General features: G+C 36.0%; 6 protein-coding genes, 2 non-coding genes and 1 pseudogene across 9 annotated transcripts; 5 read left to right on the top strand and 4 right to left on the bottom strand.

Annotated features, from left to right (window-relative positions):
• The first annotated feature begins 11,524 nt into the window (after window positions 1–11,524).
• On the top strand, window positions 11,525–12,424 carry LOC147925424 (uncharacterized). The gene is made up of 2 exons (XM_087492623.1): window positions 11,525–11,987; window positions 12,282–12,424. Exons 1-2 carry the CDS (start codon window positions 11,525–11,527, stop codon window positions 12,422–12,424), a joined length of 606 nt encoding a protein of 201 aa, XP_087348749.1.
• A 1,033-nt stretch (window positions 12,425–13,457) lies between these two features.
• LOC104750252 (uncharacterized) lies at window positions 13,458–14,019 on the top strand. The gene has a single exon (XM_010472025.3). It carries the CDS (start codon window positions 13,536–13,538, stop codon window positions 13,881–13,883), a length of 348 nt encoding a protein of 115 aa, XP_010470327.1. The 5' UTR covers window positions 13,458–13,535; the 3' UTR covers window positions 13,884–14,019.
• An 8,414-nt stretch (window positions 14,020–22,433) lies between these two features.
• On the bottom strand, window positions 22,434–24,018 carry LOC104750253 (uncharacterized). Its single transcript, XM_010472026.3, has 4 exons — window positions 23,872–24,018; window positions 23,603–23,729; window positions 23,441–23,513; window positions 22,434–22,870 (listed from the first exon to the last, which is right to left on the bottom strand). The coding sequence occupies exons 1-4, from the start codon at window positions 23,897–23,899 to the stop codon at window positions 22,610–22,612; spliced, it is 489 nt and encodes a 162-aa protein (XP_010470328.1). The 5' UTR covers window positions 23,900–24,018; the 3' UTR covers window positions 22,434–22,609.
• Window positions 24,019–28,477: 4,459 nt separating this feature from the next.
• On the bottom strand, window positions 28,478–28,584 carry LOC147925423 (small nucleolar RNA R71). The gene has a single exon (XR_015585516.1). It is a non-coding gene; the product is annotated as a small nucleolar RNA R71 (small nucleolar RNA).
• A 7,381-nt stretch (window positions 28,585–35,965) lies between these two features.
• On the bottom strand, window positions 35,966–38,317 carry LOC104753537 (uncharacterized; annotated as a pseudogene).
• Window positions 38,318–40,229: 1,912 nt separating this feature from the next.
• On the top strand, window positions 40,230–43,703 carry LOC104750254 (RNA polymerase sigma factor sigA). Of its 2 annotated transcripts, none has more exons than XM_010472027.3 (10): window positions 40,230–40,666; window positions 41,082–41,849; window positions 41,955–42,153; window positions 42,245–42,337; window positions 42,443–42,571; window positions 42,649–42,702; window positions 42,793–42,870; window positions 42,996–43,058; window positions 43,188–43,300; window positions 43,396–43,703. In XM_010472027.3, the coding sequence occupies exons 2-10, from the start codon at window positions 41,125–41,127 to the stop codon at window positions 43,502–43,504; spliced, it is 1,563 nt and encodes a 520-aa protein (XP_010470329.2). In that variant the 5' UTR covers window positions 40,230–40,666; window positions 41,082–41,124; the 3' UTR covers window positions 43,505–43,703. The 2 variants fall into 2 exon arrangements, with proteins under 2 accessions (XP_010470329.2, XP_010470330.2); XM_010472028.3 differs by having other exon boundaries at window positions 40,399–40,610.
• A 2,207-nt stretch (window positions 43,704–45,910) lies between these two features.
• On the top strand, window positions 45,911–49,675 carry LOC104750256 (uncharacterized). The gene is made up of 8 exons (XM_010472029.3): window positions 45,911–46,573; window positions 46,658–47,181; window positions 47,918–47,968; window positions 48,049–48,156; window positions 48,769–48,864; window positions 48,956–49,054; window positions 49,138–49,197; window positions 49,287–49,675. Exons 1-8 carry the CDS (start codon window positions 46,036–46,038, stop codon window positions 49,350–49,352), a joined length of 1,542 nt encoding a protein of 513 aa, XP_010470331.2. The 5' UTR covers window positions 45,911–46,035; the 3' UTR covers window positions 49,353–49,675.
• Window positions 49,676–49,887: 212 nt separating this feature from the next.
• Window positions 49,888–51,702, top strand: LOC104750259 (putative folate-biopterin transporter 7). Its single transcript, XM_087492181.1, has 2 exons — window positions 49,888–50,337; window positions 50,486–51,702. Exons 1-2 carry the CDS (start codon window positions 50,064–50,066, stop codon window positions 51,520–51,522), a joined length of 1,311 nt encoding a protein of 436 aa, XP_087348307.1. The 5' UTR covers window positions 49,888–50,063; the 3' UTR covers window positions 51,523–51,702.
• Window positions 51,703–51,798: 96 nt separating this feature from the next.
• On the bottom strand, window positions 51,799–51,912 carry LOC147925422 (U5 spliceosomal RNA). The gene has a single exon (XR_015585599.1). It is a non-coding gene; the product is annotated as a U5 spliceosomal RNA (small nuclear RNA).
• Window positions 51,913–60,965: the final 9,053 nt, after the last annotated feature.

Genomic DNA, 60,965 nt, shown 5'->3' with positions numbered 1-60,965 from the left:
TCAAAATCCAAGGGAGTTCACTGCAAAAGCCATTCATATCTCTGATGAGGAAGTCACTGAGGACAGTGAAGTCCAAGTTTGGGGGAATTCATTAGTTACTGAAGCCCCAAGTGACGTTTGTGCAAAGCAACTGAAGTCCGCTATTGCACTCGACCAGGTACTCGAACAGTCACTCGACCGAGTGCATGCTCGAGTGGTCGATCGAGTTGCAGACTCAGAAGCTGCCAAGCCTGCTAAGTACATTCCTCCTGCTTACAAGCCACCTCTTCCATTCCCAGGACGTTTCAAAGCACAAAAGATTAAGGAGCTTAGGGAAATCATTGAGAGAAAGGAGATGATGGCTAAGCAACAAGAGGAAGAGAAGGCTTTGAAGGAAGTGGTTGTGATTGAGAAAGAAGAAGAAGTGATGGCCATACAAGAGATCACCATTGCTTACCAAGAAGAAGAGAGAGGACCTGCCTTGGAACAGTATGATCCATATCCTCTCTACAAAGATTTTTTGCTTGATTTGTCAAAGAAGAAGGCTGAAGCTCAAGATGAGAAGGATCTTGAGGACCTTGGAGGAGTTATCATTCCAATCAAGCTTAAGGATCCAGGTCCATTCTATCTGCATTGCACACTTAGCTATCTTCACTACAACCAATGCATGTGTGATTTGGGAGCTTCAACAAGTGTGATGCCATACTCCATAGCACAAAAGCTTGGGAGAACTGATTTCAAATCCACCAACCTTCATATATGTCTAGTTGATGGGTCAAACAAGGAGATAGTTGGAAGGTTGGAGAATGTCCCAGTCAAGATAGGGAAGGCAAGGGTTCACACTGATTTTGTGGTGTTGGAGATGGACAAGGAACCTGAAGATCCAATCATTCTTGGAAGGCCATTCTTAGCCACTGTTGGAGCAGTTATCGATGTCAAAGAGGGTCTTGCTACCTTGAACATTGCTGAAGATATAGCCATGAAGTTTAACATCTATAACCCAACCAACCTTCCTACCATTGATGATCAACCTTTTACTATCAAGGACAAAGGAGGTCAAGAAAGCTTAAGTGGTGAAGCAACTCCAAAGGCTAAGCTCTCCTTTCAAGATGATTCTGTGGAAAAGCTTAAGAGGTCAGTTCAAGAGTTGACTAGTATGGTTGAGGATCTCCAAGTTAAGCTGAACAAGAGGTCTTTAAGGAAAGCAAGACCAAGGCTCAAAATCAAGAAGAAATATGGTTTGTGTGTTAAGGGTGAGGAGATCAAGGATCAACTTCACAGTGATCAAGAGGTTCCAGGGAGGATTTCATCACCTCCTTGGTATCTAAACCAAGTCTAAAAAGGACACCAAAGTCAAGCTTAGTGACTTTAAACAAGCTCACTAGGGAGGAAGTCCCTAAGGTATCCTTTGTAAATATGGTTTATTTTCCTTGTAGTTTTGATGTGTTTTCTTTTATGTTTGTGTTGGACAGGCCTTTAGGTGAAAATGTAGTTGAGTAAGGAGAGATTTAGACTTGGAGAAGGAGACTCGCAGGCCCACTCGACCTGCCCACGAGAGGTACTCGACCGAGCTAGAAAGGAATTAAGGCCCATTTGATCTTCAAATCGCTAGAACGATCAAGTGGAGGGAAGAACAAGAAGAAAAATTCTGAAATTTCAAAATTTGGTCAAGGTGCTCGACCGTGTACAGTCGAGTGTGGGGTCGAGTGGCAGCAAAAAGCAGGTCAAAGATTCCCATTTCAAATTTGAATGGTATGGACGCTCCACCCTTGTCTCTTTGTCCCCTTAGCTTCTTTATATAGACCTTGCACGAGATTATACCTCTCACATTCTTTCATTTGCTCAAAACAATTAAATTCAAAGTTTTAAAGTCTCTCTCATAGCTTATTTTTTGCTTAAGCTTAGTTCTTTCAAGTTTTTGGGTCACTAACCTATTAACTTTGAGCTTTGAGTCTATTCCCTTCAGTTCTTTTTGAAAAATGTCTTCAAGAATCACTAGGAAGTCTCAACAAACCGCTGCAACCTCCATGGAACGTCATGATGCTAGCCTTGAATCAAGAGGAGAAGCTGGAAGAGCCACTCGACGCCCCACTCGATCTTGCACTCGACCGAGTGGCCGTTCGAGCAGCCGGTCGAGCCAGATGCCGTGTCCAAGGAGAGAGTCTGTTGAGGAAGATCCTGAGAGGACTGAAAGTGAAGAAGAAAGGGAGCCAACTCTTAGTTATTTCATGAGGAGAAACAAGGCCAAAGGGAAGAGGCCAGCAGTTGAGATTGAACAAGAGGAGGTTGAGAGTGAGAGTGAAGAAGAAAGTGAAGAAGAAGAGGGAGAGGATGATGGAGAAGCAGAATCTTGTGGATTGACAAAGAGACAACTTTATGAAGCCTTCATGAGAATGGAGTTCCTGGGAACCAGGTATCCACACAAGGAGACCATGGAGAAGCTAGCCATTGACAAAGATGTGGAGTACCTTTTTGAGAAGAGCAGCCTAACCAAGTTCATGGGGCTTTGCATGGAGGGCTACAAAGAAGAGAGTTGTGAGTTTCTAGCCACAGTCAAGTTGCACACATATGCAAGGAAGGATGCTGAGTTAGGAGCTGGTCACATTGCTTTCACAATCAAGGGGAAGAAATATGATCTTTCAATGAAGAAGATAGCAAATGTGTTTGGTTTTGAGGTTGGGAGCAATAGGAGTTTGATGATTCCAAGAGAAGAACTGTATGTTGTGTGGGAAACCATTGGGGACAACAAATACTACTCATCCTCCAACTCTAAGAGCTCAAGGATAAGGAGCCCAGTCCTAAGGTACTTCCACAAGGCTCTTGCCAACACCTTCTTTGCTAGGAAGGAAACTGGGAACATTAATGAGGGGGAGCTAAAGATGATTGATTTGGCTCTCAATGGAATCATCTTTCAAGCAAGAAATGGTACCATCATTCTTGGGAGCACTGTGGAGACTGACCTAGCAATGATACTCATTGATCACATGATTCAATTGAGAAGTTGGGTAGGCAAGTTGGAGAACAAAGGATCAAGAGGAGCACTAACCATTGGAGGCATCATTACTCCAATCCTACAAGCTGCTAAGGTTCCACTTAGAGGAGAAAGGGTTTCACCAAGATGGATTGACTCTAGCTACCTCACCTCTACCCTCATCCTAGCCAAGGAGATGCATCAAGGGAATCACATTTTCAACTTTGAGCTTCCACCACTTGGGAAAAAGCAACTGATTTTGCCTAACCAAGAGCTCACCACCATTCAAGAAGGAGCCAACATTGACTTTTGGCCAGCTGAGGAGCATTTGTTTGATGGGATAGTTCAACCTAGAGTTGAGGAAGCTGGGAATGCACAAATGGCTGATGGGGAGGAGCAATTTTACTTTGAGGATTATGAGCTCAACCCAAGAGATAGTAGAGGAGTGAGGGAGACTACCAAGAGATTAACTCTTTTGCAAAAATGGAACAAATGGCATGGGAAGAGGTTTGATAAGCTGAAGAAGAAGGTGACCAACATGGCTAAGTCTATCAAGGGCTTAAAGAAGGAGATAGCTGAGTTGAAGAGTGGGAATTCTTCACCTACACCATCAAGCCCTTTGAGGAAGAGTAGCTCAACTAGAGCACTTTCTAGAGTTGCGAACCCTGTGGAACCAGCTAGGGCTTCAATGTATGAGCCAAATCAGAGGAAGAGGAGCTCAAGTACCCGAGAACAACAATTTTCAAGGTACTCGACCGGGTCACTCGAGCACCAACTCGACCGAGCACCTCCAATGCACTCGGCCGAGTTCCAGCCCAGATCACCCTATGGCTTCCCACCTCCAGCTGCTTATCCAGGATATCCAGGTTACCCTCCCATCCCACCCCAGTACTTCATGGATCCAGCACTCTACCAGCAGTTCTACCAGCAGCAAGGTCAAACTTTTGACACTCGTGGTCCAGCTCGACCCCCCACTCGAGCACCCACTCGACCGAGTCCCGGTCGATTCCCATCGTCGAGCTGCCCCAATCTCCACCTCCAAGTCATCAACAAGACCCCAACTACTCCTATGACAGCATGTAGATGGATGTGGACAACTACTTCCACAATCCCTAAGGTACCACTATCACCTTCACTTGTAAATATCATTGCATTTGATGTTGTGTTTTGTTTTCTTTTGTTTTTAATCTTGAATCCTCAATCAAATTTCTTTCACACAGGGACTGTGTGATTTAAGTTTGGGGGAGGGTTTGAGATAGCATTTGATGTTGTGTTTTGTTTTCTTATTTCAAATTTTAGCATCATCATGTTAATACTTGCATAGCATCTAAGGCATAGAAAAACCCTAAAAAATTGAAATTTTTTGCAAAATTCTTTATAAAAAAAAGAGAGTGTTCATGTAGTTTGCATTGCATATTAGGATCTTGTTTAGCATGTTTCATGTAGGATTGTATAGTATTTACATTAGGGATCTATGATGAGTATTCCCTTGTTAGCTTGTTTATTCACTAGACTAGGATCAATGCCCAAGTTAATAGTACTTTGATGCTAGTTGAGTGGTTAGAAGCATAAGATTGAACCAAGCCTTGAATTCCTACATTGCATTTGGTCTAAATTGAAGCATGTTGAGATTTGAAACCATTTCCTATTTATAAGAACCTAATATTGACTTTAAATTATCAATGTGTGCATTGCCTTAAACTCATGGATACCATATACATATTTGGATCATCTTCTTCTTTTTTACCACTCTTGTTGATCCAAGTAGCTGATTTCCTCATTAAGAATCAGTTCCTCTACCCCTAAACCAAACCTTCTTTCAAGCCATGTTTATTCTTGTGTGTGTGAGGCCTATTTTTGGGATTGAGCTTGGTAGAAAGTGTTAGGTTTGAACTGACAAGAGTAAAGCCTTGTGTAGTTCTAGTTTGCATTTTTCAAACTAGATAGGACTAGGTGGTTCACTTGTTGGGTTTGGGACTTGGCTGTTATGAAAAGAAAAGAGGAAAAAAAGAAAGAAAAGAGGGTAGAGTCTTTAAGAGGAGAATGTGTTTAAGTAAAAGTCTAGTGAAAGGATGGGAAGTAAAAAATGTTGAGAATGGTTCTAATTAAAGAAAAGAAAAGAAAGAAAAGGAAAGTCTAGCAAAGTGCTTATATGTCTTAAGAATAAGAAGAAAAGAGAACCATAGCAAATAAGCAAGAATCCCCCATCCCACTAGAAAGATCAAATAAGAAACATCTCCTAAGACTTGAAAACCAAAAGAGAAAAGGGTGAAAAAGAAAAGAAGAAGTTAAAGGGTAGAACTAGGATCATTTGGGTTTAGATTGCTAGGATAAAACACTTTGGGAGCCTTTGGGTAGACAAGGTTTTATTCTTGTATGTGTCTAGGTGTTCTTACCTTTAGCATTCTTCTAAAGCTCAATCCATTTTCATGAGAGAACCTTGGTATTGATAAGCCCTACTCTAAAAAGAGACCATCATTGTCTCAAAGCCTTTATTTCCAAGCCAATTGATTCATGTTCTTGATTAATGAATGTTAAAGGAAATGGTTGATTTGAATGCATGTGGATGTCTAAAGCTCAAATCAATAAAGGTTGTGATATGCTTGTCTAAAGTCTTTAAGTATAGCTCATTCAACTTGCATCATAGTACTAGTAACTTGGACATTGATTCTAGATAGTCTATTTGCAAGCTTTAGGAGCTGAGATCCCACTTTCAAACCTCACCTACCTTCTTTTGTCTTGATTATTTGCTTGAGGGCAAGCAAAAACTAAGTTTGGGGGTGTTGATGTTCATATATATTACCTTGTTTTCCCTTAGTTTATTCACAACTTTTGCATCTTTTGTTATCCATTTAGGCCATTATTGTGTAGCTTTAGGACTAATTATGCATTAGAGTATAGTTGCATTGCATTTGCATCTTTTCATGCATAAACAGGTGATTTTGGAGCTTAAGGAGCATGGAAGCAATGTTGAGGAGAAGTGAAGCAATCCTGAGGAGAAAACAAGAGAGTTAAGGCTGAAGAATCAAGGTCCAGAGTCCAACTCGACCGCACACTCGACCAGACACTCGACCGTGTGCTGAGAAGGACTCGACCGAGTGGAGAATGCACGAGAGAAGCCAGCTCGACCGAGCACTGGTCGAGTTGACCGAGCACTGGTCGAGTTGACCGATCCGTTGACTGCTTTGACTTTTTGTATTTTTAGGGCTTCCACCTCATCTCCTATATAAAGCCCTTGTACCTGCAGCCACCAAAGAGTCCAGCTTTTTACAGAGTCTAAAACCTAGTTTTTACCTTTTTTAGATTTATTCCTTTTGCACTTTCTTTTATTTTTAGATTTTGTACTTGTTTAAGAAAGAAAAACTAGATTCTTGTATTTTGTTGGTTTCATAACTTTCAAGATATTAAGATTTCGAGTTTTATTTCTTCATCAATATTGTAGATCTCTGTTTCATCTTTCTAATGATGCAAGTTTCAATATTTTCTGGGTTTTTGACTTATTTCACCATGTGTTCTTGTGAGTAGTTTGCTTAGGACCTTGAGGATGGGTTAGGCTGGGTTGACCTTGTGGTTTATTTGATTTGGTCAAGCTTGATTGTTGTAGATCTCTTCTAGGCTAGATGTTCTTAATGTTGATCCTATATCTGAGAAGGTAGGGTTTGATTTCAAGCATCTTAGCATCACACCAATGTTTAAGGAGCATAGATAAGGCTAGATCTAGAGCTTTCCATTAGGCTTGCTAAGAGATTAGAAGTCTTGTTTGGTTTGAGATGTATTGCTTAATGTCTGCTTGTGTAGATTCTTTACTTTGTAAGAACAAGTCTAGAAATGCATAGGTTTGATTGTTTCTTGCCATGAGAGTGGATTAAACATGTCTTAGAATAGTATGTCTAGAGATCAGCTCAAAGTTTGCTTGAGATTTGTTGACCAAGTTAGATAACCACAATGATTAGTTCAGCCCATGATTCCCTCCTCAAGGCCTTCTTTGTTTATTAATATCTTAGTCTAAATATCATTGCTTGCTTGTTGTTTGATTAGTTTTGCATTGCTCTGTTTTTATTGTGTTGCTCTGTTTTCACGTTTAGTCTAGCTCGACCCTGTGCTCGACCTACACTCGGTCGAGTGCTGCTCGAGTTCATCCCCAGAACTTGTGTTTATGATTTGTGATTTTCTTGTTTCATTCCTGTTTCATTTCTATAGCATTCACTTAGTTTTCTGTTCATTACTTGTCTTGCATTAGTTCATTAGCATAGTGTCTATTTCTGTTCTAGTTTCATTATAGCTTTAATTTGTCTGTTCTGTTTGCATTTAGTATCTTGTTCTAGTTGTTTTTACTTTCTGCATTTCATATCTCATTATAGGATTGTTAGTGACAAACAATCTTTACATTTGGCTTGACTTAGACTCATATGCACATCTTGATTGTTCACAAACACTCAGATTGGATTGACACCTCTTATACTACAATTGCGTAAGGGGAATTGAAACACCCTGACATCCATTCATTCATAACTCATCATTCCATACATCATTCATTCACCACCCACAGAAAAAGTCAGTTTCAATCTTATAGAATCAAACAAGATTTTCAAAGGGTGTCTAAATGGAAACATATTTATTGATTGGGGTTGTAGTGCAAATTTTTAGATATAAAAGTACGTTAGAATACAATTTTTAAGATAGAAAATTTAGTTAAATAAAAATTTAATTCCAAAATTATTTACTTAATTTAGTTTGGACTTATAAATTGTTGATTTGGCTATGAACACCATTTAATTATATTTGATTTAGATTGAACTCATAAATTACTCTAATTTTTGTGGAAACAAAAAATTGAAAGATGCAAACAATGTTTATCTACAAGTTACACCTAAAATATATATGAAATAAAATGAAAAATGAATGTTTAAGAAAGAAATACCAAGACAAAAAAAGAGCAAAATGAGAAGGGAAAAAAAGTAAAATGAAAATGAATAATTAGAGATTTTTTTAATTAAATTTGATGTAATACATCACGGAACAACATTTATATTAAAAAAATCAATAATGTTATATCTTTCATATTTATAAATTTATTATTAAAATTATATGACTTTAGTTCCAAAGAAAAATGAAAATAAAATAAGGATTTATATGAATATATACTTGTTTGTTGGACGTTCAAATAATTTGTATTATGTGAATTTTTATTATAATAAATCAATAGTTGTAGTTTTTCATAATATATTTTTAATATATATTATAAAATTTTATAGTTTCAGTTTTATGTGTGAGTGTGATAGAACGGGTTAAGATAGGTATAACATCTCTCATTTAACTCGTCTTAGATCTACATAAAATATTTTGTTCATTTTAGTAGGACAACCCGTAAAAAAAATATAATCATATTTATGTCTCTAATCCGCTCCATCACATGTTACACGAGTAATTTTTTGCTATAGTTTATCTCCTAGTAAAAGATAATAATTATAATACTCTAATAGTGAGCAAATGAAATTTATTAATTTATTAAACCGCATGTCTACATAAGTTAAGTATTACCAACCCGCCAATGTGAAACGTTGAATACACATTTTCATAAATTGAGGAATATATCCTTAAATATATATATCAAATCACAATATATGCATAAAAACTCTATATACTTATTAATCATATATATAATATAAAAATTCAAAATAAATTGAAATGAAATCAAAGAGGAGAACTATATAGTCTTCAATATCAGTTACAATCCAAATTCTCAAAAAGTTTTCAATAACAATATATTTTTAAGTAAATTTTCAAATCACTAGTTCAATAACATTGGATTTCAAAAAAAAAATCATGATTTAATAACATAAGATTTTTTATTTTTGTATGAACCACTTAAAATGTTAATGAATTCACAATCATATTCAAGATTTTGTGGATGCACATAAAAAAGTGTTGAAATTTTGAAAGTGTTATATTTCTTCAACAAATAGCCCTGATTTACTTTTAAGACTTTAAATATTTTTAAAGTCTTTACAGCCAATTTTTTGCCAATCAGACTTTTTTGGCTTTTATTTTTTTTTTAAGTTTTGAAAGTCATTTTTTTTTCTTCCTTGTTTCTCTTTTTTTTTAAAGCGTCAAAACCCAGGCTTTAGAACTAAATATTTTTTTAAAACATTCTTTTTTACCCTATTATATTTAAAAGCCCTCCAAAAGTATATATAAATATTTTTACATATTTTATTTTTATAAATTAATTATTCTCATTTTTTCTCATTCATTTAAGACCCATTTCAATAATAATTTTTTTTCATCTTCATCACTAATAATACTATTAAAGAGTTTATGAAATTCATAATTAATAAGAGAATAAACATTCAAAACATTAAAGCAAAAAAAACATTCAAAACAAATAAAAGACACTATTGATATTTGCCAGAATAAAATGAATCAAGAATCAATCACCAAAAACAAAAGAAAAATCAGAATATTGTTAGCGAAATTTAATATTGACTATTGGTATTATTACTATCTTTTAAGTTATTGTTGAAGTGTATTGTTAGCGAAATTTAATATTGACTAGTTTTTTTTAATCATGATATTTAAAAGAAATAGTTACATTCTATTTTTGGAAGATTACTTAAACCATTATAAATATAGTGACAAATATGTGTTTTCTTAGAACTTGCAAATCCAACACGTACTATAATCTCCACACATGTTTTTCTTTTTACGTTTCAGTAGATATTCATTGCATGTGGAACATTGAATTAATTTAGAACTTTTTTGTTTCTACAGAATGGCATCAGCTCGTAAGGTAACAATTTTTTTTTGTTTTTTTTAACATTATTGCTAAATTTATATGTCATGTTTTGCTAATACATTTTTTTTTGTTAAACATTTATAGAAACAAATTACATGGTCTGGTAATAATACCCATATCTTTCTTGAATTGTACAATTTACAACAGGATATAAGTTGGAAAGAACAACTGTTAACAAAAGAAGGAAAAGAAGAAGTAATTTCTAAATTTTTGCAACAGGATATAAGTTGGAAAGAACAACTGTTAACAAAAGAAGGAAAAGAAGAAGTAATTTCTAAATTTTTGCAACAGGATATAAGTTATCCTGGAAAAATTTTCATAATCACGATATCAATCTGAAATTGTGGTATAGTACATACCAAAAGTTACGCAAAAAAACAGGAATTCATGTCAATGAATCTACGGGAGAAATCAAGATGGATAAAGAATGGTGGGAAGACCGAAAAACGGTAAATTGTATTTAATAATCTTTAATCAAATATTATATACCTTATTACAAAATATATAATGATGGTGTATGCCATTTACAGGAATATGGTGTAGGAGTTGCTCATATACAAAAAAGGGGCTCAAAGACCTTGATATGCTGGAAAGAATATTCAGAGACGTGATTATTGGAACGAATGACGGGTGGGTAGTTGGAAATGGTCCCGATGGGTATGTGCTAGTGCAAGATTATGGGACTGACACACAGACCAAAGTAGATGAACCTAACATGGGCGGTGACCAGGAAGAAAATTTTCATGTACCTCCACACAACGAAAACCCTACTGAAAGATAGAAAGTGCATCAAACCGCTGTGAGACGCAAACGTAAAGGTTCAGGAAGCACTGAAAAAACTAAAATTTCGATGGCATATGACAGACGTTCGGAGACTATTAAAATTGCAAGGGACGCCATGTGTTCTGACAGAGAGAGAGAGCTGTCCGTCATATACACCAGTTATCTAATATCGAATACAACTCATCTTTCTATTGGGATGTGATTACCCTAATTGAAATAATGAGGCAGCTCGGCAAATGGTTCTAGGATTATCAAACGATGAACATGTGCTCAATTATCTGCAACGATCAATGTCTTACTCTTATTAGTTCTATTTCATGGAGTTTTTTTTATGTTTTTAAAAAATAAGATTTTAGCGTTCACTACTATTAAAATAAGTTTTTAGCTTTCTTTACTTAATAATTTTTGTATTTTTAATGTATTAAATAAATATATGGCTAGACAATTCATATTTAAATGGAGTTGACTCAAAAAACTTAGCACATGTAGATCGGTCAGTTGTCAACAAACCAACTAAATTTTAGCCTATCTACGAGCTAATTCTAAGGAAAACAATCACTTGATTAAATACTGTAGTTACGTATGTTCACCCTATAAATCACTATGTATCTCTATTTCATTTATAAATAAAAACCAGTCTCGTAAAAGATTTCAGAGTTATGGCATCATCATCATCATCTTCACGTAAGGTAATGTCAAAGACACAATTTTAAAATCTATTGATTTGTATTTTAATCTGATAACTAATATATAAATTATTATTATGGGAAATACTTGAAGATGAAGAAGGTGATTATTTATTGCTTGAAGATGATCCAGATATTAGAGTAGTGAGGCCTTTATGTTCAGATGGAGTCCGAGGAAGTAATTTTCTTCATGATATGATCAATGGTTATCCACAACAATGCCAAAATATCTTAAGGATGTGGCCGGAGGTTTTTAGCAAATTATGCAGCGATCTCGAAGAAAAATATGGTTTGTGTGACACATCTAACATGTCTGCCAAAGAGAGTGTGGCTATGTTTCTACACATGTGTGGACATAACATAACACAAAGGAATGCAATGCGTACATTCGGACATTCAGCTGAGACGATCTCCAGAAAAATTCATGAAGTTCTTGATGTAGTTGTGTTGATGGCCACTGATATGTTTGCACCAAATCTTACAGCTCTTACGCAAGTTCAACCAAAATTGCACGCTGACCGACGTTATTGGCCACATTTTAAAGGATTTATCGGTGCAATTGTTGGAACACATGTACCTGTCATGGTTTCTGGACAACAGAAACAAAGATATTGGAATAGGCACGGCGATACAACTATGAAAATTCTCGCAATATGTAACATAGACATGATGTTTACATATATTTATGTTGGTATTCCCAGATCTGCACATGATGCCAAAGTTCTCTCGCTTGCTATGGAAGGTGATCCTGATTTTCCACACCCACCTGATGGTAAATATTACCTTGGAGATTCAGGATATGCATTACAGCGTGGATTTTTTTGTCCATATAGAGGAGAACGATATCACCTATCTGGTTTTAGAAACCAACCAGAGAGAAGTTATAAAGAAATGTTTAATCGCCGTCATTCATCACTTCGATATGTTATTGAGAGAACATTTGGAGTATGGAAACGAAAATGGCGAGTCGTGAGAGATGAAGCGAGATATAAGCTCGCAACGATGAGAAAAATTGTCGTGGCGACTATAACCCTCCATAATTTTATTCGTAATACACATATTTAAGATCCAGATTTTCAATCAGAATGTGTACATGCCTCAAATGAGGAAGAACTTCCAAATGTGATGGAGCGAGACGTTAGTTCAAGACAATACATGGAAGGTATTCGTGATGAGATTGCTAATGCTATGTGGGCTAGTCGTCACTAGTTTTTTTTTTTTTTTTGCATTATTTAAAATTTAATAAGTTAATAAATTGATGTCTACAACTTCAATTATTTATTTCTTATTTTTATAGTTGTTTGTTTTTAATTAGTTTTCAAACAAAATTTCATATTTGATTGATTTATATTTTTAAAATTTTTAATTCATCATTAATAAAATTTATTTTGTCATTAAAATGTTATATAAATATATTTCTGACATAATATATATTTATTATTAATACTTATAATAATATTTAAAATAACAGCTACAGCTTTAAAAGTTGTAGGTAAATAATCAGATTTTAACAGTTAAAGTTTCTACAGTCAAAGCATCAACAGCCAAATTCTCTGCAGCTAAAATTTTAAAGTCAAAGTCTTTACAGCCAAAAGGAACAGCCGTTACCAATCAGGGTCATAGTAATCATATGATAAGAAGGTAGACAATATAACACGCAAGTAATAGTGACATGTTATATATGTACCATATCTCAAGTGAAAAGGAAGGTTTAAACTATAGTTTAAGAGAAAATAGATATATGAGAGTTTATTCTTTGAATCAAATTGTCTTAACCAAAATAAACGATATGTTTATGAAGAAAAATGTGAGGTTGAAGTTTGTGAGATTTGATTAAGAAAAATGTAAGTTTGTTCTGGTTCCATGTTAATTAAGTTTGTGACATTAAAACTGATAATCGTTATTATAAATGGAACAACATTTGCTGTAAAGGAATTTAATTATCATATTAGTTAAAAATAATTTTTCTTTTACTTTCACTTAGTTATGATAAGTGATGTTCAGTATTTGGAGGGCACTGAAGTAAAATAAATGCTAAAAATAGTCGTTTGTTTCTTAATGTCAACATCATCCTTCTATACCTCAATACGTTTTTTAATTTGCTTATGTGGTTTGGAGAGAGAGAGGAATGATAACGTAAAAGAAGGAAAACACGAAAACAACACAAAAGGATTTGGTTGTTTTGCTTTTAGAATGCTAAATGACAAATACATACGGGTAAGAAGGCGTGACTCCCTCTCCTCCCCTCCCACTTTTCATTCCCATTTATAAATTTAATTCTCAATTCAATCCAAATCTCATCATCTTAATGTTTTAAACAATGGATAGTGCATCTACAAGCCATAAACGCAAGAAAATTGAGGAGCATTCAAAGAAGAACAAGAAGAGGCAACACGCAAGAGACAATAATGTAGAAAAAAAGATGGAAGAGAAGAGAAGTGGGACTAATGAGGATAATTTTGGAGTTTTCGAGTTCCCGTGGATGAAGGAGAGTATGATCTCAACCTCGCTTGATTGGAGTCTACCGGAATCTCTTTTTCCTGTCTTAGATGATGGCAATGAGATGTTTGAAGAGATTAATAATGTGAGATGGCCAGTTAAACGGGTTAGTAATTTGAGGTTTGAGTTTGAGGACTTTGAATGCCTCTGGACTTCTATTTCGGATTAGATTGACATATTTTATAGCCATGTATTTATAAAAATTGCATTAAGAATCTAGGACCAAACAAGGAAACTCTTTTTCATTTTTGTTTTGTATTAAAAATAATGTCTTTGTTGAGATGTAATAGATTTTTGTTATACTTCTCTTCGGGCCTAAATCATCATTACATACAAATGTTAATTACATATGATTATAACGTTAGGATCAATAATATATAGAATCATAAGTACATATATGCATGTATATGATCTTCTTCCTTTTTTTAGATGCATGCTTCATTCTTTTTCTACTTTTCTTGTTCCAACATATCCTCTCTTTGAATACCTTACACTGAAGATAATAGGATAAATCTATAATACTATGAGATTAATGTAACCTAGACGCTTAACAAACTGAATAAATAAATTCTCGACTATTATTTTGTAGAATTATGTCACATATGAATTCATTATCACTTTATTCTAGGGATGGGAAAACTTAAATATATAGGATGAGGGCTTTACCTGTCGAATCACGTTTTATTGTAAGAAAATTTGTCAGAAAATTTGTCAGAAAATGGAAGAAAATTGAAACGACCTAACCCGTTTTTTAAAAATAATAATAATAATAAACTACGACTAGTGGTCCCATATCCACTAGCCACCTAACCACAATCACAAAACAATAGCGGAATAACAATACCAATTAAATAATTAATAATAATCCAATATAGAATAACCAATATCCAATCCTAACAATTTCAATGTCAAACAACAGGAAAACAAGGAACCGGCAACCTAGCAAGTTCTAAAGACCAACTCTAGCAACCTAGCAACGCCAGACAACATCCAATCGAGTCCCTAGAACATCTTCCTCTTCATTGCCTTGATTCCACGATCACCCTTTGCCTTTACCTGCACCACAAACACAAATTGAGATGCATGAGTATTTGATAAATACTCAGTGAGGCAATCCTCCCATCTATTGGGCTATACACACAAGCAATAATGACTCCAATGTTCCAAACAATCAACAAACAAAACACACAAACCAGGAAAACGAACATCGTTACAATGGAAGGGAGGTGTCAACCGACACTACCCCACAGTGTCGATCGATGCCCATTTTTACTGGTGTCGACCGACACCAAGTGGTGTCGATCGACACTCCACCTGCAACTCCAATCCGCGCGAAACCGAGAGTCGAATCTGGCTTCCCAATCTCCTCCAAATCATCCAATACTCAAAACCCATGCCGGAAACATCATTAGGAACCTGTATAATCCAATCCCCAGCAAGAAAACACACAAAAACAACAACAAACAAGCAAGAACAAGGAAATCAATGGCTTAGATTAGCCATGGTCATGCACTCACCTCTTTGCACGAAGATTCAGACCAATAGCAACGAATCCAACCCTCCTAGCAAGCTTCTATCTCCCCCTTAGCCTCAAATCTCCCAAGAACAGCCAACGATCTTCTCAAAAATCACCAAAATCTCAAAAACAAGGTTTTTCTCTCTTTTCTCTCAAAAACAAGAGAACGGCGACAAACACAACTTGCCAAAACCCTCTTCTGCGACGAAACACCTAAATAGTTCGGTTCAATGGTTTTCCCTAAACCAAACCGGTTCAAATAGATAATTAAATCGATCTGATCGAACCAGAATAAGTGGTTTCGACCGACACCACATGAGTGTCGATCGACACCCACCCCCAAAACGCAGAGTTTTGGTTCGCGGGCGTTACAAAAATAAATAGGAAACAGAGCAAAATGAATTTGGTAGGAAATTTTCCTTCCAATTTCCTACAAAAACTTTATCGAAGCAATTTCGTATGAATATTTCCTTCCAATTACTTTCGAAATTTCTTTCCTACAAAATGATTGAATCATTTCAAAATGATTGAAATTTCTTTCCTACAAATGATTGAATGTTTTAATATTTTAGTAGGAAAATGGTAATAGCTATGAGGTAGGAAAATAGTTGGAACTTGTTTCCTACTAATATTTAGGTAGGAGAATGAATAAAACGTTTTTTCCATTTTTCCACAAAATTTTTATGAAAATGTTTTCGTAGGAAATTTCTAGAAATTTTTTCCAAAGCTGGTTTCTTTCGGGCGATTACTTCCAATATTTTTCGTAGGAAAATGGAAAAAAATGTATGTTGACTGCTTGGGGCATGACCTCCACAATTAAGAGGCACCATTTATGAGAGGAAACGAGGGAGCAACATGATACGTTAATGGAGAATTTAATAAGAGACAATTGGTTGAGGGTTCGTGCATCATTTGCTGACCGTTTCTGCCCAAGAGTTTTCTCCTCCTTCATTTGTGTAGGGCATTAATTCACTCTTTTAAATTTCATTTCACCTTCTACAACGTCACCTGTAGAGAAGGACACATGTAGAGCTTCAGGTTCATCTGTGGAGAAGTTAGCTGGTGATCTGCGAAGATTGCCGAAGTTCATCTTTTATGACTGTGTTTTTTTTTGTTTTTAATGAAATCCTTTAAAATTCTAGCTCAAATAGTATGATTTTGAGATGAATATTTTTCAACTAAAAAGAAAAAAATGTCTCCTAAAATCATTCAAAGTAGCATTCTAAAACAAATAGTGATATTTTAAATAACAAGAGATTTAAAGTTGGTTTTGTAACCTATTGATTGAATAACAAGGGATTCTGAATTATTTTAAAGGATTTTATATAAATCTTAGTTGAATAACATAGGATTTCATGAGATTTTTAAAATCCTCAATTGAATAACAAATGATTTTAAAAATACTTTAAAATCCTTTAAAAAGTAAAGTTCAATACCCCCCTCTAATTGACGACACAAAGGGTTTACTTAATGATACTTCAGGAACTGTGTAAAACAAGTTTTTCAATTAATACAACTCAGTAGACCTCGTTTTGTCGTCTATTTACTAATTTTGGACGCGATACATTTTTACATGATTTTCGATGTTTTATTACGTAGAGTACACTGCCATGTAAACCTAGTAAGAAGAATTTGGAGTCCAACTTCATGGACGTAAACAGAAAAACTAACAGAGGTTATCTAATGAATAAGTTTTTTTGCATTCACTTTTGTCACCATTTAACATCTTTGTATAAAATTCTATTTCATTTTGCATATGATAAGTCAAATTAAAAAAGTGTTTGCAACATATAGTTGGAATAGTTCAAATCTATGTTACCGCACCAATAACGCATGTTGAAGGTTTACAGAAACTACATTTTCGCACAATTTTAGCAATAAAAAAGGGAATATAATTTTGGTGAAGGTTTACGGAAACTACATTTTGGCACAATCAGTCATCTTAAACAACACGATTCCACAAACAGTCTCGTATCCAACAAGGAAACTCATCTGCGCCAAGTTGCCATAAATGGTCAGCTGGTCATTTGCGGCAAATGCAAAGCAATACAAATCTTCAGACACTTCCACAAATGTATTCACCTTGTCGAGTTTCACATCACCTCCTTTGAAACCCTAGCTAGAGTTGTTTCTACAACATAGACTCAAAACTCCACTAGGATCTTGTGTTTGTTCTGCTTCTATTGTTGAAGCCTTGTTGAATCAAGGATTCACACAATGAATTTGTTTGAGTGGGGAACAAATTCACTTAAGACTTCTCTCTAAAAAACTGGATTAAAGCAAGAAAATAAAGAGGGATTATGATCTTTTAAAGAAGAAGTTAGGGTTTCTCTCAAGAACAACAAAGAACTAGGGTTTTTTGTATTATTTTCTAGATGATTTACATGGGGAAGGAGTCTTCCTATTTATATGAGAGCCTTGATTACAAGATAAGTCTACTTTCCTTAAATCTAAGATCAAATATAAGTTAAATTTCTCTTTTTGCAGATGAGGTCAGACTCAGAGGCGGACTTGGATGTCGGCCTAACGACTTCACTGGGTTTCTGCTTGCAGGCCCACTTAGCTGGCCTTAAAAGGGGGGGGGGGGGGGGGGGGGGGGGGGGGTTATCTAGTTTGGTTGATCTTTAGAAACAATCGGTTTACCTTTGGTTTAGGTCGGTATGTCGTGGGTGCTAAATCTCGCACCAACAGTTAGTCCCCCCCCCCTAGTTCGGTATATTCGAATATTCATTTGAGTTTCTGAATTGGAAGAAACAATATTCGATCTAATGGTCAGCATCTAGGTCGGAAGCCGAATTTTTTGACTAGCTTTTATTTATGCTTAAGGGTGATCTATCCCAAGAATCACTTTTTTGGAATTTTTTCCATACTTAAAATTTTCACTTCGTACAATGATTTTCAGTTCGGATTCCCAATAATTACTGTATTTGGAACTTTACAAGTTGTGAGACGTCTCTCGGCTTACATCAAGTAATCCTATGTTTAATAATAATTTGGAGATAACTTTGGGCTCCGTAGGTCAGTGGTTTTGTCCCAAGTAATCTTGGCTTTTAAGGGGAGCGAAATACTTGGCTCGGCTTATCCCCTTTCATCTAGTTTGGAGACGGATTGCGAAAAAAAAACTCTAGGTTTGGCTTATATTTCCGTCCGAACTAGAGCTCAGGTGCAAAATAAAAACTATGGGGTCAGCTTATTCCTCAATTAAGAGTTTGACGGGAGCGAGATATTGGGCTCGACTTATTCCCCTTTTGTGATTTGATGCGAGTCGAGCATCTGGCCAGGATGTCGAAAGATTCAATTAGAACAAAACTGAGGCTATTTGAAGATGAACTGAAATCGAAGCTGTCTACTGACGACCTAAAACTGAAGCTATCTGAAGACGACCTGAAACTGAAGTTCTCTAAAAACGAATTGAAACTGAAGCTGTCTGAAGATGAACTGAAACTAAAACAGTCTGAAAACAAACTGAAACTGAATCTGTCTAAACATGAATTGAAACTGAAGCTTTCTGAAGACAAACTGAAATTAAGTTGTTTGAACACGAAATGAAACTAAATGTGTCTGAACATGAACTGAAACTGACTTATCTGAAGACGAACTGAAACTTAGGTTGTCTTAAGACGACCTGAAACTTAGGTTCTCTAAAGACGACCTAAAACTGAGGTTGTCTGAGGACGAACTGAAACTGAGTATTCTGAAGACGACCGGAAACTGAGGTGTCTGAGGACGACCTGAAATGGAGGTGTCTAAGGACGAACTGAAACTTAGCTGTCCGTTTAAGGGAGAATTCATCCTTGATTTGCGAATGTGGAGCTCTTCTTTGATTTGCGAGCGTGGAGCTCGGCATTCGTAATCGTTTAGTTCCGATTGTCTAACTCGGCTTTTAGATTTTAGGAGCGAGTTGCGGAGCCTGTCCTTAACTTTCGAGCTTGGAGTCTGGTTTCAGATTCCCGAAATAGGTTATATATATATATATATATATATATATATATATGAGGTATGTCTATTTTATATATACAGAACTAATGAGTTCGGATTCCCGAACTGGTTTTTTATATACCAGGTATGGCTCGGCTTTTTGTTTTTTATATGCGAGGCAAGACTCAACCTTTAAAAAAAAAAAATAAGGATCCTTGCTTCACAATGATCAGATACGCCATCATGTTGATGAGATCCCTCACAATAATAAATCATGCAACAATAGAGCTCAAATCTATCGTGGAATAAAAAATCAAGAGTGCTAGGCATGTGATAAAGATGATAGCAAATCAAATGAATATGATCAAGTGATAATGATTTTCAAGTTCATGTGTTTTGATGATTCTTTATGGCATATATGGTATGAGGATATCTAGCTTGACCTGATTTAAGCAAATTAACATATATAAATGTATAGAAAAATTATTTCGATGAATGTGTTTGTTTCAGAAACACGGTTATAGCTTTTGGTAGGCATAGCCGATTAACATGAAATTGGTTTTGTCAGAAAGATAAGTTCCGGGTTTCAAATTCATATGTACATCGGCGTTTAGCGTTTTATAAAATATATTATAAAATTAGAGATTTAAAAATGAAATAGAAAAGGATAATTTTATTATGCATATAAAAATAAAATAGAAAAATAAATTGATTAGAGCCCACAAATACTTTCGTTTCCATCTCACCAAAAAGTTGAACGAAAAATAATAAGCCCATGGTAAAATATTAGGTCTAACACACTTTTGCAATGAATGTAAATAATTTATTAAAATTCATATAATATACATGTGAATATTATAACTTAGCATTAGTAAAAAATTAAAATAATTGTTAATAGGGTAACAATTATATTAGATACTTTAATAATCAAGAAAACATAACTACAAATAGTATTTTATATTTCTCATTGTGCATAACAAATCCATATTTAAAAAAAAATCAATAACAATGGTGCATTTCTATAAAAAGAAAAAAAAATATTTTTGCAAATTTAATTAAGTTTACAAAAATGAAAAATAAAATGAAATAAAAATGATAATATCGACCCAAGCATGTGTGACGCACATGTCTATTTATAGTCATGTATAACGTTAATAAAAGCCGAAAAAATGCTTATTAATTACTCCCTCCCCTTTAAATTTAGTGGCAATCCAGTGTTGAACATGTTATATGCCAATGCTCTATCTAGAATAACAAAGTAAGCTAAGTAATGTATTTACCAACTGAAAATGATCATATTTTCCTGCATGCATTATTAAAGTTATAAATCACTGAATTAATCAATACAATTAAGGCCCTAATTAGTAATAGATTTTTAAGACTTTCAAAAATGTCTAAAGCCATGACAACTATTTATTTGTCAATCACATTCAACTTTCTTTATATTTTTGGGACTTGTTGATTTAGATTCAAAAAAATAATTGAATAATTTTTTTACCTTCTCATAATATTTCACCGGCACAAGACTCTATCAAATGTGAGAGTTGATGTTGTTGTACTATAAGGTGAGTTTGTAATGTTCCAAACACCTTATTGCATAGTGTTCTGAAATATCAGTTCTTTTTTTTTGTTTTCGTGTCAAAGAATGTTGATATGATTGTTTCCTAATTCTCCATAATACAGTACTTATTATGATAAGTTGGTATATTTTTATCTCTCTAATTATTTAATAAATTTGCTTTCAGGTATATAATGAAGAAGATTGTGATACCCCAATTTTAGAGACTTGTGGAGAGGTTTAAAAGAATTGATTTGGCTACCTATGTCACCAAAGTGCACTTATCTTTTCGGTCAAGGGTTCTGAGAGAACTCCACAGTCAACAGTTAAGCGTGCTTATGTTGGAGTAGTCTCAAGATGGGTGACCTTCCAGGAAGTGACAGTCGGAACTATGTGAGTGAGGACAAAAAATGGGGAAAAATCATGTGGTGATTTGTAGGGACGGTAACAAGTCTTTACAGCCTCCCGGACGTAGCAAACCGGTCGTCGGATATTGATGGGCTTACGGGCCTAGTGAGAGAACGTGAAGCCCATTAAGGAAGGTGGACTCATGAAATGGGATTGTATATGGGCCCACTATGAGGTGGCGGTCAGGGCGTTACAAGTGGTATCAGAGCCGAACCCAGACGAGTGTGGAGTCGAGTGGGCTCATACCGTCAGGGGGTGACGGTCTTGGTGCGCAACGGGGACGTTGCGATTTGTTTGTGGGGGTTAATTGTGACACCCCGGTTTTAAAGACTTGCAGAGAGGTTTAAAAGAATTGATTTGACCACCTATCTCACCAAAGTGCACTTATCTTTTTGGTCAAGGGTCCTGAGAGAACTCCACAATTAAGCGTGTGCTTATGCTGGAGTAGTCTGAGGATGAGTGACCTTCCGGGAAGTGATTGTCGGAACTGTGTGAGTGAGGACAAAACACATAAAAAGATCATGTGGTGATTTGGAGGGACGATAACAAGTTTTTAAAGCCTCCCGGACGTAGCAAACCGGCCGTCGGATGTTGATGGACTCACAAGCCTAGTGAGAGGACGTGAGGCCCATTAAGGAAGGTGGACCTATAGACTAGAATTGGACATGGGGCCCACTGAGAGATGACAGTCGGGACGTTACAAATATGTTTAGATACGCTTGTTCCTTAAGCACGATCCGAACGAGGATATTAGATCATTAAGGATCCGCGTGTTTTTATTTAATTAGATTACCTTTTTGCCTTTGATTTAGTTTTTTTAATTCTTTTTTTTTTCTGGAAGTATATAATAGAATAATTGTTTTTTTTTTTAAAGCTTAGAATGTACTCCCCAATTAATAGTATAGATATCAAACTTTATTAAACAAAAATATCAAAATTTGTCAATAGACAATACTTAGTAATAAAAAAAAATCACAATGAGAGAACTCAAAACTGTTGTCACTCAACTAATAAAGTGATCCAATAACCACTAAACAACAATAAATGTGATACTTTAGTTGAATACATTATATTACTCTTTTCTTCGAGTGTGTGTCTCATGCTAGTCCGGTTCTCTTTACTACAACATTACGGCTGTTCAAACGATTAAGCCTAAAACCAAAGTCACTGTTAAGCATACATTTTTTTCATTTTAGTTTGGATATTTGGGATATAGAGACTTCTACATATAAATTTCAGGTATATTATCTACTCCAAGTCTAAAGGACAGACTTATTTACTTCTACAAGTGCGCTTCACAACAACTGCTGCTGCCGGACTGTGAAATGAATAATTCATGAAAAGAGATCTATCGGGCGAGCAAGAGTTCACAAAGAAAGTATCATCCGACCGTTCAACAATCCTTACGTTGTTTCAATACTTTTGTGGTAAAAGAAGTTGACACATTTAAGTATAAACACATTTATTTGGTGACAAGCTTTGCAATATGAGAAGCTTAACTTGAATCAGAATTCACCCACATAACTGCAAGAGTCACAAGAGAAGCATAGATTGAAGTAGGCAGCTTCTGCACAACTTTGCCAACTCCTGGAACACCTTCTGTGGCCCTCTTCGTAGCTATAGCCACAGTAGGAGCCACAATCAAAGATATGATCAAACCCTGACTAACCACATTGAATGTCTCAGCCGTAAGCTGCTCAAAAAACTTCACAAACTCCTCCCTATCAATTTCTCCATCCAAGTTGATATCACAGTTCTATTATCCAAAAAAAACAAAACATCACACAAACAATATGAGCACTCAAATATACCAAATCTTCCAGAGACTTTAATAATTTGTTTGTCTCCATTTTCTTTTACTATGTATTTTTTTTTCCAGAAATATCCACAATTTAAAAATTAAGATCATATTAGTAAAAATTTCGGTAGACGCTAATCAAGCGTTTGTCCAGCCAACTAACCACAAATTAATCAATGGTTTTCTTTTTCCATAATACTTATGTTTCACTTTTGATTTTTTTTTCATAAAAGGTATTTCTCTTTAATTCATTGAAAATCGATTTAAAAATAAGTTAAATCACTTTTGAAGACCAATTTAATCGGGTGCCTTTAAAAACAAAAGTTTAGTAAAATTTTCCAATTAAAAGTTAAAGCAAACGCAAAACAAATAAAAAAAAAAAAAAAAAAAAATCATCAGCTTGTGTTTAAAAATTGCGAATTCGTTTTTCATTTCTTTTCACCTTTAAACACAAACGCAAAAGCAGTAAGTAATTCAGCGTTTGGGTGTTAACAACGTCTCTAGAAAAAGTGAAAGAGTACGTAGTACCGTCATAATGCTTCTGACAAGATCCTTAGAAGGCGGATCGAAATGAGGACCAGGCAATCTCTTGTTTATGTCACTGACGAACATCACAACACCAAGAGAATATTAATACATAAAATTGTCTAAATCAGTAAATTAACCCTCGAATTGTTTTTTTTTTTTTACTTGTAAACGAGAAGCACGGCGATGTATAGCTCTTCAAACGTAAGATTGGCTCTTCCAGTTTGAATCTTGAACCGATCGAAAACACGATCACATATCGCTTCTACCTGCTCATGCCTCCATTCTTTACCTGTAATTACGATTGCGATCACATTCACATACCATAAGAAGCAATTTCATTATCTATACAAAGTTAAATTACTTGACCATAAAACTGATTCTGATTTGTGAATGAACCAATACTACAAATTAAAAAGCAATTTTTTTCAAACCTCGGAGCTTGTTAAAGACTTGTCCCATGGCGATGAATGATCTTTCTTCTCGTCTGATTGATTGCACAAAAAATGATTTTTTTTTTTAGTTTTAATATATATGTGGATCTGAGTGGAGGCGTGAGGTTCCAATTCCAGTAACGATCCAAAGATTTTTTTTTTATTTTTCCTCCTTCGTTAATTAATTTAGGCCCATTTAAATGTTGGTCAACGGCCCATTAATGTTTCGAGCACTTATTAGTTCACTATCAAAAGATCATTTTCAAGAAGTACTTATGAACCCTCTTTGTTTTATTGATTTGTTTATTTCCTTACCTTTTTATCATCCATGAACTTGTTTGCTTTAAACATGTTTGAATAATTTATTATTACATAGTTGGTTGGGTTTAAGGGTGCATGATTCACGGATTCTATGAACTAGAATAGATCATAGGAAAGTAAACCCACCATAACTGCAGAACTTTACTAACACATAGACTTGAACGAGTTTTTCCTCATGGCCTGCCAAGTGGTTAACTCATGGTGTCTAGTGAACCAATCGAACTTGATCAATTAACGAATATCTAGTTGTTGTGTTGTTGCTTGCTAATGGGTTGGTGCCCTCCGGGTTGGTGGAAGCTGGGTTGGTCGTTTGTTGGTTGGCCGGGTTCCGGAACTTGGCAGCAAACTCAAGGTCTTTTTCCGCGAGGTAGTCGAAGTATGCATCGTAGCTATGCATTCATTGAGCATTTTCTTGGATTTGAGTTGCATGGGTTTGGATACACTCCTCAGCTGCAGCAAGTTTCTGAGCCAATATAACTGGATCATTAGCTGGAGACGGATGTGGTGGACCGCTACTGGAAGAGGACGCTTCAAACTGCAGAGGACCAACTCCAAAAATCCTGTTTTTCTTCTTTGGAGCAACCTAACAACAGAACAACAAACAAAATCGCAAGTTATCACATTCAAAACAATTGAAGATATCAGAAAACAAGATAACACAAAACAATTGGTGGGGGAATGATATACAAAAGAATCACAAGTTATAACATACAAAACCATCAAAGATATCACATACACAAGATTCACAAATTATCACAACCAAAACAATGGCAACAGTTCAACCAACAGTCAAAACACTGATAACAGTTCAACATTTCAAACAAAACAATCGCAATATATCAAAAAATCATTAGAAATACAATCATTAGTATTTAAAACCAACAAAACTAAAAATTTGTAACTTACCTCAGTGTAAATTTTGTTTTTGATATGAATGGGCACCCCACCAGAAGCAGAACTCTCTCCATTATCCTCTATACACATCTCAGATTCCAACTCTTGAATCTTGGACGACACTTCATTAAACAAGGACTCGGACTTGCCATCAGTAAATGAGCCATCCGGTTTTCGTTGAGTGTCTTCTAGGATTCGTAGGAAATCCAGAGTTAGCTCACCAGTGATCTCATACTTGAAAGAAAAAAAAACATTGATTAGTTACCAAATAAAAGAGTTCAGAAGGCACAATTATAAAAGAAAAAAAAAAACTTAAAGAACTTACATGCTTTCGAGCACGGGCTATAAACGACGTTTGGTCTGAATGGTGCTTGTATATTCCGGTGCCCTCCGGATCATGATAGCGAGCATTCTGACTCTTGTTGCTCTTGATTTCTGTTTTTGGATCAAGCCAATACCGAACAAGACCAGCCCATACCTGAGGATCAATCCATCGTGGCTTTGCCTCATCTCCTTTAAGCTTCCACTTTGACTTCCACCATGACATTTGATCACACATCCTGTCCTTCAACTTGCCCTCAAACTCTTGCCTCACTCTATCGTTTATGCTACGGTCCCAATTGTATATTTGCTTGCAAAAAAAAAAGGATAACTCTATATTTAATAAATAGCAAACAAAGAGACTGAACTTACCGCAAACGTTTCATACCAATGATCTACCACTGCATTCGGCGTTTGTGTCCAACTGGCATAGGACTCTTGGAAATCTCTTTCAAATATGCTTCGAACAGTAGCCGCAACTGATGTTCATATATTTTACCCTGTTTTCCCTTAATATATTCACATCTTTTGCATCTTTTGCTATCCATTTTGACCATTATTGCATAGCTTTAGGACTGTTCTTGCATTAGAGGTTAGTTGCATTGCATTTGCATCTTTTCATGCATAAACAGGTGATTTTGGAGCTTAAGGAGCATAGAAGCAATGCTGAGGAGAAGTGAAGAAATCATGAGGAGAAAGCAGGAGAGCTAAGGCTGAAGAACCAAGGTCCGGAGTCCAACTCGACTGCCCACTCGACCAGACACTCGACCGTGTGCTGAGAGGAACTCGACCGAGTGGGAGGAGCACAAGAGGAGCCAACTCGACTGGTCACTCGACCGAGCACCATGTCGAGTTGGTCGAGCCGCCTGGCTATTTTGTCTTCTAGCGTTTTTAGGGCTTCCACTACATTTTCTATATAAGGGCTTGTACCTGCAGCCACCAAAAGAGTCCAGCTTTTTAGAGAGTCTAAAACCTAGTTTTTACCTTTTTTAGAATTATTCCTTTTGCACTTTTATTTTTCTTAGATCTTGTACTTCTTTTAAAAGGAGAAAAATATTAAATTCTTCAATATTGTTGGTTTCATAACTTTCTTAATATTGAGAATTTGAGTTTAGTTCTTTCTTCAATATTGTAGATCTTTGCTTTATCTATCTAATCATGCAAGTTTCATCATTTTCTGGGTTTATGACTTTGATGTTTATCATGTGTTCTTGTGAGTAGTTGCTTACGATCTTGGGGATGGGTTAGGCTGGGTTGTGTTTGAGGTTTGTTTGATTTGGTCAAGCTTGATTGTTGTAGATCTCTTCTAGGCTAGATGTTCTTAATGCTGATCCTATATCTGAGAGGGTAGGATCTGATTTCAAGCCTCTTAGCATCACACCAATGTCTAAGGAGCATAGATAAGGCTAGATCTAGAGACTATCATTAGGCTTGCTAAGAGATTAGAAGTCTTGTTTGATTTTTGACATATTGCTTAATGTCTGCTTGTGTAGATTCTTTACTTTGTGAGAACAAGTCTAGAGATGCATGAGTTTGATTGTTTTTTGCCATGAGAGTGGATTAAACATGTCTTAGAAATATATGTCTAGAGATTAGCTCAAGTTGTTTGAGATTTGTTGACCAAGTTAGATGATCTCAATCATAGTCCAGCCCATGAATCCCTCCTCAAGACCTTCCTTGTTTATTGATTTCTTAGCTTAAATCATGTTGTTTGATCGTTGTTTGATTCGTTTTGGTATTGCTCTGTTTTTCTTGTGTTGCTCTGTTTTGCGTATTTGTCCAGCTCGACCCTGCACTCGATCAGCACTCGATCGAGTGCTTGCTCGAGTTCCAACCCAGAACTTGTGTTTATGATTTATGTTTGTCCTATTTCATCCTAGTTGCATTTCTGTTGCATTCATTTAGTATCCTGTTCATTACTTACCTTGCATTAGGACAATACTTGCATTTCCATAGTTTCTATTTCTGTTTGTCATAATCACTCTGTTCCATTTGCATTTAGCTCCTAGTTCTTGTAGTTTTACTTTCTGCACTTTCCATTTCATCATAGGATTGTTAGTGACAAACATCCTTTACATCTGACTTGACTTAGACTCATATGCACATCTTGATTGTTCACAAACACTCAGATTGGATTGACACCTCTTATACTACAATTGCATAAGGGGAATTGAAACACCCTGACATCCATTCATTCATTAGTCATCATTCCATACATCATTCACCACCACTACAAAAATAGTCAGTTTCAATTTGGCGTTGTTGCCCATTTGAGTTTGTTTTGTGACATTTAGGATCATTATTAGTCTAAGACTAAGTTCGTTTAAACACTTGTGAAGTTACTGAACTCGAATCTTCCTTTGCTTGGCTGTCTTGAGTTTCAAGTACCCACTCGACCACCCACTCGACCACCACTCGACCGAGCCGTGATCGAGCACTTGATCGAGTCAGAAGCCGGATCCAAATAGCCATTACTTCCCAGTTGACTCGACCACCCATTCGAGCCTGTGCTCGACCGTGTACCTGTTCGAGTCTGTAGTCGAGTTTGTTGATGCACACAAGGTCAAAAGGCAAAGACAGTCTTCAAAGGCCTATTGACAACATCCACAGGCTACAAAAGGGTTTGAGACATAAGCAAAGAAGAGTAGTTCAACAACAAGAAGAACAAGTGGTCATGGAGCAGCAAGATCACCATGATCATAGACCTAGACACATTGGTGCTGGGGATGCACCTAACACACACAACCAAAGAGCTGGTATTGTGCCTCCTGCTGTGGCCAATAATAATTATGAAATAAAGAGTAGATTAATCTCCATGATACAAGCCAACAAATTTCATGGGTTGCCAATGGAGGATCCTCTAGATCACCTTGATGAGTTTGACAGAATATGTGGACTCACAAAAATCAATGGAGTAAGTGAAGATGGCTTCAAGTTAAGGCTATTCCCATTTTCCCTTGGAGACAAAGCTCATCTATGGGAGAAGACTCTTCCTACTGGAGCTATAACCACATGGGATGCATGCAAGAAAGCTTTTCTAGCCAAGTTCTTCTCCAATGCAAGGACTGCTAGGTTGAGGAATGAAATTTCTGGGTTTGCTTAAAGGAATAATGAGAGCTTTTGTGAAGCTTGGGAGAGGTTTAAAGGATTTCAAACTCAGTGTCCTCACCATGGCTTCAGCAATGAGTCCCTTCTAAGCACTTTGTATAGAGGAGTGCTTCCCAAGATAAGAATGCTTCTTGATACAGCTTCAAATGGCAACTTCCTCAACAAGAATAAGGAAGAAGGATGGGAATTGGTTGAGAACCTTGCTCAGTCAGATGGTAATTATAATGAAGATTATGATAGAACCATGAGGATCCCCTCCACTGATCAGGAGGACAAATACAAGCAGGATTTAAAGATGGTCAATGTTCAGCTTGACAAGATTCTCCTAAGCCAATCAAAAACCATTCACTTCATTGGTGAAGAAGAAGCTCCAGTCCAGGAAGGAGATAGGGAGTTTGCTGAGTTGTGTTATATGCAGAACCAAGGAGGAGGATACAAAGGCTACAACCAAGGTGGAGGTTTCAAGCAGAACAACCTCTCTTATAGGAGCACCAATGTAGCCAACCCTCAAGACCAAGTCTATCTACCTCCTCAGCCTCAACAACAGCACAACTATGCACCAAAGCAGCAGCAACAAGTGTTCCAGCCCCAATTGTGTCCCCCACCAGGGTTTCAGACTAACCAAGGCCAGGAACAAGACCTAAGAGCAATGATACAACAGTTGTTGATTGGGCAAACCAATGGGAAAATTGAGGAAGCCAAACAGTTTGCTGAGCTGAATCAAAGGTTAACATCCCAATATAAGGATCTCAATATGAAGTTTGAGGGACTTAACTCAAGAGTGAAGTATATGGAGAGCAATATAGCATCTACTTCAGCTCCAAAACCCACCCAACTCCCTGGAAAAGCAGTTCAAAACCCAAGGGAGTTTACTGCCAAAGCCATTCATCTCTTTGAAGAGGAAATCACTGGGGACAGTGAAGTTCAAGTTGGGGAGGATTGGTCATTTCTTGAAGCTCAGAGTGAAGTTTATGCAAAGCAGACTGACTCCGGTATTGCACTCGACCAGGTGCTCGAGCATGCACTCGACCGAGTGAGTGTTCGAGTGGCTGATCGAGCTGAAGAGTCAGAAGCTGTCAAGCCTGCTAAGTACATCCCTCCTGCTTACAAACCACCTCTACCATTCCCAGGACGTTTCAAGGCACAAAAGCTTAAGGAATTAAGGGAAATCATTGAGAAAAAACAAATGTTGGCTTTGCAACAAAAGGAAGAGAAAGCTTTGAAGGAAGTGGTTGTGATTGAGAAACTAGAAGAAGTGATGGCCATACAAGAGATCACCATTGCTTACCAAGAAGAAGAGGGAGGACCTGCCTTGGAACAGTATGATCCATATCCTCTCTATAAGGATTTTTTGCTTGATTTATCAAAGAAGAAGGCTCAAGCTCAAGATGAGAAAGATCTTGAAGACCTTGGAGGAGTAATCATCCCAATTAAGCTTAAGGATCCAGGTCCATTCTATCTGCCTTGCACACTTAGCTATCTTCACTACAACCAGTGCTTATGTGACTTGGGAGCATCTATCAGTGTGATGCCCTATTCTATAGCACAAAAGCTTGGGCACACTGACTTCAAGTCCACCAACCTTCATATATGCCTAGCTGATGGTTCAAACAGAGATGTGGTTGGCAAATTGGAGAATATTCCAGTCAAGATAGGAAGAGCAAGGATTCATACAGATTTTGTGGTATTGGAGATGGACAAGGAACCTGAAGATCCTATCATCCTAGGGAGGCCATTCTTAGCTACAGTTGGAGCTGTTATTGATGTTAAGGAAGGTCTTGTGACCTTGAACATTTCTGAGGGTATAGCTATGAAGTTTAACATCCATAACCCAACCAACCTTCCTACCATTGATGATCAACCTTTTACTATCAAGGACAAAGGTGGTCATGAAGGTTTAAGTGAAGTGGCAACTCCAAAGGACAATCTCCCTCTTCAAGAAGATTCTGTGGAAAAGCTTAAGAGGTCAGTTCAAGAGTTGACTGGTATGGTTAAAGATCTCCAAGTCAAGCTAAACAAGAGGTCTTTGAGGAAAGCAAGACCAAGGCTCAAAATCAAGAAGAAATATGGTTTGTGTGTTAAAGGTGAGGTGATCAAGGATCAGACTCACAATGATCAAGAAGTGCCAGGGAGGATTTCATCACCTCCTTGGTATCTAAACAAAGCCTAAGAAGGCAGCCAAAGTCAAGCTTAGTGACTCTAAACAAGCTCACTAGGGAGGAAGTCCCTAAGGTATAATATGCTTTATTTTCTAGTAGTTTTGATGTGTTTTGTTTTATGTTTGTGTTGGGCAGGCCTTTCAATGAAAGTGTAGATGGGTATGGAGAGATTTGGACTTGGGGAAGGAGATTCGCAAGCCCACTCGACCCCCCCACTCGAGCACGTACTCGACCGAGTCCCGGTCGATTCCCATCGTCGAGCTGCCCCAATCTCCACCTCCAAGTCATCAACAAGACCCCAATTACACCTTTGACAGCATGCTAGAGGATGTGGACAGTTTCTTCTCCAATCCTTGAGGTACCACTATCACCTTCCCTTGTAAATACCATTGCATTTGATGTTGTGTTTTGTTTTTGATCTTGAATCCTCTTACAAATTTCTTTCACACAGAGGACTGTGTGATTTAAGTTTGGGGGAGGGTTTGAGATAGCATTTGATGTTGTGTTTTGTTTTCTTATTTCAAATTTTTAGCATCATCATGTTAATACTTGCATAGCATCTAAGGCATAGAAAAACCCTAAAATTTTGAAAATTTTTGCAAAATTCTTTATAAAAAAAGAGTGTTCATGTAGTTTGCATTGCATAATAGCATCTTGTTTAGCATGTTTCATGTAGGATTGTATAATATTTGCATTAGGGATCTATGATGAGTTTTGCCTTGTTAGCTTGTTTAATTCACTAGACTAGGATCAATGCCCAAGTTAATAGTACTTTGATGCTAGTTGAGTGGTTAGAAGCATAAGATTGAACCAAGCCTTGAATTCCTGCATTGCATTTGGTCTAAATTGAAGCATGTTGTGATTTGATGCCATTTCCTACTTATAAGAACTTAATATTGACTGTTAAATATCAATGTGTGCATTGCTTTAAACTCATGGATACCATATACATATTTGGATCATCTTTCTCCTTTTTACCACTCTTGTTGATCCAAGTAGCTGATTGAATCATTAAAATCAGTTTCCAATACCCTTAACCAACCCTTCTTTCAAGCCATGCTTATTCTTGAGTGTGTGAGGCCTTTTTGGGATTGAGCTTTGTAGAAAGTGTTAGGTTTGAACTGACAAGAATAATGCCTTGTGTAGTTCTAGTTTGCATTTTCCAAACTAGATAGGACTAGGTGATTTTATTGTTGGGTTTGGGATTTGGTTGTTTGAAAAAGAAAGAAAAGAAAAGAGGAGAAGAGAAAGAAAAGATTAGAGTCTTTAGGAGGGGAATGTTTTTAAGAAAATCAAAGTCTAGTGAAAGAATGGGAAGTATGATATTGTTTAAAGATGGTTTCAATCAAAGAAAATAAAGAAAGAAAAAGAAGAGTTTAGCAAAATGCTTTTATGCCTTAAGAATAAGAAGAAAAGAGAACCATAGCAAATAAGTAAGAATCCCCCATTCCACTAGAAAGATCAAATAAGAAACCTCTCCTAAGACTTTAAAATCAAAAGAGAAAAGGGTGAAAGAGAAGAGAAGAAGTTAAAGGGTAGCACTAGGATCAATTGGGTTTAGATTGATAGGATAAACACTTTGGGTGCCTTTGGGTAGACAAGGTTTTGTTCTTGTATGTGTCTAAGTGTTCTTACCTTTAGCATTCTTCTAAAGCTCAATCCATTTTTTATGAGAGAACCTTGATATTGACAAACCCCACTCTAAAGAGTGACCATCATTGTCTCTAAACCTTTTACTGCCAAGCCAAATGAGTTTAAGCATTGCATATAATTGATTCATGTTCTTGATTAATGAATGTTAAAGGAAATGGTTGATTTGGATGAATGTGGACATCTAAGGCTCAAATCAGTAAAGGCTGTGATATGCTTGTCTAAAATCTTTAAGTACAGCTCATTCAACTTGCATCATAGTACTAGTAACTTGGACATTGATTCTAGATGGTCTATTTGCAAGCTTTAGGAGCTGAGATCCCACTTTCAAACCTCACCTACCTTCTTATGTCTTGTTCATTTGCTTGAGGGCAAGCAAAGACTAAGTTTGGGGGTGTTGATGTTCATATATTTTACCATGTTTTCCCTTAATATATTCACATCTTTTGCATCTTTTGCTATCCATTTTGACCATTATTGCATAGCTTTAGGACTGTTCTTGCATTAGAGTTTAGTTGCATTGCATTTGCATCTTTTCATGCATAAACAGGTGATTTTGGAGCTTAAGGAGCATAGAAGCAATGCTGAGGAGAAGTGAAGCAATCATGAGGACAAAGCAGGAGAGCTAAGGCTGAAGAACCAAGGTCCGGAGTCCAACTCGACTGCCCACTCGACCAGACACTCGACCGTGTGCTGAGAGGGACTCGACCGAGTGGGAGGAGCACAAGAGGAGCCAACTCGACCGGTCACTCGACCGAGCACCAGGTCGAGTTAGTCGATCCGCCTGGCTATTTTGTCTTCTAGCGTTTTTAGGGCTTCCACTACATTTTCTATATAAGGGCTTGTACCTGCAGCCACCAAAATAGTCCAGCTTTTTAGAGAGTCTAAAACCTAGTTTTTACTTTTTTTAGAATTATTCCTTTTGCACTTTTATTTTTCTTAGATCTTGTACTTCTTTTAAAAGGAGAAAAAGACTAAATTCTTCAATATTTTTGGTTTCATAACTTTCTTAATATTGAGAATTTGAGTTTAGTTCTTTCTTCAATATTGTAGATCTTTGCTTTATCTATCTAATCATGCAAGTTTCATCATTTTCTGGGTTTATGACTTTGATGTTCATCATGTGTTCTTGTGAGTAGTTGCTTAGGATCTTGAGGATGGGTTAGGCTGGGTTGTGTTTGAGGTTTGTTTGATTTGGTCAAGCTTGATTGTTGTAGATCTCTTCTAGGCTAGATGTTCTTAATGCTGATCCTATATCTGAGAGGGTAGGATCTGATTTCAAGCCTCTTAGCATCACACCAATGTCTAAGGAGCATAGATAAGGCTAGATCTAGAGACTATCATTAGGCTTGCTAAGAGATTAGAAGTCTTGTTTGATTTTTGACATATTGCTTAATGCCTGCTTGTGTAGATTCTTTACTTTGTGAGAACAAGTCCAGAGATGCATGAGTTTGATTGTTTCTTGCCATGAGAGTGGATTAAACATGTCTTAGAAATATATGTCTAGAGATTAGCTCAAGTTGTTTGAGATTTGTTGACCAAGTTAGATGACCTCAATTATAGTCCAGCCTATGAATCCCTCCTCAAGACCTTCCTTGTTTATTGATTTCTTAGCTTAAATCCTGTTGTTTGATCGTTGTTTGATTCGTTTTGGTATTGCTCTGTTTTTCTTGTGTTGCTCTGTTTTGCGTATTTGTCCAGCTCGACCCTGCACTCGATCAGCACTTGATCGAGTGCTTGCTCGAGTTCCAAACCAGAACTTGTGTTTATGATTTATGTTTGTCCTGTTTCATCCTAGTTGCATTTCTGTTGCATTCATTTAGTATCATGTTCATTACTTACCTTGCATTAGTTCAATACTTGCATTTCCATAGTTTCTATTTCTGTTTGTCATAATCACTCTGTTCCATTTGCATTTAGCTCCTAGTTCTTGTAGTTTTACTTTCTGCACTTTCCATTTCATCATAGGATTGTTAGTGACAAACATCCTTTACATCTGGCTTGACTTAGACTCATATGCACATCTTGATTGTTCACAAACACTCAGATTGGATTGACACCTCTTATACTACAATTGCATAAGGGGAATTGAAACACCCTAACATCCATTCATTCATAAGTCATCATTCCATACATCATTCACCACCACCACAAAAATAGTCAGTTTCAGCAACACAGGAGTCTTGGTCAAATCTTCAAAAGAAATACATATTTTAGAATCCATGGAAATACAAATTTTTAATTATATTACAAATTAAAAACATATAAAAAAAACTTACCACAAAGTTCCTAGAGGTCGGCGAGGATCTATTTTAGTTAAACCAGATCGTCCAGGTTGTTGAGACGTTGGGACATGACTGTAGAGGAGGAATGCACAGGTTGAGATGCAGGAATGTCAGGGTTCGCCTCAGTGCCACCATGCGAAAGAGATGGTGAAGGCGTATTATTAGAAGGAGGCGTCACAGGCAGGGGTTGGCTGCACGGCGGTTATTGTGAGAACCGGGGTTTGAGTTGTTAGAACCGGAGGGACCGCGACGATTAGAAGCACTGGGAGAGGCTAAACCTTGTTCCGAAAGAAATCTTGTGTAATCGTTGCCTCCAAACATCTATAAGAAAAGAAAATCGAAATTCCAATTAGTAATTAGTAACATGCATAGATCAAAATCGAAATTAAAACCAAATTAGGGTTTATACATAACAAAATCAAAAGCTTTTGCGAGGGATAAGCTAGACTCAAGTTGTGTGCAGGGTTTACAATTTTGCGAGGAATTACCTAGGGTCTCCCGCATTTCCCTCACACACAATTAAATGTGCGAGGGATTAGCGAGTCCTCCTTTTGGTTTTAGGGTTTTCGACTTTGCGAGGGATTAACTAGGTTCCTCGCAAATCCCTCGCAATATTTAAATGTTTGGAGTTTAGGTTGTGGTCGTTAGTCCCTCGCAAAATACATTTAATGTATAGGTTTTGCCAGGGATTAACCATGACTTTGCGAGACATTTCAAGCGTTCCCTCGCTATTCTAATGCAAATCCCTCGCAAATTGATAAATATTTTTTGAAAAAATAAGAAAAACCACAATTGCGCAATCAGATTCATCTTTTTAACTATTAGAAATTACTTTATTATCATTGAATTCTCCTCCATCATCAGATACTCCAAATTCTTCTATTCAAGCTTTTTTTCAAATTCATCATCAACATACTTTAGGGTGTAAGCTTAGGGTTTGAGGATCTAGTGCAAAAGCTTAGGGTTTGAGCATCAAATTTCTATTACAAACATATCAATAAAAGATGTCATCCACATTGACACACAATAATCCATTGCAATGTGGAAAAGCTTAGGGTTTGAGCATCTAGTGTTTAGGTTATAAGCTTTGCGAGGGAGTAACGACGTATTTGCGAAAACTAGCAGCTATTCCCTCGCAAGTCACTCTGTGAAGACCTAGCAAAGGACTCGTAAATCCCTCGCAATATTTAAATGTTTAGGGTTAGGATAAAGTCGTAAATCCCTCGCAAATAATGTTTAGGGTATAGTCTTTTGCCAGGGACTTACGACCACCTTGCGAGACCATGAAAGCATCCCTCGCAATTCCAACGCAAATATCTACTTTTTTATTAAAAAAACAACAAAAACTACAATTGGTCAATCAGATTCATTTTCTGAACTACTAGAAATTATATTATCATCATTAGAATCTTCTCCATCATCAAACTCTTCGAATTCATCTAATTCACCCTCTTCTTCAGAAACATCATCAACATCTTCAATTTGCTTGTTTTGTGGATCAATGTGGATAACATCTTCTGTTGACATGTTTGGAATGGAAATTTCACCGACTCTTTCTTGTTGCAACACGACTTGATCATCAACTAACCCGATTATACGACCTCGAGGATTAACTTTAATGACTGATAACCACATTTCAAGTCTTGGCCTTAAACGAGGATAGGGCAGAAAGTTCACTTGTTGTGCTTCTGATGCTAGGATGAAAGGATCAAATTTGGGGTATGATCTGTTTGCATTCACATCGACAACTCCCCAATTATTTACTTGCAAGCCTCGGGCCGATGGATCATACCAGTTACACTTGAAACGTACGCATCTCAAGTTCAAAAGGCCTAGATAATCAACTTCTAATATTTGTTGCAAAACGTCGTAGAAATCACTATCACCAGCTTGTACATAGATTCCATAATTTGTTGTAGCTTTGCGGCTTCCGTGTGCGTACATATGAAAAGTATAACTGCGAGTAAAGTACACCAGAGCAGTAGTGATCTTCGCTCTTGGTTCTTGAACGAGCTCATGCAACCAAAGAGGCAAGGGTTCATTTCCACATCCATTTTGAACCTATATAAACAAATAAGATATTTAGACTATAAGTTTATTTAAATTTTAAACTCTAATACATATATAGTTTAAATTTGTTTCATATATATCCTTACATAGTATTTTAACCAATTAGCGAAATCCCGCTCTTTGCAAGCCTCATAGTCAGATTCTTCTAAATTAGGATATGCTTCACGAATCTGCATATCAAAAAGTCTAAGAAAATAGAGATTTATTAGTTCGTTATCTTAGAGAATAGAATTAATTTTAGTCTATAAAAAAGAATACCTTTCAAAAGGTTGAACATAATCTAGATTCTTCAAGATGTAATTGTGACCTGCTCGACAATAGCTATGATCTTCCTACCAAAGTTCCTTTAACTTTCCAGCAAGTCTTCCTATCTGAGCAAAGATATCTGGAACATCAGGAACATTATATGTAGGTGCAACGCCTCCGTCATCATATCGTCGAGTACGTGTTTTCTTGGTTCTCACGGTGGGGCTAAAGTAGTATGATGTGAAGTGAGACGTTTCCACGGTTAAACTCCCGGCGACTATCGACCCCTTAACTCTAGCAAGATTTTTGGCCTTTCTTTTAAGAGATTTCATAAACCGCTCAAAAGGATACATCCAGCAAAATTGCACTGGCCCACCAAGATCAGCTTCATGTGGTAGATGGATTGGAAAATGTTCCATCACGTCTAAAAAAGCAGGGGGAAATATTTTCTCCAAGTTACAAATTAACACTGGAATATTATCTCGTCACTGCTCTATGCCATCAGTGGTCAATGTTCTAGTGCATAAGTCCCGGAAAAAAACTCCTATACCTACAAACCAATTCATGGGTGAATTAATTAAATAAGTATATATATCAATATATAAATATAAATAGATAATTATATATATATATCATTCTATACTTATATACCTGCAATAACTTCATGAACGTGTGTTGGCAAGACCTCAAGAAATACAAATGGTAGTAGCCGTTGCATGAAGACATGACAATCGTAGCTCTTCATACCTGAAAATTTTTGGCCTTGCTCTACACATCTTGAAAACTTAGAGACAAATCCATCTGGAAACTTCACTTCAGATTTAACCCACTCGAACAACACCTTCTTAGCCTCTGCTGACAATCGAAATTGGGGTACTGGTAATTTCCCATCTCTTGTAAGATGTAAACCGATCATTGCGCACATTTCTGCCAAATCCAACCTAGATCTCCTGCTATCTTTTGTTTTACCCTGCACATTCAGAAGCGTAACGATGTGCATGACGTCAAGGTTGCGCCGCAATAGAAGATCTTTCCAATATGGAAGCTCCCAAAAAATACTCTGTTTGTGCCAATTGTGAGAGCTTCCATATCCATCTGGCATGTTTGCTGGTGTATGATAGTTTCCCCACGTTTACATGTTTCTTGAGCGCCATAGTAATCAATCTGCTCAAACAAATCATTTCCAGAGACATAAGTTGGTGGAGGAACACGCACAACTTTGTTCTTTCTAAACAACTTCTTGTTCTTCCGGTACGGATGATGCAATGGAAGAAACCGACGATGACAATCAAACCAACAAGGTTTTCGCCCATACTTTAACCTAAATGCCTCTCTACGATCCATACAATAAGGACATGATAATCTTCCATGTGTTGTCCACCCAAATAACATTCCGTACGCAGAGAAGTCACTAATCGTCCACATTAGCACTGCCCACATATTGAAATTTCTTTTCTCGACGAATCGAACGTCTGAACACCTTCATACCATAATTGCTTGAGCTCATGAATCAGAGGTTGCAAGAAGATATCTAGAGCTCGCTTCAGATACTTTGGACCTGGTACCAAAATACTCAAGAACGGAAATTCACTTTGCATACACATATCTGGAGGAAGATTGTATGGCGTCAATATAACAGGCCATAATGAATATTGCCTCTCGGACATACCAAATGGACTAAAACCATTTGTACACAACCCAAGATAAACATTCCTACACTCTTGAGCAAAGTCAGGATATACCGATTGAAAGTGTTTCCACGCCTTTGCATCAGATGGGTGTGTAATTTCTCCTTCTTGAGTAGAATGTTCTGCATGCCATCTCATTGCCGCTGCAGACTTGAGTTGAGTGAAATTAACAACAACGTCAAAGCTTTTTGGCTGCTGCCAGAGATTGATATCTTGCTCACGAGTCTAAGGCCAGAGAGTGATATTTGGCTTATATTTTTTTAAAAATTAATTTTGATTTCAAAAATGAATCTCGACGATTTCTATGAAAAGTTTTCCAAGTTATTTATTCTTTCGCAGCTCATTTCCATTGAACCAATAGCTCCCTTTACATATGGCTTTTCCATCGGCTACCAACAGCCATCCTATATGAATTTGTGAACCTTGTTTGCTCACCACTTTATTTTTTTCCCTTAATATATTTTTTTTTTCATTTTTTTGCTGTTGTTCATTTTAATGATCTAAATGTTGGAAAAGGGGTTATTGTCTAAATGGGCATTTATTCTTCTAAAACTTTTAAATTGGGCATTTTTTCCATACTATCGGTTTTAGGCATTTTTGGGCAAATCAAAAATACAATTTTAGCCCTCTTTTCTGTGTCTTCTTCTTTCTTCCCCTTTGGCCGATGAAAACCCTTGCTTCTTCTCCCGTAAATACTATGGCTTCAATGGATTCGATATATCTTGATTTGGATGAAGGAATCTAAACCCTAAGGGGATAGTATCTTGTGAACCCAAGGGATCCAATCACAAACAATTATCAAATTAGAATTTATAATATTTCCTTCTCTGACCAAAACGCAAAACTTCCCCACCACCACCACCCGACCACCGGATCTCATCTTCGCCACCCCTCTCTCGTTCACCGGATCTCATCGTCGTCACCATCTCGTTCACTGGATCTCATCATCTTTACCACCATCACTTTCACCTGATTTCATCATCACCACCATTATTTTGTTTAAGGAATCTCACCATTTTCACCACCATCTCCTCTCACCAAATCTCATCATCGTAACCACCACCTTGGTCGCCGGATTTCATCATTGCCACCACTCTCTACCGGATCTCATCTTCACTACACATGTTCGCTAAATTGAGAAAAAAAATTAAGGACAAAATTGTCTTCTCAACATTAAAATAAATGTCTATATTTGTAATCATGGACAAAAAATTCTAATTAAACAATACTCTTCAAAATAAATGCTTATCTCATAATTAACTCTGTTGCAAAATAAAGAAAACTTGTAAATATTCAAAAAAGTTTATTTTTTTAAAATATGAAAATTAGTATTTCATTAAATTTTATTTAAGAACAAATGAAACAATATTCATCAAAATGTTATTTTAAAACATAAAAGGTTGATGTCAAAATACAAAATAGAATGCAGTTGTGTACTTTTTTAATAAATGGTGGAAGATTTTGCCTTCCTCTCCTACCAAAAAAGAAATTAAAAAAAAGAACATTAAAAATAATCTTACGAAATTTATAATCTAAACAATTTTTTTGTAACAGCAATTTTTTTTGCAAAATAGTTGTTAGTTATAAATAATTAACATAATCATAAAAAAAAAAAAATAAATAAATAGTGAAAAAAATGTAAATGGGAGAGAGAAGGCCGCGAAAGCGAAACAAGAGAAGTAAGCTGAGTACCACAAAAAACATGGAGCCAGTATCTGCTTCCACCAATCCCATCTCCTCTTTCCATATCTCTTTATTTTTTATATATATCCTCTCCTAATTGTCATATTTTTCACTATAATTTAAACTTTTTCAATTGTTGAAACTATATTATATTTACCTATTTTATTTTCTGCATGGTGGTTTAAATTTGGCCACCAAAAAAAACTCTTGGATAAAAATAAAACTGAGAAACAAGAAGAAAAAAAAAACACACATACATTCTCGCTTCGTCTGTGCCACACACACTCTCTTGCACCTCTCGACAACACTTTCAGGTGCGTTATTAGCTTTGCCAAATTGGGTTTGCTCTCAAGGAGATATCCAGTTACAGGTGATTCTTTCATATCCAAATTCTCCAATCGATCGAACTCAAATCCGCCCGTGTCTTTGAAACCTATCCGTAGATGCAAATTTGATTTTGAATGATATCTTCTTCTTCTTCTTCTTCATAATTTGGGTTTCTTTGTGGTCTCGATTGGGTTTAGATTGATTAGTCAAATTTGCGTAGTGATGATTTGGCTTGGTGCTAACAACTAGAATAAAAAAAAATACAATTCCGTTTGGTGGATAACGTTATTAAATATTTTGTAATTTTCAATATTATGTCTGAAAATCTGAAAAACAAAAAAAAAAAAACCAAGAAAATTGTTCTCAATTCTTGTCTGGAATTCTGAAAATAAACCTCATGAGATTGTGTTTGGTTATGAAATCTGAAGTATTTTTCTTTTATGTTTTTTTGTTAGCAGAAGACAATCTTGAAAGAGCCTTTGTTAATGAATTGAGTGTTGTATGATGGCTACTGCAGCTGTGATAGGACTCAACACTGGGAAAAGACTGTTGAGTTCATCGTTTTATCACTCAGATGTTACTGACAAGTTTTTATCTGTAAATGATCATTGTTCATCACAATATCATATTGCTTCAACAAAAAGTGGGATAACTGCGAAAAAGGCGTCATCATCGAACTATAGTCCGAGTTTTCCCTCATCGAATCGTCACACACAATCTGCCAAGGCGTTGACAGAGAGTGTAGATGTTGCTTCTACTGAACAGCCATGGGTACCTACTGCAACTGATAAGGAATTGGAAGAGGAAGAGGACTGTTATGATGATGATGATCTACTAATTGGTCATTCTGTTGAAGCACTTTTACTGCTACAGAAGTCTATGTTAGAGAAAAGTTGGAATCTTTCGTTTGACAAGGCAAGTCATGAATCCTCCTCGGGCAAGAGGACTATCCGGAAGAAGAAGATTCAGGTTATCACCTGTTCAGGGATTTCAGCTCGTCAAAGGAGAATTGGTGCTAAGAAGAAAACTAATATAATGGGTAATGCTAAAGCAGTTTCTAGAGGAAACCAAGTCAGATCAGTGATGAGTTCAGACTTGTTCCAACACAACCGTGTGAGAGGTTATGTGAAAGGTGTAATAAGTGAAGATGTGCTTAGCCACTCGGAAGTGGTTCGCTTGTCCAAGAAAATCAAGTCTGGTCTGCGTCTTGATGATCATAAGTCAAGGTAAAGTTACATACTACTACACATAGCAAAGAGTTGAACTGAATGTATTCATTACTAATTAGAAGAAGACTAAAATTATTGTCTGGTGAAAACACATTTAATTAGATTGAAGGATAGATTAGGCTGTGAGCCTTCTGATGAACAGCTTGCCATATCCTTGAAGATATCTCGGGCCGAGCTGCAGGCGTGGTTGATGGAATGTCATCTAGCTAGAGAAAGGTTGGCTATGAGCAATGTGCGTTTGGTTCTGTCTATTGCTCAGCGTTACGATAATATGGGAGCAGAAATGTCTGACCTTGTTCAGGTAATTTCCAAGTGCACTCTTCTTTTGTTATAGCATTTCATCAACTTTTTCTATTATAAAGATTGTTTTTTGTTTCTCTACTATATGAAAGGGTGGTCTTATCGGACTATTACGGGGAATAGAGAAATTCGATTCTTCCAAGGGTTTCAGAATTTCAACTTATGTGTATTGGTGGATTCGGCAGGTGAGAACAGTCGCCTTTCAGCTAATATGCTTGATGTCTTTTGCTTGCCAGTATGATACGTTAAAATGTAAAAGCTGACTCTTTTGTTTCAAATTTCTCTAAAAGGGTGTCTCAAGAGCATTAGTGGACAACTCAAGAACCTTGAGGTTACCTACTCACCTTCATGAAAGGCTCGGTCTAATCCGAAATGCAAAGCTTAGACTTCAGGAGAAAGGAATCACACCCTCCATTGATGTAAGTGTATTATTAACATTCGAATAGTTTTGGTTTCTCCTCCTGTCTACATTGTGTAAAGTAATTTTTCTTTCCAGAGGATTGCAGAGTCTCTAAACATGTCTCAGAAGAAAGTTAGAAATGCAACAGAGGTAATAAAAAAATAAAAATAAAAACTAATTCTGATTCAAAGGGTCCCATGCGAATATTTGTGTTCATGCTCTTGCACTTGCAAAATGCAGGCTGTAAGCAAAATATTTTCTCTAGATAGAGATGCATTTCCTTCTTTGAACGGTCTCCCTGGAGAAACTCATCACAGTGTAAGTTTTGTTTCTCTTAAAAACCAAAACAACAGTGTTCTTGTATCACCTTCCATTATGTTTCCCTGCAGTCTCTCCTCTCCAGTATATAACATTTGGCTGGTTTGTTTTTCAATAATTTTCAGTACATTGCGGATAATCGTTTGGAGAACAATCCGTGGTACGGGTATGATGAGTGGGCACTCAAGGTAAAAACAAAAAAAATAGAAATGTCACAAGTGAAGCTACAAGTTTTTTTTTTAAATCTATAATTAATGAAGCTTAAGCTATACTTAGTGAACACTGAAATTTGAGCATGTTGATGATAAAATTTGCAGGAGGAAGTGAGCAAGCTTATAAATGGAACTCTCGGAGAACGGGAAAGGGAGATCATTCGATTATACTATGGTCTAGACAAAGAATGTCTCACATGGGAAGACATAAGCAAAAGGTATACTATATATATAGTATTCAATCTTAAGCCTCTTGACCCATGGGAAAATATCATCAAGATGGATCTTTAAACTGTTTCCTGACAAATTGCAGGATAGGATTATCGAGAGAGAGGGTGAGACAGGTAGGGCTTGTGGCACTGGAGAAACTAAAACACGCAGCGAGGAAGAGAAAGATGGAGGCAATGATCCTCAAGAACTGATTTTTTGTTTTTGTACATTTCATTACATGAGAGCCATAGAGAGCGGTTGTGAATGTGTATATATACAGGACAAAGAAAAGGGGGAAGAGTACTCTCTTTCTTTTTATCTTCCTTGCTTCTTTTTGTAAACTGAGTTGATAAACAAGAGACAGTGATGTAATATTGCTTCACGTAACTTCCTCATCTATGTCTATTCTCATTCCTCTTTTGTAATCTAGGGTCAATTTTGGGCGTGAGGCTTCATGAGTTCCGCCTCTGAGCTTTGGCATTTCTGTTTGACATAGGAAACTCGATCTGTAGCTATTATTATGGCTGCTAGGATTTCATCCCCTTCCTTATAATGTCAAACTGTTCGTATATGATTTTAAGTATTGGATCCTAAAATCTTCTTTAGTCAATGAGCTTCTGTCTTCTGAGCTGTTACAGCTCATATTGATATTGAAGGTGTATGTGTTGACTGAGTTTTAAAAGGTGTGTGAAACATATCATGGGATTGCTACTAAACTAGGATGTCATACAACTATTGTGATATATGAGACAATAAGATAGAATCATCATAGATTGTGTGAAGAGAATGAGAAGAACTAACAAAGTTGTTGAGGCACTACTTGACATAGTTGTGGTAAGAACATATACAAAGTTCCAAAGTAGTACAAGAGGTAGTACATGAAGTTTTACAGGAAGCCGAGCTGTGTGACTACTTTGAAGAGTAGAAATACATAACCTTGGGGACAACTTGGACAAGCCAAGAGGGTCAGATACAACGGAGATGGTATCAAACGTTTGAAGTAGTTCTACTAGTCCGACGTTAATACAGGAAGTAGTACAAGAAGCTGAATTGAAGAGTTTCAGTACAAAAGCATAAGGCCGACTTGGACAAGCCAAGTGGCGGTTGTTGAGCTGGATGAACATCTTGAATGGAAGATTCAAGATGGGATCATGGAGAGAAACTTTCCTATTTGTTGTATAATAGGAAAATTGTCAACCCTAGGAGTTGTACAATTGTTAATCTCCCAATTCCTATTTGTTGTATAATAGGAAAGTTGCTAACCCTAGGGGTTGGGCAATTGATATAAATACCGAGAAGGCGCTTCATGAAGACTTGCGCGCTTCAAGGTAGTTTTGAGAGATGCACACAAGATGTGTGGTGTCGCCCCATCAACAAGATAGAGAGATCTTTTGATGGTATTCATCTAGAAAAGAATGATAGGCATAGTAGTGCTTCTATCATATGCAGTTGTAATTGCTATATTGTTCTAGTGAATTTTTTCTGGACTAGGTCCCGTGGATGTAGGAAAAACCGAAGCCCGTTAACAAAGCTTGTGTGTTATTTACTTTATGCTCATACATACACAAAGTCGATCGTAACTAAACTTAGCCACAAATATGCGTTTTCAGATATCGTTTACGCTCACCTTCACGGACGGTCAGTCAAATGGTTTACAACATTGTCCTGCGTAGCTTTGACCCTTTAAGAAACATGTATCTCCTGGTTTTGGAGCTGCGGGAGTGTCATCCTCCAGTTAGTATGTTAGATGATCTTCATGAAAAAGTTTGTGGAGCAGAGCCGTCTGAGATTTTGAATTTATTTCCCAAGATTTAGGAATTGGAGGTCTTCAACTATAATGTTAAAAATATTAGGGGCCTTGAGTGCCCACTCATCATACCCGTACCACGGATTGTTCTCCAAACGATTATCCGCAATGTACTGAAAATATTGAAAAACAAACCAGCCAAATGTTATATACTGGGGAGGAGAGACTGCAGGGAAACATGATGAAAAATCAATCAGCTTGAATCAAAATCCACTCGAGATGTATCTATGAAAAGTATAAATGTGAGGAATAACACCTTAAAAGTTTTGTTTATGAAAAGGATGATTGGAAACGATGAAACTGAATAAAAACTCTTGAAAATTTGTGATTGGACTGTGAGCAGATCCAACGAAGGTGAAGTTTTTTAAAATCTTTTACTTCTTTATTTTTATAAAAATAAAACTAATTTAAATTTAAATTAAACCAATATAATATAATTATTTTTGTTTACGAATATTATTGTTCTATCATCTTTTATGGTGGTACAAACATGAAAGTTAGTAGTAAAGTTTAAAGTGTTAAAGTTAGTAGTAAAGTTTAAATTGTTAGTAAAATCATTTTAAAGGTTTGTAGTGTTATTGAAATACTCTGGAAGTAGTAGTGACACTTTAAAAGTTTAAAATATGATTTTGCCAAGAATGTTTATCACTAATGGGAATTTAACTGTAGTACATATTTTGTTTTCTTTTCCTCTCTTTTGTAAACAACAACATACATGTATTATTACAGACGAATTGCACGAAAAAAGGGCAAGATCCCACCTCTTGGGCAAGTTGGGCCCATGAGTGAAAGTGAAGCCCATATGTAAAACAGATGACACTCACTCAACAAACACAGGAAAACAAAAACCCTAAAAATCATTTCTGTCTTGAGAGGTTTTTGAAAAATTTATCTCTTCCATTTTCAATCTGATGAACAAGAACAACTAAACGAGATATGTCTTTTAGAACTCGAGCATCGTCATGGCCTCGTCTTCTACTTGGCCGGAACCCTAGATCTTCATTTTCCCGTCAAATCTCTAGTCTTGATTCCGCTACATCCACATTTCCGAGAAGATTCCCCGGTTACTCCTCCTTCCCCGTAAATCAAACGCCATGGATCTCATCTCAGAGGTACCGTTTCTTCTCCGCAAGCACAATGTCACCAGCGGAAGCCGAGAGAGTAGTGAGAGATCTTATAGCTGAGGTTGAGAAAGAGAAGCAGCGTGAGAGAGAGGAGAGGCAAAGGCAAGGACTTGATTACAAAGACATTGACGCAGAAGACGAAGAGGATTACTTAGGGATTGAGCCCTTCATCGAGAAGCTTAAGAAGCAGAATTTGAAGGATGATGGTGAATTAAACAGGCGTGAAGAGTCGTCTGATTCTGATAGTGAATTGGATGAGGTTGATTGGGATGAAGAAAGGAAGAAAGAAGATATTTTTAAGAAGAAGTTTCAGAGGCATAAGGACCTTCTTCAGACCCTTACCAACTCAGGTTTGTATATGATATATGTATTATTGTTGGCTTTACGATTGTTTGTCATTCCGTCTTCTAAGTTTTTGTATGATTGTTTGGCAGAGACACTTGATGAGGCGTTTAGGTGGATGAACAAATTAGACAAATTTGAGGAGAAACATTTCAAACTTAGACCTGAGTACAGGGTTATTGGCGAGCTGATGAACCGTTTGAAGGTCGCTGAAGGGAAAGAGAAGTTTGTTCTTCAGCAGAAACTCAATAGAGCTATGAGGTTGGTTGAGTGGAAAGAGGCTTTTGATCCAAACAACCCTGCAAATTATGGAGTTATCGAACGTGATAATGTTCAAGGAGGTGGTGGTGAAGAAAGAGAAGAGCGTCTTGTTGTTGATGGGTCTAAGGATGACAATGATGATGATGATGATGAAGACGAGTTTGATGACATGAAAGAAAGGGATGATATTCTCTTGGAGAAGCTGAATGCAATCGACAAGAAACTTGAACAGAAGCTTTCTGAGCTTGATCATACATTTGGAAAGAAGGGGAAGCGGTTGGAAGAGGAGATTAGAGAACTGGCTGAAGACAGAAATGCTTTGACAGAGAAGAAAAGACAACCTTTATACAGAAAAGTGAGTGCATTCTCTATTTAATTCCTATCTCTAAGCTGAATCTTTTTTGTGGTGCAGAAACGAATTAACCAAATCATATCATTACAGTGAAATTAGTTGACATAAGTGTGTGATGATCTGTGTTACATAAGTTAAAACTGTCCAGAAGCTTTAAATAAGATGATTGAGGTACATTGAACATATTCGCTTCCCAACACATTTGGGATACAAATAAAGCAGTTTCAACATGTCAAATGATTTTCAAGCTCACTAAGCAATAGAGTTTAGAAATTTTAATGAAAATCATTCTAGCTGTAGTGCTGTGCTATCTCTTTAAAGAAGCGCATAGCCAAAACGTTCATGCTTGGTGTTGCTTTAAAAATGCTATTTGTGCTAGTATAATGAGGGATATCTATATTAAACGATGTTTGCATTTCTCCACTCTGCTTCATTAATTGTCTAGAAAGTTCAACCATACATTCTTTTAGATTATAACAAAAATTATGTAGTATTTGGGTTCAATATTCTTTGATGTTGTCAAAGACATGTTAGTATTTAAGAAGGCCAGTGATCTTATAGCCACATGAGTTATTATTTTGCTTATAAGTTAAGCTTCATGATACATTTTGGTTAGTATGTTGTGAAGTTTTCTTTTCTTGGACCATGATGGATATTGACATACATCTATTGTCTCAATCTATTACTGAAACTATTAGCACAGTTTTCTTTGCTTAACAGGTTATTTCTTATTTTGCAGGGATATGATGTGCATGTGATAGATGTAAAAAAAGTTGCTAAGGTCACAAAGGTAATAGTTGTCTAACATTTCTCTCTTTCGTATCTTTAAATTCAATAAGCTTGGCTATGAAAGAAAGACTTGTACTTTAGGGTGGCAGAGTCGAAAGGTACACTGCATTGATGGTTTGCGGGAACTATGAAGGTGTCATTGGGTATGCAAAAGCAAAAGCTGAGACCGGCCAGTCTGCAATGCAGAAGGTAATCTCACATTACCATTTTTCCATCTAGGAATGATGGAAGATACTTGTGGTGTCCTAAAAAGATGGACACTGCAGGATGTTGTTTGTCGCAAAGATAGTCAGTTAAGTGATTCAGTGGGAAGCTAATTTGATTTGTTTGTACTGCTAAGAGTTTTGGACATGACATGTTGATAAAGCTTGAGTTTTAAGTCAAATGAAATTTAATATATGAGTATTTAGTTCCACTCAACATTCCGTTTTTATTGGCATGAAAATCTTAAATAACAATATATTAGGTAAGGACGATATTTCGTAGCATGCATATTCGTGTGAAGTTTTATCTGTTCTTTTGTGCATAGATGTCTTTAATTCAATTATAGTGATGCCATTCTGCAAATCACTTACCAGTGAAAAGCTTCTGTTCAGTTTTAGATTGGTTGACAAGATTCTTACGCATTGGTGTGCATGAATGTCTTTACCTCCAAATCGATTTTGATTCTTAAACTGGTCAAAGAACATAAAACTTAAAACTCGTGGTATTTCAGTCTTTTTCTGCTATAATACCTTTAAATTATTTCTACATCTGGAGTAGTTAGTTCTTATGGTGTCATTTCTAACAATTGCAACACAGGCGTATGAGAAATGCTTTCAAAATCTTCATTACGTAGAGCGGCATGAGGAGCACACCATTGCACACGCAATACAGACTTCTTACAAGAAAACCAAGGTATTTATTTCATCTCCCTTCTGACAGTAGGATTAATTGATGCCACTTATCTGTATAGATATGTTCTTAATAAACTTGAGTCTGAAAATAGTTATATCTATGGCCTGCGCCAACAACAACGGGAATGAAAGCTGGGAGAGTTGTCAAAACAATCTTGCTCCTAGCGGGGTTCAAAAACATCAAATCAAAGGTGCATTTTTGCTTCATCTCGAGTGAACATCGATTCTTGTTTTCTGTTGGAGTTAAAAGTATGGTTGTGGTCCGAATTTTCAGGTGATTGGTTCAAGGAATTCATACAACACCGTTAAGGCCGTTTTGAAGGCCTTGAATGCGGTGAGTGGTCTGAGCTGGTGACGAAAAAAAAAAGTCAATAAAAGGGGTATTAGGGAAAAACTTATAATTACTTTCGATTTTTTTTTCAGGTCGAGACGCCAAAGGATGTTCAGGAGAAGTTTGGCCGAACAGTTGTTGAGAAATATCTGCTGTGAGAGATGCCGTTCATGCCTTTGGTATGTATTGATGAGTTTTGGGTGAAATCCTCCAATGTTTGGCTTCAGATAGTAGTGTGTTTCTTACTCTTCAATTGAATTCATCCTTTTATGGTGTTGGGGGGAAAATAAAATAGTAAAGAATGCACTACCCTTGCACCAATTCTATTAGTTTTAGTTTTGGTTCTGGTTCCTCTCATATGTCGGTTCTCGTAAAATCTTCATTGATCTTCTTAGGAAACCATAGTCAGTTTGGTTGTATTGGTACTCAAAAAAATGTTTTAAAATCCCGTTGAATCAATTGAAATCCTTAAATTCCGAAAGGTCTTGTAACACCGGGAACAATTATTAGATGTTTAGTTTTTATTTCAGTCGGTCCTGTTTAGATTGTTACTGTACTTTTTAATATTGATGATCCTCGATTCCAGATTTATAATTTGGTTGGTTTTAATTTGCCAACGTGCTCTCAAATGGCTCTCTTTGAAACTAAGAATTGAAGAGTATGAAAAAGATCCAACCTAACAAGATTTTAGTTGTGTTTCAATTCGATTAACCGAACCAGAAATAAACCACGTGGATTATTTGTACTACAGATAAAGAAAAAAAATATTCGTCGGTGATGTCAGAATGTACATATAGTGTAATACACGTACGCACCATCCCCAAAATATCTTCGACAAGGAAAAATAAAAAAGGAAACTGAAAAAGACAATGAGCAGCGATGATCATGTCGGAGAAACCCATGGTCGGCGTGACCCGATCCGGTGGTTGCTCGGTTTTGGTTTCTTCGTACAAGGATTTAGAGGTTTCCCATGGCTTGGAGCCAATTTCTTCCTCACAGATGAGCTCCGTGTGAATCCTTCAGTGCTTCAGCTTCTCCAGAACTCAGCCAATCTTCCAATGGTCGCTAAACCTATCTACGGCATCGTTTCAGACGCAGTCTACTTCTTTGGCGAGCATCGAATCCCATACATAGCCATTGGTGGTATATACAATACCTACGACTCGTCCTAATCACAAAATTTAATTAGCAGTTTCAAAATTAATATTGATTTCTCCCAAATGTTTTCTTTAATTTCAGTTCAATGGGATTCTCTCATATTATTCTGACTCCTAAGGTTTCTCTATTGCAGCCTTGTTACAAGCAATCTCATGGCTAGCTATAGCTTTCTTGTCAAGATCCAATGTATCAATCTTAGCTTTGTCGGTATATCTTCTCCTTAGCAATCTCGGTGCTTCATTAGTAGAAGTTGCAAACGATGCAATTGTTGCTGAGGCCGGAAAGCAAAAAGGCTCCGGCGGTGAGCTACCTTCGTTTGTTTGGATGGCTTCTTCTCTAGGTGGAATCTTTGGAAACCTTTTAGGTGGTATTGTTATCAAAACGTTTTCCGCGCAGTCAACGTTCCTCGTGTTTGGGATTCTTGCTCTTCTTCAGTTCTTGGTAACTGTAAACATGAGAGAAAAGTCTCTTAATCTTCCGGAGAATCCATCACCAGCTGGTATCAGAAAACATCTCTCTGACCTTTCGCACGTGTTGAGGAAGCCCGAGATTTCTTATTCCATTGCCTGGTTTGCTTTATCGACCGCTCTAGTTCCTGTTCTGACAGGGACAATGTTCTTTTACCAAACAAAGTTTCTGAAAATCGATGCGTCACTCCTAGGGATCTCCAAGGTCTTTGGTCAAATCGCAATGCTCTTATGGGGTCTTGCTTACAATCGTTGGCTAAAAACTATCCCGCCAAGGAAACTGATTACAGCCATTCAGGTAACAATAGCTGTCTTTGTCACATCTGATGTCTTGTTTGTGAAAGGCGTTTACCGGGATTTGGGAGTGCCCGACTCTGTCTATGTACTATTCTTTTCTGGATTCTTGGAGACTCTTTTTTACTTCAAGATTCTGCCTTTTACCGTTTTGATGGCACGCCTTTGTCCTCCTGGATGTGAAGGGTCTCTCATGGCATTTGTCATGTCAGCCATTGCACTCGCTTTCATAGTTAGTGGATTTCTTGGAATCCTTCTTGCATCATTTGTCGGCGTAACAGTGGATGATTTCTCCGGGTTTACGAGTGGACTCGCTATAGAAGCCTTCTGCGTGGGGATTCCGCTCATCTCAACTTCGTGGATATATGATGAAGCGGAAACAAAAGAGAAAAGTAAAAAGAAAGACTGATCAGAGTTCCTACCGGGTCAGAAGTGTACTCTGTGATATTCTTGTGGTTTTAATGTTTCTCCCATAGATATCTTTCTTTGATTTTGCTTCACAGCTACTAAAATCTTTCGACGATAGAAGCATACTGTGTATATCTGTGACTTTGGTTGGTGTGATCAGTGATTACTTAGGTTCATTTCACCGATTTCTTAATTTTTGTAACTGTAGTTTCGCTTCTAATAAGAGATCCACAAGTGTAGATAGATTAAAAATATTTCAGACTAGATAATGTTGGGTCAACCCGAAGGCAGATCCCTCCAAAAATAGGCGTATGCCACTTAGCGTGGAGAGCACACGGTAATCTTTAGTAAAAGGCGAAAGAATAGTTCGCCTTGTGCTCACCACATGGCTGCGTGATTTGTAGCTGAGGAGAGTGAAGTTAATTTATATTGACGTTTCTACTGTCAAACCTTCTAAGTCTTCCGATGTGGGATACGTGAAGTTCCGCTTCTTGGTTGCGGCCCCTTTTGGGTATTAAAGGCCCAATTTTACTTGTTTGAATTCAAGGTTTTACTAATCTCACTAATATTTAGGTTCTGGTGTTGACAACTTAATCTAATAAGTTATTCAGTTCGTTTACATACCTTGTTCACATTTCATAATCACAATTGGTTTATTGAAAACACAGTCACCTTAGTACAGTGTACAACAACAAACACATACATTTCGTCATCTACAGTCTTATTAGATACATAATACAATATATATACTAGCGTGAGAAGCCTAGATTATTAGGCAAATAAGGAAAACCTAAGACAATACAATATTTACAAACCCACCCCTTAATATCCTCCCCCCCTCCTTGAAGTTGGAGCATGAAAATCGTATATGCCCAACTTGCCACAAAGATACTCGAACACTTTTGTTTCAAAGGTTTTAGTAAATATATTCGTTATAAATCTCGTAGTATAGACCGTTTTTATCAAACCATTTTGAATCTCGTTGCATATGTAATGACAATCACATTCAATGTGTTTGGTACCCTCGTGAAAGACGGGATTTGCTGCAATGTGGAAAGCTGCTTGGTTGTCACAATGTAACTTAATAGAGCCTACCAACGAGACACCAAACTTGGATAGAAGACTGGAAATCCACTTGAGCTTTGAGGTGGCGAAAGACATAGCCCTATACTCTGCTTCCGCTGAAGATTGAGAGATAACACCTGGTTTCTTGGTTTTCCAAGCTATTGGAGATCCACCCAATAAAACAGCATATCTTGAAAGAGACCGACGTGATATCGGACAAGTAGAAAAATCAGAGTCAAAATATGCAGAGATATACAAGTCACCGTTAGCCGTGAATAAGATCCCTTACCCCAGGCTGTTCTTGAGGTAACAAACAACACGCAACGCAGCCCACCGATACTTCAACCGAGGCTTATGCAAAAATTGAGCTAGAACGTGTACAACATACATAAGCTCTGACCGTGTAATCGTGAAAAATACCAACCTCCCAACCAAACGCCAATACTGTTTCAGCGTCTCAAAGTACTTCCTCTTATCTTTTTCCAGTTTGTGATGTTGAAGCATAGGTATACAAACTAGTCTCCCACCTAATAAACCACACTCGTTATTAATATCTAAGGCATATTTCCGCTGAGATATGTAAATTCCCCGAAAAGACCCTGCTATTTCAATTCCCAAGAAATACTTAAGTGTATCCAAATCTTTCATATGAAACCATTGGCTCTATGTTGGTCAGAGTAGAATGAATTCCACCAAATCTCACATCATCCAAACCCATCAAAAACTAATGAGTACGTTCCTCATCTCTATCTTGTTCCAGCTGAGCTGCAAGTTCTCCACATGAACATGATCGCAAAGACTTAGAAACATCTAATTCACCCCACATCTTTTTAAGTCTCCCATAGTACATCATCACACTATCTCATTTTTGTTTGTAGTTTGCAAAATCTGATTTCAACTCATGCACTCTTGGTCCATTCCCAACCAAGAATTGTAGCTTCAAATCTTCCCACAATATGTGTGCATCATCCACCATCGATATTGTCGCTCTCAACGTTGGCTCAACTGTATTCATTAGCCACGCCACAATCATTGAATTAACAACCTCCCACTATTCATTCTCGTTTGTTGTTGCTGGTTTCTCCAAGGTTCCATCAATAAAACCAAACTTTATCTTAGTATGGAAGGCATTCCGCACATCCTTATACCAATTTTCATAGTTATCTCCTTTCAATTGGACCGTTGTAATCAAACTTCCTGGCCCTTCTGATGGATGCAAGTGCAGCGGCGAGGATGATTGAGTGATCTCTTGCACCTTCACGATCTCTTTACCAAGCCTTCACTCATTAAAGTTTTCTCTATCTCAGTCATGATCGAAACGTTCATACAAAATTTTAGAAGTTTGGATCTTACTTGGCTCTGATACCATGTGGATTAGAACAGCCTGAGTCTTTTAAGATACATAATATAGTATATATACAAGCGTAAAAGGTCTAGGTTATTAGACAAATAAGGAAAACCTAAGACAATACAATATTTACAAACCCACCCCTTAATATAACTTTGATTGGAGCTTCCCCTTTCGCTTATTGCATTCACAACCAAATCTTTCCACTTCTTCAAACCTTAAGAAATGATTTTCAATCTATCTTAGCATTTTTGGAGTACAAATTTGTGCCATCCTCTCTTTTATGTCGGGTCGGTTTAAAATCATAAATTTATATCCGATTTCACTAATCAGATCCTCATTAATTATCTATACAAACTCTAATCGGATCACATGTCAAATTAACCTCTTATGACCTGTGAATATTGATGTCGAGTATTCTCCCTATATTTCTTCCACTTGATTATGAGTTTCCTTTTCAATTTTTTTAGCTCCGATTCTTCTGCAAAAAAAGTAAAACATTTTTTTGATTATTTTTGGTAATGGAAACAAAAATATATCAATTCCATATACGATTTATACTAATGGCCAAAAACTAAATTCTAAACTAATTGATTTCGCAGTTTCCTTTTCAAACTTTATTCCTTTCGAAATTCTACAATCAAACAAAATCACATTCACTAATATACTGTAACAGAAGAAATAATATCTTATAAAAATTTTAATGATTTATAAATATGGTAGAACCTTAATTTTATACTTGCATATTCTATAAACTCCTAACAAAAATCTACTCATACCAACTTGCTCACGAAGCTTATCTCTAATCACTCACACTAAACCCTACTCTCTCATTGACACTATAGATATTTCTCTTTCATCGCAACTCATAACACCAAATTTAATCAAAAGTGATAAACTTATACACAAAGCTTATTGTCATGCGTCTATTGAAACTATGATAACTCGATCTGCATCAAAAGTCCTAGATGATTTATTTGGTCAATGTCTAAGTGTGCAAAATTTTGTGTATATAATGATTTAAGTGTTGTGTTTATTATATAATCTGTACTCATTTATCTTTGTTTATAACTACAGCAGATTCACTCAAGATCTACAGAATCATTCAAAATCTAGTACATGACATTATGCTTAAAGAAGCTTGATTTAACTTACAAGCTGATATGGTTGTTGGTTTTAAATTTCTATTTTAATATATACCTTTGCGTTTGAACGATAGAAGCTTCTTTTTAATGGCTATCATTTAGTCAATTTTTATATAATTACTTTCCATATGTGTATATATATATATATATATATATATCTTTGATGGAAAGAAAAATGTACATATCAACTATTTTGCAGTTGCTAATTCATTTTTTGTTTCTAGATTTTAGTTTTGGTGTAGATTTTAGTTTTTGACTATTAGTTCATTTTTATAGTTTTTTATTTTAAAATTCTTCCTTTAGTCTACATATGTACCACATGTTAAATCTCGAAAACACTAAAAATATCCTATAATTTGAATACTAAAATTAAAAACCTGTAAAATCTTATAAAATCAAAATTAAACAAATTCTAATTAAAACCTTCCAAGATAAATGAATATATTAGCTATTAAATAATTTCATAGATTGTAGTATTGCCATATTAGTTTAGAATTTATTAACTAGCATATTCTCCACATTTGTATGTGGATTACATAGTGTTATACATAGTAACATGGTCTGTTTACTTTTACTTTATTGTTTTACAAAGCTAATTTAAATTTACCAAACTCTAAGTAAAAATAATTCAATTGTATATACATCAAACAAAAAAATTTAATTTTACTTCCCACATATCTCGATATTATTTTATAACACAATTTTTTAGTGTACCACGAGTCAAAACCTAGATAACATTGTAACATCATCTATATTAGAAATCAAAGAAACTTAAATCATTTTATAAATAATCATAAAATTATATCAAACATTTTACATTAATAATTATGTATGAAAAGTATTCTAAAAGATTGACCCCCAAAGAAATATTTACCTTTTCTAAAGATTTTTTTTTTCCAGCACCTGTTATAAAGATATCAATCATTTTTCATCAAAATTAGGATACAAACAATATTCCAACAATATTTTAATTATATAACTTATAAAAAAACATGGGACATGGTTATATGAAGGGACAAATTCGAAATGATATTAATAAAAATAAATATATCATTATAACCCAGTACTACAACGGGGTAAATTTATATATAAAAGTAAAATGTAAAAGTTATAAAATTTATACATAGAAGTAAAATGCAAAAATTATCTCGTGGTGTACCACGATGTAAATCCTATTTCTTGTTATGAATGAAACACATAGAAGAAGAAACCAAATAGTTGAAACGCATATTTCTTCAGAAAATTGTCGGATGTATAATATATTCATAAACTTTAACGTATTTAAATTTATTTTGACATGAATGAAAATTATTACTTATAACGGCAAAAATTATTAAAATAATGTTGGTTTATGTGGATTTTACTTTATTTTAAATAGAATATATCTGAGAAAGTGTACGGTAATTCAAAATTCAAATGTTTTCAATAAAAATTTATTTTTCTATTTTAAATTTGCGTAATTACGCAAAGCTTATCTAGCTGCTACTGCGGTACCAACCTTTGTCATGTCATACTTTCGGTTGCCGAAAACAGTCACGTCCAAACTTACTAGTGTTGTGGCGAATTTCTGGTGGAGTTCGGCTCAGTCTGGGGTCTGCACTGGTTAGCTTGGGAAAATTTATGTGGTAGTAAGCAGTTAGGTGGGCTGGGTTTTAGGAATGTTGATGACTGTAACTCAGCTTTGTTGGCAAAACAATTATGGCGGCTGATTGAGGCCCCTGAATCTCTTTTTGCTCGGGTTTTCAAGGGAAGGTATTATTGGAATTCAAACTCTATGTAAACGATACGATCTTACTCTCCATCTTATGGGTGGCGGAGTATTATCTCAGCTAGATCTTTGGTAAATGGAGGGCTTATTAAACGAGGTTGCTCTGGAGAGTCCATTTCTATATGGAATGATCCATGGATACCGGATCAATCCCCAAGACCAGCTTTGAGTAAGGGCCTTTCAAGGACCCTTCGTTAAAAATTTCTCACTTAATTGATCATAGCGTATGGATATGCTTCATGAGCATTTTGATCCAAAAGATGTTGCTTTGATAGGGGCTTTACCGTTGGGTAGTACCCTGATGGAGGATTCCCTAGGTTGGCATTTTACGGTTTCTGGGAAGTATACGGTGAAATCAGGGTATGATACGGACCCTTTATGAAACAGACGCTGGCTAAGATAAAGCACTTTATGTGGCAGGTTTTGTCCGGATGCATCTCGGTCTCGGCAAATTTGAGAAGACGGGGCATTGCTAGGCATGACCAAAATTAAACCATAACCGTATTTCGGACCGTTTTTAACCGTAACCGTATAAAACGGTTAAAAACCATAACCGTATTTCGGACCGTTTTTAACCGTAACCGTATAAAACGGTTAAAAACCATAACCGTAACAGTAAAATCATAGTGGTTAAGGTTACAAAAATTATTAACCGTAACCGTATAAAAACTGTTGGTAACCGCATAATTAAACTGTCAAATTATAACCGTAACCGTTTTATAAATATAATAATTTTTACAATTAACTACTCATATATAATTAATATGCTATAGAAACATTACGTATAAGACATATTTATCGCTCAAATTTAAAAATATTAGTATTAAATATTTAAAACTTTTACTAAATCTAATTATTTAAAACATTTTGGAAGAAAACTGTATTAATTTAATGTAGTTTTAGAAAATATAGCGTTTTCTTAATACAACAGTTTCTATTTTAAGAAAATAAATGAGATATATTTCATTCATTTAAAAAAAACTAAAACAAAGAAACGAATGAAAATAAGTTACCAAAAAAATGACAAAGTCGAAGTGAGTGGCTTCATGCTTGTGGATGAAAATATCACGGATTATGTAGATCGTGTTGTGTAAATGTGTTTGACTCTCTTTGTAAAACTGTGACACTATTTAAATTATTTTGTTAAATTAATTATGGTAAAATAAATAAATTAAAAAGTATTATATACTAGTTTCGATAAATAATTGACCGAATGATAGGGAAGTGTTAGTCAACTTGTTAGACTGTTAGTGTTAGGTTGTTAGCGTGAGCTGTGGAAAAGTAGCCGTTCCATTCCTTTAGTAACAAAATTCTGGATAAATATTGTTCAAAACGAACTTCTCTTTTATTCCATTATCCAACGTGAACGTGTTCATTTTTTCACAGTCTTGAGCTCTTTTGTTATTTGAGAATGTCTTCCAACTCATTTCATTTCGACAGTCAAAGAGAAGGTGTCCACAACTCAGTACCAACCATCAATACTCAAGAGAGTGCAACTCAAGAAGAAGCTAGCAGAAATTCGGAAAAGCAACGTTTGAATGGTTCCAATATTTTTAAGATATACTTTCGAAAACAAAAATTTGATGGAGAAATGAAAGCTTGTTGTAACTATTGCAACAAAAGGTTTTCTTGGAGGTCGGGTTCAGGATATGGATCATATAGGTATCATTTGCAACGTATTCATCCTGAAAAAATTGGTGTAGAAACTAACCCTCATAATGCTTCTTCTAGTCTTTCATCTTTTCATTATTCAGATAAAAAAAATCGAGAAGAATTAGCAAAGATGATTGTGGTTGATCATATTTCATTTAGCTTTGGTGAAAAATTGGGTTTTAATAATTATTGCATAAATGCTTTAAATCCTCAAGCTAAGCGAGTTTCTCGAACTACTCTTACTCGTACTCTAAATTCACTTTATCGAAAAACAAAAATAGATTTAGAAAAATTGTTTTCTAATATTCATAATAAAGTTTCAGTATGTTGTGATATTTGGAGTGATCATTGGCAGATACATTCTTATATGAGCATTACTTGTCACTAGGTTGATAATGACTGGATTACTCAAAAGAGAATTATTGCTTTTAGGGTTTTTGATGAAAGACATTCAGCTGATAATATATTTAAAATGATAAAAATAATTTTAGAAGAATATAGTTTAACAAAAAAAAGATTTTCTATTTCATTTGATAATGCATCTGCTAATACTGCCTCTGTTTCCGAATTAGCCAATAATTGTAGTCCTATTTTAGGTGAATTTTTTTTTCATGTTCGATGTATTTGTCATGTTTTAAATTTATGCGTTCAAGATTGTTTATTAGTTTCTCAAAATAATCTTGTTTTACCGATTAAAAAAGCTTTAAATTATTTATGGGCGCATCCAAAGTTAATGAAACGATGGTTCGAGTTTTGTAAAATGCATACTGTATCTCCTAAAAGGTTTTCTCGAGATGTTCCAACTCGTTGGAATTCAACATATGATATGCTTGCTGGTTCTATTGGTTACAAAGATTTATTGTGTAGTTTTATTCAAGAAAACTGTAGCTCTTTAACTTTGTGGCCAACTCATTGGGATGAATGCAGTGCTCTTCTGAAATTATTAAAATGTTTTAATGATGCAACATATATATTGCCTGGTGTTTATTATTCGACTAGTCATTTACTTGTGTATGAATGCGTTATTGCTGATGTGATGCATGAACATGAAAATAATATTGTGTTGTCATCATGCATTGCAACTATGAGAGATAAGTGGATAAAATACTATGAAGAAACTTCACCTCTTAATTTGCTTGCATCGATTTTTGATCCTAGAACTAAAGTAGATGGTTTATCTGATTATCTCACCACATATTATAATTTATTGCATTTGTCTGACAGTATTAGTGTTTCGAGCATTATTTCAAATACAAAAAAGACATAGAAAATCTGTATGATGAATATTATAGAGTTTATAAGAATATGACACCAGATGTTGCTGAATCATCTCAACAAAATGATACGTCATCAACTTCTAAGCTGAGTCTTGCAGAAAGGATGCGACGAGAAAAAAGGCAACGACCATCACAAGGTAACAATTCTGAACTTGAAAAATATCGTTTCACTAATTTTGAATTTAGTGATGAAGATGCAGGTAATGACTTTCAAGTCGTTCAATGGTGGAAGTGTCATGAATCTCTCTTTCCAATTCTAGCCATGATCGCAAGAAATGTTTTTTCTTCACCAGTTTCTACAACGTCTGTCGAACGTGCTTTTAGCATGGGAGGTCAAATTTTAGATGAAACTCGTTCAAGAATGACTCCAGATTCTCTTGAAGCCCAAACGTGTCTTGATGATTGGACTAGAGCCGTATATAAACAACAGGAATACATGCGAGAGAATGAAGAAGAGTTAGAAGACTTTGATAGTGATGTATCTTCAATCCGATCAGAAGATAATGACTAAATTTTTTTTATTTATTCATTATTGTAATCAGCATAATAATTATGCTTGCATGTATGTTTTTACGTATTCATTTTTTTTACGTACTCATGTTCTTTACAAATACAATAATACATAGTTATTTCATTCCAAATTTTCAACCGTGGCTTAAATAGTTTAATGTGTCCATACACTCCACTAGCTAGGACCACTACGGCACTACCCTTAAATAACAGATATTTTCTGTTAATCAACTCATTCTTAGTTTATAAACTTAGTCTATGTAATGGTTTCTTACGAGAAGAAATTTTCTAATTTCTATAGTCTAAAATATCATTTTTTTGGTGATTCTTTTGGACTTTCTACTATTGTTTGGAGTCATTAACAATGACAAAATGACAGTAATTATAATCATTGCACTAAAAATATTTTATATGTCTAGAAAATTAACAAAACTCATTGTAATGACCAAATGCTGTTTTCATTGTGACAAGAAAAAAACTTATATTTGTTTGACTATATGACTATTAATGTGATTATTAATATATATATATATATATATAGTATAAAAAAATTAAAAAATTACGGTTTCTAATTTATTAGAGATATATATTAATAATTACAATACTAATTTTAAATTTTAAACGTATCATAATAATTAGAAGCCGTAACCGTATATAATCGTAACCATTTAACTGCAA

This window comes from Camelina sativa, chromosome 16 (assembly GCF_030686135.1).
Source record: "Camelina sativa cultivar CO46 ecotype springtype chromosome 16, ASM3068613v1".
NCBI lineage: Eukaryota > Viridiplantae > Streptophyta > Magnoliopsida > Brassicales > Brassicaceae > Camelina > Camelina sativa.
Note: the sequence above shows the minus strand (reverse complement) of the source record. Positions and strands in the feature narration are given on the sequence as shown.

What these genes read in the sequence shown, in the direction of transcription:
- LOC147925424 (XM_087492623.1), top strand. Translation starts at nt 11,525, where the DNA reads ATGTCTGCCAAAGAGAGTGTGGCTATGTTTCTACACATGTGTGGACAT. An exon ending in TTTTCCACACCCACCTGATG is followed by an intron (nt 11,988 to 12,281) that starts GTAAATATTACC and finishes CACATATTTAAG; the next exon opens with ATCCAGATTTTCAATCAGAA.
- LOC104750252 (XM_010472025.3), top strand. Translation starts at nt 13,536, where the DNA reads ATGGATAGTGCATCTACAAGCCATAAACGCAAGAAAATTGAGGAGCAT.
- LOC104750253 (XM_010472026.3), bottom strand. Translation starts at nt 23,899, where the DNA reads ATGGGACAAGTCTTTAACAAGCTCCGAG. An exon ending in AGTCTTTAACAAGCTCCGAG is followed by an intron (nt 23,730 to 23,871) that starts GTTTGAAAAAAA and finishes TCGTAATTACAG; the next exon opens with GTAAAGAATGGAGGCATGAG. An exon ending in GCCGTGCTTCTCGTTTACAA is followed by an intron (nt 23,514 to 23,602) that starts GTAAAAAAAAAA and finishes GATGTTCGTCAG; the next exon opens with TGACATAAACAAGAGATTGC.
- LOC104750254 (XM_010472027.3), top strand. Translation starts at nt 41,125, where the DNA reads ATGATGGCTACTGCAGCTGTGATAGGACTCAACACTGGGAAAAGACTG. An exon ending in CTTGATGATCATAAGTCAAG is followed by an intron (nt 41,850 to 41,954) that starts GTAAAGTTACAT and finishes ACATTTAATTAG; the next exon opens with ATTGAAGGATAGATTAGGCT. An exon ending in TGGGAAGACATAAGCAAAAG is followed by an intron (nt 43,301 to 43,395) that starts GTATACTATATA and finishes GACAAATTGCAG; the next exon opens with GATAGGATTATCGAGAGAGA.
- LOC104750256 (XM_010472029.3), top strand. Translation starts at nt 46,036, where the DNA reads ATGTCTTTTAGAACTCGAGCATCGTCATGGCCTCGTCTTCTACTTGGC. An exon ending in TCAGACCCTTACCAACTCAG is followed by an intron (nt 46,574 to 46,657) that starts GTTTGTATATGA and finishes ATTGTTTGGCAG; the next exon opens with AGACACTTGATGAGGCGTTT. An exon ending in TTTTGAAGGCCTTGAATGCG is followed by an intron (nt 49,198 to 49,286) that starts GTGAGTGGTCTG and finishes TTTTTTTTTCAG; the next exon opens with GTCGAGACGCCAAAGGATGT.
- LOC104750259 (XM_087492181.1), top strand. Translation starts at nt 50,064, where the DNA reads ATGAGCAGCGATGATCATGTCGGAGAAACCCATGGTCGGCGTGACCCG. An exon ending in CCCATACATAGCCATTGGTG is followed by an intron (nt 50,338 to 50,485) that starts GTATATACAATA and finishes TCTCTATTGCAG; the next exon opens with CCTTGTTACAAGCAATCTCA.